We start from the raw sequence: 72,089 nt of genomic DNA, 5'->3' as shown, positions 1-72,089 counted from the left end.
AACCTATAGACTGGTAACTCAGTACACAGTCTAAACTCATTTTAGTGCTTCACCTCTATAAAGGTGTAATGTGTCATTTTAAGCAGGTAAAAATAGAAACCACACTTATCTGGCTTTTGCTCTTTATTTTTAAAACAGAAATAAATTCTCACAGTGAAGTAATGGCTAGAGTCAACAATAAAGCACTTGACATAAAATGATATGCACATTTATGTAACGATGGAGGCTAGGCAGGACGCACGAACGAGCCAACAAAAGTTACGTTTATTAACGCCAGACAACAGACAACATAGCACATTGTATTAGCCTATCATCGACAACATCCACTACTAAACAGGAGACTTATATACACGCACAGTAATGACACAAAATGAGAAGCAGGTGTGAAACACGGGGAGGGCGTGGCCATATGAACAAACATGCACAAACACACACACACACAGAGACGTCTGGGAGGAGGGGCCGTACCGTGAAAATTTACACATCATTTTTTATTTCATTAAAGCAAAAAGCACTACTACTAAATAAATTACATGCAGAAAAGCTAACAATTCACAGAAGTATTCAAATCACCTTTCAGCAGATTAACCCCCAATGAGGCATTTACAGTGATGAAACAAATAAAATACTGGCTATTTACTGGCTACCAGCCATGTTTTTGTATGATTGCTTTTTTTTTTCCATTTGCTTGATTGCATTTGTGTGTGTGTGTGTGTGTGTGTGTGTGTGTGTTTAATTTGAAATTAATTTGATGATGGCATATTCTGTATAATCTGCATTATCCATTGGAGTGGACGCTGGTTTGCTTTTCTGACTGTGTACTACAGTGGAGTAAGTGACATCATCCTGTGGGAATAACACATTACCAACTGTTAACACACACACAAACGCACACACACAGACGTTTACAAAACACACACGTTTCTGCAGGCTGCACATTGGATAGCACAAGGGCGAAACACAACACTAAGAGAAACACATGGGAAATGATCTCCAGTGAGAGTGAACAGTACAGAAACAGAGTTCAGCTGGATACTGCTCACTCGCCAGGAAATCTCTCTCTACTCATATCACAACTGACTGAAGGGGATGGGGGAGTGTAAAGGTGTTATCTTAAATGGAGAGAATATAAAGACACCGTACTCACCATTAAATCTCTATGAAGCACAGTGATAATGTCATCATTAGACTGAACCCACAACTTTTGACTGTTCCAGACCTTCTGTGTTAAGCCATGTTTAGAGCAGTACTTTAACCAGATGTTACTCAAATGCACCACCATGTTGTAATGAATGCCATTAGGGTTGCAAGCAGTCAGCACTGAGGTAGTAGATGGCAATTTTAATTTTAGATTAAAACTGTAGCTATGAACTTACTTGAGCCGTTAACACACAGAATACATAAAATTCTCTCTGAACAAGCTTCTCTCACCTCTCCATTCTGAGAGTGTAGGGATCACTGCAGAAAATCACTCCAGATGAAGCATCTGGGTCAAAGCATTTAGGTGGTGTCATTTAGCTTTTTATCTGAAATCAAAATCAGCAAAGCCTACCCCAAACTAGCAAGGCCTCCTGTTGGGTCTACATGAGCTTATGGAGGGTGTCTGTGGTCGTTCAGTCTGCAGTCTGGCAGGGAACGTGGAGATGGAGAACGTCACTGCTTATACAGGAGACTTGGTCCTGCTGCCCTGCTCCTGCACTGACCCACACGCCAGACCTGAGAGGTTACACTGTGCCAGGCACAATTCAGCCAGAAGCATGTGGAGTGTAATTCTCAGTGAGAGTGCCAGCTTGTCCTCTGGCTTCCCTCCCCAATCCAACAGCCAGACCGAGAGAGTTAACCAGGACCTTGAGCACTCCCTACGCTGTCTGGCCTCTTCCTGCACATCCTCTTGGTCTGAGCACCTATTTTGGGCAGAGTTCGCCCACAACACCCTGTGGCACTCCTCCTTAGGCATTTCACCATTCGAGTGCCAGTTCGGTTATGCTCTGCCCATGTTTGCCGACCGGGAGGCTGATGTGGGTGTCCGGTCTGCTGAGCAGACGGTCAGGCGCTACCGCTTGGCCTGGCAGAGGGCATGCAGGGCTCTCTTATCTGCTACGGCTGCTCAAAAACATTATGCCGACTTATCGGCTGGGACAGCGGGTTTGGCTATCGGCCAAGGACCTGCCTTTGCGTGGTTATACCTGCAAACTCGCCCCTCGCTACATCGGGCCATTCAAGGTTCTTTGCCGCGTAAACCCTGTTTCCTATCACCTTGTCCTTCCCCCGTCGTTGCATGTCCACCCCACTTTCCACGTATCTCACCTTAGGCCTGTATTGTGTTCGGTGGGCCCCTCCGACCCGCCGGGTCCGCATATGGTGGACGGTGCACCGGTGCACATGGTCAAGCGTCTCTTGGACGTCCAGCCAGTTCGTGGTGGAGTTCAGTATTTGGTGGACTGGGAGGGATACGGGCCCGAGGAGCGGCCCTGGGTCCCCTCCTATCACATCCTGGACTGTGAACTCATTCAGGCTTTCGGTGGGATCGTGTGGCTGGCCTTGGGACGTCAGGAGCCGCCCCTTCTGGCAGGAGTACTGTAAGGGTTGGGACCAGGTAGAATTTGAACAATTACGATTTGCTTTTTAGACTGCCATCAGTCATAAATCTTGAAATCAATGTACTATTGTGGTGTAGTTAAATCTCATGCATATCAGCTTCAGCACTCAGGCTAGAGTATTATAGAGCAAAGTAAGCAATTGTTATATTGTGATGAAGTAAATCTTACTCTCAACAATCCCTCTACTAGTTAAAGGAAGTAACAGTATAGTGTAACTTACAAGTATGTAAAAGATAATTAGGCTTTCTGCAAATAATAATGTGCTTACAGCAATTCACTGTGTGCTTGAGATAGTTATGCCATGTCAAAAAGAAAATCAATGTTGAATTTATCATTTGAAATACACGTGCTGAAGAAATTGATAGTGAGGGACTTCAACTGGTGTAGCTGAAGGCTGTACACTGGAACATCACATAATCACAGAGATCACTGTTTATGCAGGAGACTCAGTACTGCTGCCCTGTTCCTGCACTGATATACACACCAGACCTGAGAGCTTCACCTGGTATAAATACAACACAAACAGAAACACATGGGAAGTGATCTCCAGTGAGAGTGAACAGTACAGAAACAGAGTTCATACTTATAACTGACCACACTTTTCTATTCTTGCAGAGGCTCCATATAAACCTGTAAATCTTACTCCAGTGGACACTGACACATCAAGTGCAACAGCTTCAACTAAACCTACTACAACAATGACATCTCCAGATGGTTATAAGTTATTAATTTCATCAACTACTACTGATGGTAAGATTAATTTGTTTAATAGTATTCTCCAATCAACACCATAAAATGATTCCCCACTAAATACTACTACTACTACTACCAATAATAATAGTAAGTGACATCAACAATTAATTTCTTAATGCAGGTCACTTCATATAGGATACTGTAAGGGTTGGCACCAGGCCAAGGCCCCCTCCGGCCACCAAAGGGAGGCCTTAAGTCAACCAGACTACTAATCAGGCTTAACACCCAACAGCTGGGTTAGACCTTATAAAAGCCCAGTGATTCTATGACTCAGTGCTTGGTCTTTGCTAAAGTTTCGAGCCAAGCTCTTAGCCAGTAACTTCAGGTATTGAGGTCTGTGAGCCCTCGTGCTACACCTCACTTCTTGTCTGTGAGGGTGTTTGGGTTTTCACATGTCCCCTTCCCTATTGAGTCTGTTTCTCTCCCAAGGCTTCACTTACCCATTCAAGTTCCTCCCTGTTTTCTGGTTTTGTTTGGGAAGTTTTAGTTTGGTTTTCCTCAGTGCAGTGGGGTTGCCATTTCTTCCCACCACGTCCTTTCTTCTCTCTTTTTCCATGCTCGACGTGGTGTTTAGTTTTTTTCCTTTTTTTAAACGTGATCCAAGATCTAACTGTTCTGCACAGGGACCCACCCTTGTTAGAGCGTGGTTGTTCACCCAGTAGGCTAGTAGTGTCATCACTTACCTGATCTGGGTTCGATCTCGTGTTACAGATACATTCTTGAACTGCTTTACAGATGATCTTTCCTAGAAAGGGCCATACTCATAGATACTTTATAAGTGCTTCCCAGCATTCATACCTGATTCTACACTAGATCCTACTTTTCAAAGCCCTATTAATATGATCAGTTAATTATTCATGTTGTGTTTACTGCCTGATTATATATAATCTTGCATTCAGAATGTAAGATTGTTTGTGTTTATATTTGATGAGGTGTGATGTTTGGTTGTTAGATTGTAGATTGTTTTGTGTTGTTTTTTCATGGTGCTTTTATTACCCAGTTTGATTTTTTAAACTTCCCTTCAGGAATTTCTGCTAAAGCTTACCGTGGCCTGCCAGTGTTGTATTCCCAAAGCTTGAGGAGCTGAAGACAGACCTGGTAGCTGTGAAAGAAACGCACCACGTAAAGGTGGCTGGTTATGGTGAGACTGATGAAGACATTGAAGACCCATATGAGGATGTCGCCACGGATGCCTCAACAGATGATGAATTCTAGACTCCATCCTGTCCACTGCACTTACCACATTTATTTGAAATCTGTATGCCTATATAATACATGTAATGACCTTTTTATCCTTGTCTCTTTGTAGCTAGGTTGTTTGGTTGGGTGTTCTTTATAGGCTATAAGAAAATTTAAAAAATGTATGCTAACCTTAGTTCTTTGCATCAGTAATTAACCTTTGTGAAGATGCGATCGAAACGTTGTGTAATAAAACACATATTGCAATTGCCCCTGTAAAACGACGTGCAGGTTATTTTGGGGCTACAATCCTGCACTTTTAAAAAATATATTTTTTAAAAATAATAAACCATTTGAAGCAGTAATGAATGGAGCATTTAATTATGTTTGTCTAGTTGCTCGGTTTCATAATATAAGCATATATTATGCAAGAAAGTGTTTGCATAACTGCGTATCCTTGGTACTGAAACACCAGAGTAAAGATAAGCCTTGTTTTGTTGAACATTGTATTGTGACCAGTAAGCCTAATTTTCAGTTAAAATTGTATAATTTCTTAAGAATTTATTATTGTTGTTGTTTCGGTTACATTTTGATCATTAATGAGTGTACAAATGACTTTGGATTATAACGAATACAGAGTGAGTGAATTGTACCTATGTGGAATGATTACTAATTCATTAATATATAGTTTACATGTATAGGTTATATTTACTTTATTTAGATTTTTTAATCTGAGCCTGATAACAAAATGATAGCATAAAGAGGGGGAAATGATTTTAAAATGTGATTTATAATATGAGACTATAATGTCATTTCAGCTGCACTTCTGTCATTGTTCTAAACAGCCACTGAACAGAATTTAGCGCTCCATTATGTCATAATGTGTGTCATTCTATTTCTGACCCCAGATCAGTTTATTGAGTGGATTTGCCGATGACGATCATTTTAGACAAAACATCAACAGAGACTACAAACAATTCTTCACGCATAAGAGGTACTGAGAAACGAAAACAAAACGTAAGTAGAATTTAGTTTTATCTACAAAGGCAGTTTTTTTTCCCAAATTAGATACTAAATATTTGATAAGGGAATCGTATTATAAACAAGTAGCCAATATGCGAATTTAAAATGAGAACATACATTTTAATGATGGAGAACTTTTGACTGAACGGAGAACTAATTAGTGGGCTGATAGTGAGCTCCGCTCCCCACTAGTCACGTGGTACCGCCCGCCGCCTGCAATGGGAGTTCATGGTCTTGTGTGAAACCACGACTGTGTAGTCACACACACCTGCACCGGGTTATTCTCCTAATGTCTGTGTGTGTTTAAACCCCGGTTGATGTATGTATCTCTGTCGGTCTGTGTTCGCTAATGGTTACGTACGTGGTGCACTTTATGTTTGTAAGCTGTGTTCAACGTTGCTCATGTTCATCTTGCTTGTTTCGTGTGAGCGCCACTGTGTTCGTTATTCGTGTTCGTCTAATAAACGTCTGTCTATGTCAAGAGAGTTTGTGGGACCTGCGGCACTCGGGCCGTCTCAGCTGTTTAATTTAACGGACCGTACAAATATTTTAAAATGCGGAATAATTGAATAGAGAATGAACTAACAAAAGGAAACCTTGATAAATAAAAGGGGACGTAGCTGAAAATATTCGGGTAACCGACCTTCATTAGATGAAATGCCTTGACTGAGACAAGGGAAAGCCTCTGTAAGACCACTAGTGTGGCCATTGTGCACTGTCGGACAACAGGCAAATTTTGATTCATATTTATTAACATTTGTAGAAGAAATTGAGCTACGGGTGGCCATTTGTTCTGTTACATAATAACTATATAAAACAATAAAGTCTACAGGCGTTGATTGCTCCTTTCCATATAGAGATATGAAACTGGGGTACAAACGTAATCCTGTGCACAAATGCAGCATGTAAAATAAGCCTTGTTTTGTAGAAAATTGTGTTGTAATCAAAGCCTAATTTTCATTTCATATTCAATTACTTGTTAGGAATAAATCTTTAATTCTTAAAAATTAAATGGTGTTTTTTTTAAGTTGACCAAAAACATATGCAAACTGTTATGACTTTTTAAAAGAAATGAAACAGCTTTATTATTGTTCAGTACAATAGAGCTTTCTTCTGCCCTTTCTAGATGCCAAGGTACAAGTTCATTACTAATATCATTACCAGAAGACACAAGAGTCACAGAGACCCTGCTACTATTGCTGGGTTTAAGCAGCATTACTCGGCCAGTCTGGGAGAAAGTGTAAGTGTCTACATCATTTTATACTATAATTTTAATGATTTACATAGACTGTATCCAGAGTTTTATTTATTTAGCCTTCACACTTTCCTGACTTGTACAGATGGCAATCCAAAATATGCTGTCCATTAGTGAAGTTTCAACTGCCCAGGTGTGGTCAATGGATGATTCATTTCCTTTACAATTCATCACTGATTATTTCTCATTTCTCACCCAAGAAACAGGAGGACTGTAAGGAGGTTCGTGCCATCTGGAGCAGAACTGCTGAACACTTTATGATCACAGAGTCAACGGGAGAGATTTGCTCTTTGGACCACAGCACCCATGTAGAAGGTGCAGATGTACTTTCTTGCATAAATCTAGCTTTCCATTAAGAACACACATTAGGACATGATGTTTGTTCACTTTAAATATGTGCCTGTACTTTATTATGTAATTGCATTTTTATTGATTTTTGGGAAAAATAAACATCTGTAGATGTAAGAGAGGATCTGGGTGGAGTAGCGGAATCTATTACAGAGGCAGTCAAAGTGGAGAACACCCCAGCTGGTGAGTAGCATCAAAGCACCACATCAATAATTAGAGTTTACATACATTCATTCCATGGACACCTGTTTAAAAATTCTACTTTTATTTCAAATATAAAGGCTCAGAATGCAAGAAGTTGAAGAGAGTACGCATCTTCTTCAGACGAGCATGGCAGGCTATAAAAAGCACCTTGTCCTGTGCCAAGCACTCCAACAAAATTAGCCCTACTCTTTAACTTTTCCCAGCTCTTTTTACCAATTTATTTTGTATTTTTTTTCCCTTCATTTTCCCCAACCTGTCTTTTCATTTTCTGAATTATTTTTTGACTTTTTTATTTATTTTTGATTAATAAACTTTACTTCATGCAAAGATATAGTCTGTTTGCATTCTGGACCTTTTAATCATATTTTTCATTCTAAGACCAGCCAAGGGTATGATTCTAATTCGGCCAAATAAATCTTGAATGATTCAACTCACTTTAATAACATTTTGAGATTATCACATATATGTACAGTTTCATGTCACTCAGCATTAAGAGAGAATTTCACATTCACCTTTAGTGAGAGGAAGTACAGTAAAGAGAAAACACAAACTGAGCATCCTTGTCTCTATGGAAACACCACTGACTTCCCACCACACACTGACAACTCTACACCCAGATCTCCACTACCACTGTGGACACACACTGACTCCAGAACTCTCACAGCATTTCTTCAGTACTCCAGACCCTAATCTCCACCCAGCAGAGAGGAACTGGGAACAAATTAACTTGGCCAGAGCTCTTATGTTTCTTTTCAAGTTCACATCACCAGCTTTACAGAGACATACAAAACCACACACAGTGCCATCATGTCCTTTGACTGTGAGGACTCTGGTTGTTTCTTCTTTTGTGATGTATCCCACAACCCCACACTGACCATGATGCTGCATCTGTGAAACCATATGGGAGACACACATGCTCATTATAAAGCAAAGGGGGTGGAGTCTGATGTAAAGGAGAGAAACAAACAGATATATTATCCCCTCACTCTTATTCTCAAACTCTTCTAAGTTTATAGTTTTAAAATGCAGTTTATAGAGTTAATCACCTCAAAGCTTGCGTACATAGAAATATTTGCATTACTTTTTCATGGCTTGATATATTTTATGTTTGCACTATCTTATGATGTCCTGTGTACTTAATATTTTATTCATTGTATCAAATTTGTTTTAGTGGTAAATATACTTTGAACCATTATGCACTGTCACTACAGAATGCTGTCTGCTTTATGTCTCCAGAGTCTATAAGCATGCAAACACACCCACATTCAAGAATTTCTAGATAGTGAGAGGACCTGCTTTTTGTTTGCTTTTTCAGTTTCCACATCACAATAATTTGTTGTGGACCATTGCTTATGCAGAAAAGTTCTTTAAGATTTTTTGTGAGTAATATGAAGTTCTGGATTTACAGAATGAGTCAAAAACAAACAACAAAAACCTGCATTACTCACAATAAGAACCTATTTGAATTTTGATCAACTCTATTAATCACCCTTTGAACATGGACATGGTTTGGGTAGTACATGAGCAGTCCCTTTTCTCAGTGAAGTACTGACATCTCTCCTCACAGTACACAATATTACCTAAATTATCAGTAACCATACCAGTCCTCCTCATACTAAACCTGTTTTGTATTAAATTAAATTCAAACTGGACCTGCCCTTGAGCCTAGACCCTGGAGCCTAGTCCTAGTTTTAGTCTGTATTTAAAACATCATCCTTTATCCCAATTTCACATTAGAATAGACCCAGCAGTCAGAGTTGTGCTGTTTTGATTATTACACTACACTTTACAGAATAAATGTAGTATTTTGTACTATTTCTAGCTAGAAACCACTAATAAGCCTGTCATGGCATAAGGCAAGAAATACACTAGAAGAAAGTTGAGCTTGTGAGTGTGTGACCACAGTTCAGGTGCAGAAGCAGCACGGTTGTCACTTCTGGTCTAAAATGGGCTTTAGACTCTGATCTGGTACCCACTGCCCACTGGTTGGAACTGTGAGAAATGAAACCACAGCAGACGTCAGACATCCTGAGCTCTCAGACCAGAACAGTCTCCTCCTTCTTCTGGAGCGTTCATAAGGTGTTTTGAGAGCAAAATGTTTATTGACTTTAAAAACTGCACATATTCACATTAAGATGCCATACACTTATCAAATACTTTTCTACCACAATTTAGTCCACAAACCATATTTTCTCACACCACTAATAGATTAAGAACACTGCTGTAAAAGTGGAGCTTGTATGTTATATTTGATGTATTCACTGAGCTGAGTTATTTCATGACAAGTATTTACATGAAAGTAGGGTCATACACTGACCATGACTGCAGACATTAGCATTAGGGTATTTATACAGCAGGAGACAAACAGGGAATATCTGCGAACAATTACTGGGAGGGGTAAGAGACAAAACTCACATGAGACACATGTCAAGGAGCAGAGCAGGGGAGGAGCTACAAACTAAAACATACAAAAGCACATGCAGACAAAGACATACTAAAGCAATAACATGTAATTGTCTTCTACTCTTTACAGTGTAGCCTATAGAAACGTATACCAGGAAATATAGGACAATTGTATTTTAACTATATTAAAAAGTACACAGACTTCATAAGATGGAATCATAAGATATGCAGAAATATTTAATAATTATTTGTTAAGCAAAACATTTTTCCAGTTCTACCTGAGAAAGTCAGCTTGCTTAAATAACATTTTTATATTAACAAATAAATGTACAATTTAATGCAATTCAGCATTAAAAGAGAATTTCACACTCACTTTCAGTGAAGAGAAGACACAAACTCAGCAGCAGTCACTATGGAAACACTAGCACACACTGACAACTCTACACCCAGCACTCCACTACCACTGTGGACACACACTGACTCCAGAGATCAGTCCAGAACTCTCTCAGCAGTACTTCATTGAAGTCCACAAGGATGTCACTACAGTAATGTAGTGTCTTGTGATTCCTGAGTACACCTGAGGTCTGTTTTTTCATTGTGTAGCTTCACAGAGCCCACAGGGCCCCTGGTGCCTCTGTGAACTAGACATGCATGTTGTGGTTTCAGTGTGGGGGTGTCTGTGGGGGAAGAAAGACGAGGCTTGCGAAACCACCAGAAGGTCCTTGTTGACAACTTACCGTTAAAGCAGCCATGTAACACAGCCAGTCTATTGGTGGACAAAAACTGCATACGCTACTTATAGTGTAGCCATGACACTTTATAAACATAAAATACATAAATACAGCAAACATCACACAGCATAAATACATAAAATCAGCAATAGAGTGTAAATATAAAGTGTAAATATAGAGTGTAATAAAGTGTAAATATTTGTATTATTCTATTTATTGTGTATTTGAAAGATATTTGACAAGCCAGTTAAACAGAGCCTGGGTGATCAGTTATAATTAGACTGTGCCTTTGATATGAGCCATTACACTTAATACTAAAAATTGCTGGTTAAAACCACAAGGACCAAAACCATGACTCGCTCAGATCACATGTTTCTTTTTAAAAACAGCTCAGCTGGCACAGAGGTTCTAAATCCGGTCATTGTGGGCGTGAGGGAACTACCACCTGGCGTGACGTATCCACCCCTGACATGCTCCATCATCAATGTCACCACAAGCTTCCTCCATCACCTGGAGAAGGTGTATGTGTAGGTGGGGTTGGTGATCATGGACCTTCTGCCTCCATGCTGAAAAGAACTCAACAGGATTTAGGAATGGAGAGTGGTGGAAGGTGAAGCACAACACATCATGAGTGTTCAGTGTGTACCAGAGCAGCCTGACAAAAACATGTTATTGCAGACACAAGCTAGTAGTGTTTTCCATTTATCATATCAGTGTGTAGTGGCCATGCAGAATAAGCCATACATTTTATATTTGTATAGATGCTTGATGCAAAAATATCATTTTGGAAATAGTTTTGGATGAAGTGTTTGCTTTTCATAAAGCGTGTGACATTTTGTATGTCAACACTCATGAGATCAGAATCCTCTCTGTAGTCTCTCCCCCAAACCCCCACCCACTCCCCACTTGGGAAAACACACAGAAGCACCAAACACACACATCATACACATGTAAAATACTGTAGCACATATACAATCAACCACATACATACATACATACATACATATCTATCTATATCTATATATCTATATCTATATATCTATATCTATATATATCTATATCTATATCTATATCTATATATATATATATATATATATATATATATATATATAAAGTTTTATAAAAATACAAACTTATAGACCAAAATTTTCCTAGTTAGAGTCATAATACTCTGTGTCTTAATTGTGTCAGTCTTAGTAATGTTCCTACAATTCCTACCTTATGCTTGTCTGAAGTAAGTAATTATCAATTAGCAATTAATTAGCACCTGTTCCTCTCTAGTGGACTGAACCACAGCGCAGATTTCAGTCCCACTTAACAAATAAAGTCAACAAATTTACTTTATTCTCCCTTAACCTGGGTGGACAAGACATATTTGGAGTCCATATTTTGCTCCTTTAGTTTAGAACAAAAGCTGCTAACATTGCTAACAAACACTGGAAGCCAACAGCAACGATAGCTAATAGGATTTGTAAATAAGTCAGATATCGAGCTACATGTCCTCAAACCTCATCCAGGTCGCGTCCCGGTGATGTTTCTTCACTTGTCTAGTTCACAGTGAGTTATACGACACACCGACTAGTCTGGGAGACATTTATTAACACTTGGATGCGGTTTGACCGGCTTGAGAGAAGTTTGTGGGCATGGATTTACGAAGGCTATATTTGAGTTGCTGTTCACTTCGAGTGTTTGCTAGCAAGGTTAGCATTTAACAGCTTTTGTTCTAAACTAAAGAGTTCTGTCGTTAGACAGAATCTGGGGTAAGTGGTGAGCTGCTGCTCTCTGCTGATCCCAGATATAAATACCTTTATGTAAATGAATGTATGAGGATGACAACACCTGTAGAGAGAAGGTAACACTCAACATCAGCAGCGTGGAGCACAAGGAGCAGATAAACACACACCTGCATTCTTACTGAGTTACACACACGCTACACACAGCTACAGCAGGACTGCTGATACACACCGTACACACTCTTCAATACAGTCTACTAAATGACTTCACAGCTACACTTATAGTGGAGAGGAAGTGTATTCAGATGAAACTCTGACAAACTAAAGTCAACACAACACACACCAAATATAGAGATGCGGTAGGTTTTGTACGTCCTCTTTCTTCCTTATCAGTCAGTGATCTATCAGATATTCTCACATTGTCAGTGAGGACGGTCTCATTCTTAGTTAAGTGGCTCCGTCCTTTGTCACAGAGACACGATGTAGAAGCTCAGGGGGTGAGACCCAACATAACCTCCCTCACTGCTGTTTGGTCAGTTCATTTCACTACGACACCCAAAGTACTTCTAAAGGCTTATTAATGAAAATAGTGTAACGCTTCTTACCTGGAGTGAGGAACAGGTGCTACGGGGTAACCGCGATGCGTGGAGTTAACATGGAGTGACACACACTGGTGTGGGCAATCTGAAAGACTTTTATTCTCTCCTGGACCACTTCAAGCCAGGTCACACGGCTACCATCACTGTATTTATACGTAAAGGAAACAGTAAAAAGCACCGTACAGCGTTACCAAAGAAAAAGGAGTGTTGAGAAGGCGAGCAGAAAGGTGACGGTGCTCTCTCTCTCTCTCTCTCTCTCTCTCTCTCTCTCTCTCTCTCTCTCGACATTACACACAACTGTGTCTCTCTCTCTCTCGACATTACACACAACTGTGTCTCTCTCTCTCTCTCTCTCTCTCGACATTACACACAACTGTGTCTCTCTCTCTCTCTCTCGACATTACACACAACTGTGTCTGTTACAACAGCAGGTGGAATTAGGGCAGCCACAGAACTGGCTACCTGAGACTTTAAAAAAGTTTGAACAGATGTTTAAAGGAGTATTTAATTTCAAAACATTATTTTTATACATAATGCAGTGCATGAAACATAAGTCAGGGTGTATTTTAATTGCACATGTTCAGTTTGAGTAGTGTGGTTCAGTTTCAAATTTGATATGGAATTTGTTTGCAGGAGTAACTTGTTTGTTGGCCAAAAAACTGGTCCTCACTCTGTAAGAATGTCACTCCACCACTAGAGATGTGAACTGTACTCACACCACAAATGTACTGTTGCTTTCAGCTTCTACATATCAAAAGCCTTTTCTTGGTCTGTACAATAATGCACCGGTTAAAGGTATGAATTATGCAAGTCAATAAAAAAATACATCAATCTTATAGAAGGAAAATTGGACTTTTTAAAAATAAATGATATCAGTCTTAATAAGAAATTTGTCATTTTATAATCCCGGTGTTGCCATATGATTTACGTAAAATTGTAGCATGGGTCCACCTAGTGGTAAAACGTTAGATTGCAGTTTTTACTGGATTGCCAAGGGCAACAGTTGCTAGAAAAATGTCCCAAGAGGAAGAAGTAAGAGGAAGAAACTTTGAGAGGAACCAAGACTCAAAAGGGGGCCCATCCTCCTCTGGCCAACAATGGTCACCACTATAATAATTTAAAAAGAAAAATGAATTTAATAAGTGAAAAAATAAGCAATTAATGTCTAGTCCAACTTTCTAGAGGTCCTGTTATCCTCCCGAGGTGTGCATTCCCGGTGTGTTGTCTTGTATGTTGATTCACTATGATGATCTGATCACAGCAGTTGGTGCAACATCCAGGCCCCTTTGAGTCTGCCAGGGTTCAAAATCAGATTTATCACCTCTGGTTTGGTGTCAGATAAAGTAATACAAATCACAGTAACACTGCTTCTAAGCCAGTAAGTGGAGGGGCCATAATTATAAAAATATGTATACAGTTCTGGTTTGACCATTTGAGCAGTGACTGAGTCAGAAATCAGACTTCAAAATGCTCTTCTCCATTTAAAGAATGTACAATGTATGGTAGCTAGGTCTGACATTGAGGATTTTAGAGGGGATCTAATTTTTTTAATGTTTGTGCATTAGAGTGTAAGAATTTTAGTTCTTTTTCCAAATGTGTTTGATTTTATATGACTTAATGTCTGTATTGGATCTGAAAATCCCCTTGTCCTGTAACAGATAACTTTATTATATATCTCTAGGATTAGGTAAAACCATGCATATTAAAAGTAATATGTTTTAAACCATTTTATTCTTAGATTTAGTGTAGATTTTTACCAAGGGGTGAAATGTGATTGGGCCGAAGTGAAGGTGTATGAGGCACAGGAACATGAGAAATAATGATGTTGCTGGGGGCCACAATGACTGGATTTAGAACCTCTGTGCTACCTGAGCTGTTTTTAACAAGAAAAACACGTGGTCTGAGCGAGCTGTTAGTCGTGCTTTTAGTCCTTGTGGTTTTAACCAGCAGTTTTTAGTATTAAGTGTAATGGCTCATAGCAAAGGCAGAGTCTAATTATAACTGATCACCCAGGCTCTGTATAACTGGCTTGTCAAATACATAATAAATAGAATAATACAAATATTTACATTTTATTACAAGAAAAAAGGATTTGTGGTGGAGGAGACAAACATCCATAGTTTGAAACACCATTCATTACCAAAAAACAACCCGCTCTATTGCTGATTTTATGTATTTATGCTGTATGATGTTTGCTGTATTTATGCATTTTATGTTTATAAAGTATCATGACTACACTATAAGTAGCATATGCAGTATTTGTCCACCAGTAAACATGGCTGCTTTAACGGCAAGTTGTCAACAAGGAGGCTTTTTCAGCCTTCTGGTGGTTTCTCAAGCCTCTTCTTTCTTCCCCCATAGACACCCCCACACTGAAACCACAACATGCATGTCTGGTTCACAGAGGCAACAGGGGCCCTGTGGGCTCTGTGAAACTACACAATGAAAAAACAAACCTCAGGTGTTCTCAGGACTCACAAGACACTACATTACTGTAGTGACATCCTTGCAGACTTTAGTGAAGTATAGCTGAGAGAGTTCTGGACTGAGTTCTGGAGTCAGTGTGTGTCCACAGTGGTGGTGGAGTTCTGGGTGTAGAGTTGTCAGTGTGTGCTGGTGTCTCCATAGTGACAAAGCTGCTGAGTTTGTGTCTTCTCTTCACTGAAGGTGAGTGTGAAATTCTCTTTTAATGCTGAATTGCATTAAATTGTACATTTATTTGTTAATATAAAAATGTTATTTAAGCAAGCTGACTTTCTCAGGTAGAACTGGAAAAATGTTTTGCTTAACAAATAATTATTAAATATTTCTGCATATCTTATGATTCCATCTTATGAAGTCTGTGTACTTTTTAATATAGTTAAAATATAATTGTCCTATATTTCCTGGTATACGTTTCTATAGGCTACACTGTAGTAAAGAGTAGAAGACAATTACATGTTATTGCTTTAGTATGTCTTTGTCTCCATGTGCTTTTCTATGTTTTAGTTTGTAGCTCCTCCCCTGCTCTGCCCCTTGACATATGTCTCATGTGGGTTTTGTCTCTTACCCCTCCCAGTAATTGTTCCCAGATATTCCCTGTTTGTCTCCTGCTGTATAAACACCCTAATGCTAATGTCTGCAGTCATGGTCAGTGTATGACCCTACTTTCATGTAAATACTTGTCATGAAATATCTCAGCTCAGTGAATACATCAGATATAACATACAGGCTCCACTTTTACAGCAGTGTTCTTAATCTATTAGTAGTGTGAGAAAATATGGTTTGTGGATTAAATTGTGGTAGAAAAGTATTTGATAGGTGTATGGCATCTTAAAGTAAGTATGTGCAGTTTTTAAAGTCAATAAACATTTTGCTCTCAAAACACCTTATGAACGTCCCAGAAGAAGGAGGAGACTGTTCTGGTCTGAGAGCTCAGGATATCTGACATCTGCTGTGGTTTCAGTTCTCACAGTTCCAACCAGTGGGCAGTGGGTACCAGAGCAGAATCTAAAGCCCATTTTAGACCAGAAGTGACAACCATGCTGCTTCTGCACCTCTGCAGCTGAGCTGTGGTCACATACTCACAAGCTCAGTTTCCTTCCAGTCTATTTCTTGCCTTATGCCATGACAGGCTTATCAGTGGTTTCTAGCTAGAAATAGTACAAAATACATTTATTCTGTAAAGTGTAGTTTAATAATCAAAACAGCACAACTCTGACTGCTGGGTCTATTCTAATGTGAAATTGGGATAAAGGATGATGTTTTAAACACAGACTAAAACTAGGACTTAAATTCAAACTGGACCTGCCATTGAGAACACACTGTAGCCTACAGTGTGTTCTCAATGGCAGGTCCAGTTTGAATTTAATTTAGTACAAAACAGGTTTAGTATGAGGAGGACTGGTATGGTTACTGATAATTTAGGTAATATTGTGTACTGTGAGGAGAGATGTCAGTACTTCACTGAGAAAAGGGACTGCTCATGTACTACCCAAACCATGTCCATGTTCAAAGGGTGATTAATAGAGTTGATCAAAATTCAAATAGGTTCTTATTGTGAGTAATGCAGGTTTTTGTTGTTTGTTTTTGACTCATTCTGTAAATCCAGAACTTCATATTACTCACAAAAAATCTTAAAGAACTTTTCTGCATAAGCAATGGTCCACAACAAATTATTGTGATGTGGAAACTGAAAAAGCAAACAAAAAGCAGGTCCTCTCACTATCTAGAAATTCTTGAATGTGGGTGTGTTTGCATGCTTATAGACTCTGGAGACATAAAGCAGACAGCATTCTGTAGTGACAGTGCATAATGGTTCAAAGTATATTTACCACTAAAACAAATTTGATACAATGAATAAAATATTAAGTACACAGGACATCATAAGATAGTGCAAACATAAAATATATCAAGCCATGAAAAAGTAATGCAAATATTTCTATGTACGCAAGCTTTGAGGTGATTAACTCTATAAACTGCATTTTAAAACTATAAACTTAGAAGAGTTTGAGAATAAGAGTGAGGGGATAATATGTCTGTTTTTTTCTCTCCTTTACATCAGACTTCACCCCCTTTGCTTTGTAATGAGCATGTGTGTCTCCTATATGGTTTCACAGATGCAGCATCATGGTCAGTGTGGGTTGTGGGATACATCACAAAGGAAGAAACAACCAGAGTCCTCACAGGTCAAAGGACATGATGGCACTGTGTGTGGTTTTGTATGTCTCTGTAAAGCTGGTGATGTGAACTTGAAAAGAAACATAAGAGCTCTGGCCAAGTTCATTTGTTCCCAGTTCCTCTCTGCTGGGTGGACATTAGGGTCTGGAGTACTGAAGAAATGCTGTGAGTGTTCTGGAGTCAGTGTGTGTCCACAGTGGTAGTGGAGATCTGGGTGTAGAGTTGTCAGTGTGTGCTGGGAAGTCAATGGTGTTTCCATAGAGACAAGGATGCTCAGTTTGTGTTTTCTCTTTACTGTACTTCCTCTCACTAAAGGTGAGTGTGAAATTCTCTCTTAATGCTGAGTGACATGAAACTGTACATATATGTGATAATCTAAAAATGTTATTAAAGTGAGTTGAATCATTCAAGATTTATTTGGCCAAATTAGAATCATAACCTGGCTGGTCTTAGAATGAAAAATATGATTAAAAGGTCTAGAATGCAAACAGATTATATCTTTGCATGAAGTAAAGTTTATTAATCAAAAAGTCAAAAGATGTTATTTCAGAAAATGAAAAGGCAGGTTGGGGAAAATGAAGGGAAAAAAGAAATACAAAATAAATTGGTAAAAAGAGCTGGGAAAAGTTAAAGAGTAGGGCTAATTTTGTTGGAGCGCTTGGCACAGGACAAGGTGCTTTTTATAGCCTGCCATGCTCGTCTGAAGAAGATGCGTACTCTCTTCAACTTCTTGCATTCTGAGCCTTTATATTTGAAATAAAAGTAGAATTTTTAAACTGGTGTCCATGGAGTGGATGTATGTAAACTCAGATTATTGATGTGGTGCTTTGATGCTACTCACCAGCTGGGGTGTTCTCCACTTTGATGTTCTCTTACATCTACAGATGTTTATTTTTCCCAAAAATCAATACAAATGCAATTACGTAATAAAGTACAGGCACATATACCCCATAATGCACCACGCCCCCTAGCGGGCACGCGGGCGTCCCCAGACGGGCATACTTAAATAAATTACTTGATAAAATCGAATATTCTTAAAGTACAGTACATTTATCAACATAACATTTCTTAGGACTAATAGAAGTACCTGCTTACCGATTTTCAGCCGTCTACATGCATCCGTTCGCCAGAAATCCCATGCTGAATACACCGTGTTTTTCGGCTAAATTTACACAAACACATGCCTGCCCTTTTAAGTTGCCTTTTACAACATTCTTCCGATATAAGAGAACTTCAATTACCATCAAATAAACACCGTGACATGTTTAAAAAAGTATATAGAATGCTAATACAGCTCTTTATTAGCTTGCTCACTTCTTAGAGCAAAAACACACGTTCGGTTCCTTCATAACCTAACACAAAATACGCAAACCTTTAGTTACATCAAACTGCACGTTACTATCCTAAAACTGTTCCTGAATAGAGCATTGTACCCTCCTTTCTTAGAATCCGTGTTTGTTATTCGTCCATCGAATAAATATTCTTTTTGATTGCTTTGCTTTTCTACCTATGGCAAGATTCCGTATTGCGTTGCTGTTCATGGTTGGCCTATCAAAAGAGCTTATAGTAATGGACCGTTGAAACCAAAGTGATTGAAACCACTTTCAGCAAATAGTATTCCGTCAGAAGAAAACATCGACACCTCATTTGCCTTGAATACTACACTACAGAGGTGGGGCGGGCCATGCGTAATCACAATATAAGGTCCTGTTGCGCACTAACGTCTTCCATTTTGGAAACGTATCGCATACGCAAGTCATTCCATTTTGGCTAGTTCGCTTTGTTTTTGTAACACGTTCCGCTTTTGGTAAAAATGTGTCATTTTTATCACAGTAATGGAGAGGAAAAGGCGATTTACAGTTTCTGATGTCCATGAGGAGCTATTTAGATTTAGCGAGGTGAGAGCGATGACGGTTCCACGGCTGCTAGCATGGATTCTGTTCAGCAAGACGCTTTTGAGCTTGGAATCGACGCCGTGCTCGATGTACCGTAAGTATAAAATTCATATAGCATGCGTGATTCTTTATTGTAAAAGTTCAGTGTTGATTACGTAATATTTAAATGTCCACTCAATTTGCTCCCATGTTGACTGAAACTCTAGTACTTGTTGTTGTATTGTTTATCGCACTGATTGTGTAAGTCGTAACTCTATCTGGATAAGCGCGTCTGCTACATGCCCTAAATGTAAAGGTAAATTATTGTTTGAGATGGCGCCTATGTATTTTGCACTAGGCATTAGCATTAGCATTGATCATCATTCTAGTTCATTGGTATCTTGGTTATGATTGTAAAGCGTCCTTGATCATGCAAAGGCACTATAGTGATGTAAATGTATGTAGTCAATGTAATAATTTTCTTATTTAGTATGGCAATTTGTATTTATTTTCATCTTCATGTCTTGCAGTGAAGAAAATTCACCCTGCCCTCCCCCATCTGAGAGATTTCACACCTCTTCTGGCCCACCCCCAGAGCCATCAGCTTCTACCCCCTGCCAATCTGTGGACACCCCTCACACCTCAGGACTGCATAGTCACAGAGGCTCCAGGAGGACACATTGGAGACGCCAGATGAGACCAAGTAGAAAATACAGTGTAGCTCTTGAATTCTTTATTGTATCTGCCTCAAACTTTGCATGTTTTTGGACAAGACCCTGGTGAATCAGGAAATGTAGAGGTTGAATGAAAATAAATCTCCAGCATCAATAGAAACACTTATAAGCCTCCAAAATCAAAGGCGTTTCTTGTTTTTTGACATTTTCTTCTCTATTAGATGAGGTCAAATGGACCCTAAATGATGGAGAAATAAGTCTGGATGTGAATGGATGTCTAACTTGGATGCCCAAGTTTCTACTTCAATTTGAATCCTCAATGATCATGGTGCTGTGTGTACAATTTCAGATATCTTGTGTTAAAGTGAACAAGTACAAATAGCTCAAAATGGCTGGTCTACAAAGTGAACAAACATCATGTCCTACTGTGTGTTCTTAATGGAAAGCTAGATTTATGCAAGAAAGTACATCTGCACCTTCTACATGGGTGCTGTGGTCCAAAGAGCAAATCTCTCCCGTTGATTCTGTGATCATAAAGTGTTCAGCAGTTCTGCTCCGGATGGTATGAACCTCCTTACAGTCCTCCTGTTTCTTGGGTGAGAAATAGTGATGAATTGTAAAGGAAATGAATCATCCATTGACCCCACCTGGGCAGTGGAAACTCCACTAATGGACAGCATATTTTGGACTACCATCTGTACAAGTCAGGAAAGTGTGAAGGCTAAATAAATAAAACTGTGGATACAGTCTATATAAATCATTATAATTATAGTATAAAATGATCTAAACACTTACACTTTCTCCCAGATTGGCCGAGTAATGCTGCTTAAACCCAGCAATGGGAGCAGGGTCTCTATGACTCTTGTGTCTTCTGGTAATGATATTAATTAATAATGAAGTTGTCCCTTGGCATCTAGAAAGGGCAGAAGAAAGCTCTATTGTATTGAACGATAATAAAGCTGTTTCATTTCTTTTAAAAAGTCATAACAGTTTGCATGTGTTTTTGGACAACAAAAAAAAAAACTTTAATTTTTAAGAATTAAAGCTTTATTCCTAAGAAGTAATTGAATTTGAAATGAAAATTAGGCTTTGATTACAACGCAATTTTCTACAAAACAAGACATTTTATATTCTGCATTTGTGCGCAAGATTACTTTTGTACCCCAGTTTGATATCTCTATATGGAAATGAGCAATCAACGCCTGTAAACTTTGTTTTATATACAGTTATGTAACAGAACAAATGGCCACCCGTAGCTCAATTTCTTCTACAAATGTTAATAAATGTGAATCAAAGTTTGCCTGTTGTCTGACAGTGCATAATGGCCACACTCGTGGTCTTGCAGAGGCTTTTCTAAAACAAGCGCAGAAGTCACTTTCCTTTGTCTCAGTCAACGTATTTCATCTAATGGAGTTCAGTTACGCGAATATTTTCAGCTACGCCCCATTTAGTTAGTTCATTCTCTATTCACTTATTCCGCACTTTAAAATAGTTGTGCGGTCCGTGAAATTAAACAGCTGTGACGGCCCGAGTGCCGCAGGTCCCACAAACTCCCTAGACGTAGACAGACGTTTATTAGACAAACACGAATAACGAACACAGTGGCGCTCACACCAAAAAGGCAAGATGAACATGAGCAACGTTGAACACACAATCATAAAGTGTACCACGTACGTGAACATTAGCGAGAACACAGACCGACAGGGATATACACACCAACCGGGGTTTAAACACACACAGACATTAGGAGAATAACCCGGTGCAGGTGTGTGTGACTACATAGTCGTGGTTTCACACAAGACCATGAACTCCCACTGCAGGCGGCGGGCCGTACCACGTGACTAGTGGGGAGCGGAGCTCACTATTAGCCCACTAATTAGTTCTCCGTTCAGTCAAAAGTTCTCCATCATTAAAATGTATGTTCTCATTTTAAATTCGCATATTGGCTACTTGTTTATAATACGATTCCCTTATCAAATATTTAGTATCTAATTTGGGAAAAAAAAAAACTGCCTTTGTAGATAAAACTAAATTCTACTTACGTTTTGTTTTCGTTTCTCAGTACCTCTTATGCGTGAAGAATTGTTTGTAGTCTTTGTTGATGTTTTGTCTAAAATGATCGTCATCGGCAAATCCACTCAATAAACTGATCTGGGGTCAGAAATAGAATGACACACATTATGACATAATGGAGCGCTAAATTCTGTTCAGTGGCTGTTTAGAACAATGACAGAAGTGCAGCTGAAATGACATTATAGTCTCATATTATAAATCACATTTTAAAATCATTTCCCCCTCTTTATGCTATCATTTTGTTATCAGGCTCAGATTAAAAAATCTAAATAAAGTAAATATAACCTATACATGTAAACTATATATTAATTAATTAGTAATCATTCTACATAGGTACAATTCACTCACTCTGTATTCGTTATAATCCAAAGTCATTCGAACACTCATTAAGGATCAAAATGCAACGTAAACAACAACAATAATAAATTCTTAAGAAATTATACAATTTTAACTGAAAATTAGGTTAATTGATCATAATACAATGTTCAACAAAACAAGCCTTATCTTTACTCGGGTTTTTCAGTACCAAGGCTACGCAGTTAGGCAAACACTTTCTTGCATAATATATGCTTATATTATGAAATTGAGCAACTAGACAAACAGAATTAAATGCTCCGTTCATTACTGCTTCAAATGGTTTATTATTTTTTAAAAGTGCAGGATTGTAGCCCCAAAATATATCCTATATGAAGTGACCTGCATTAAGAAATTAATTGTTGATGTCACTTACTATTATTATTGGTAGTAGTATTAGTAGTATTTTGTGGGGAATCATCTTATGTTGTTGATTGGAGAATACCATTAAATAAATTAATCTTACCATCAGTAGTAGTTGGTGAAATTAATAACTTATAACTATTTGGAGATGTCATTGTTGTAGTAGGTTTAGTTGAAGCTGTTGGACTTGATGTGTCAGTGTCCACTGAAGTAAGAGTTACAGGTTTATATGGAGCCTCTGCAAGAATAGAAAAGTGTGGTCAGTTATAAGTATGAACTCTGTTTCTGTACTCTCACTGGAGATCACTTCCCATGTGTTTCTGTTTGTGTTGTATTTATACCAGGTGAAGCTCTCAGGTCTGGTGTGTATATCAGTGCAGGAACAGGGCAGCAGCCTGAGTGCTGCAGCTGATATGCATGAGATTTAACTGCACCACAATAATACATTGATTTCAAGATTTGGTTTTATGACTGATGGCAGTCTAAACAGCAAATCGTAATTGTTCAAATTCTACCTTATATGTTCAGATAACATGGAGTGCCTCTTATACGTTATCAGAAATATATGACATGTCGTCTCTAACTGGACTCCTACTAGATGTTTTCAGTGTTTCTTATAAAGTAGCTACTGAGTAGATATTTGATGATCTACAGATGTAGAGAGAAAGTCACACTCACCATCAGCAGCAAGGAGCAGATAAACACACACCTGCATTCTTACTGAGTTACACACACACTACACACAGCTAAAGGAGGACTGCTGATACACACCGTACACAGTCTTCAATACAGTCTACTGAATGTTCTGACAACTACAGTTACAGTGGAGATGAAGTGTATTCAAATGAAGCTTTGACAAACTTCTATCCCCAACACACACAACAAATATAGGGAGGCAGTAGGGTTTTATAAGTTTTTAAAAGTCATTTGGTGTGTCCTCTTTCTTCCTTAACAGTCTCACATTATAAGTGAGAATGTCATCATTCTTACTTAAGTTGGTTCGGTCCGTTGTCACAGAGATGTGGTGGCCTAGTGGGACGGACCCAAAATGACTCCCTAAGTGCTGTTAGTTCAGTCCAGCACATCTGCCCCTTTGTACATGCATCATTTATGAACGTATTTAAACCCATCTGTCACTGGAGTGGTTGTCGGTCTTTGTTCGTGCTCAGGTTGGTGTTAATGGTCGTTTAATAAATGCATGTCTTCGTCAAGAGACGTCTGCGCTTCCTGCGCCTTGCCTTGCGGCACTTGGGCCGTCACAACAAACAAAATATTTGTATTTTCTTATACCTGCATGCGGGGGGTGGCATAACGTGAATAAGTGAATAAATCATATAAAAGCAGACATTGTGTTCACTTTGTTTTCAGTAGGCTACACCAAAAGTGAGGAGGAGGCCTTCAGTATTTTGAGGAGTTCCCTTCAGTATTCTGGGAAGAGTCTCATATATAGTCAGGGCCATTGGACCTGGACTTCACCGTCTCTCACACCAATCTTATTCCCACTTCCTAAAAAAGAGAGAAGCCTGCAGCCAAGGGATCAGTTAAGATGAGGCAAAAAGCAAAAGTAAAAATAATGTATATGTAACATGCTGCAACCGTCCCTGATCTGGGCGCAGACCGTCCCCAAGGACTTCTTCTATTCAATAAATAAGTGGATGTCATGTGTAATCATTTAGCATTTTTTCTTCACAAACGCAAATATTTATTGTATAAACTGAAAAATCTTTAGGATTTAGCATTGTTGTGAATCACTAAACTAATATTTCGTTGTATAACTACTGTTTCTGAGAACTGCTTCACATCTGTGTTGCATGGAGTCGACCAACTTCTGGCCGCTGTAAACAGGTATTCCAGCCCAGGATGCTTTGACAACCTTCCACAGTTCCTCTCCATTTCTTGGTTTCGCCTCAGAAACAGAATTTTTGATGTCCCCCTCAAGTTTTCTATCGGATTAAGGTCCAGGGATTGGGCTTGCCACTCTGTAACTTTAATTTTGTTGGTCTGGAACCAAGATGCTGCTCGCTTACTGGTGTGTTTGGGGTCATTGTCTTGTTGAAACATCCATTTCAAGGGCATTTCCTCTAGCATAAGGCAACATGACCTCTTCAAGTATTTTGATATATGCAAACTGATCCATGATCCTTGGTATGCGATAAATAGGCCCGACACCATAATAAGAGAAACATCCCCATATCATGATGCCTGCACCACAATGCTTCACTGTCTTCAGAGTGTACTGGGGCTTGAATTCAGTGTTTGGGGGTCATCTGACAAACTGTCTGCGGCTCTTGGATCCAAAAAGAACAATCTTACTTTCATCAGTCCACAAAACATTTCTTCATTTCTCTTTAGGCCAGTCCATGTGTTATTTGGCAAATTGTAACCTCTTCAGCACATGTCTTTTTTTTAACAGTGGGACTTTGCGGGGGCTTCTTGCTGATAGATTAGCTTCACACAGGCGTCTTCTAATTGTCACAGTACTCACAGGTAACTTCAGATCGTCTTTGATCACCCTGGAGTCATTCTGGCTATTCTTCAATCCATTCAAATGGTAGTCTTCCATTTTCTTCCACATGTCTCTGGTTTTGTTTTCTATTTTAAAGCATTGGGGATCATTTTAGCTGAGCAGCCTAACATTTTCTGCACTTCTTTATATGTTTTCCCCTCTCCAATCAAAGTTTTAATCAAAGTATACTGTTCTTCTGAACAATGTCTGGAACGACCCATTTTCCTCAGATTTTCAGAGAGAAATGCATGTACAACATGTGTTGGCTTCATCTGTAAATAAAGGCCACCTGAGTGACATCTGTTTTTTCACAGAAGGAATGACCTCACTAATTGAACTCCACACTGTTATTATTTTGAACACACCTGTTTCAATTAATTATTCAATTACACAAACTCAGGAGCATGCATATAATGAATGTTGGGTCTGATGGTTTTCTATGACTCTGCTACACCTAGTGGTAAATTATTTACCATGTAGTAATATAATTTCTACCAAAAACAGTGATTGATCTGATTAGTCATGTTGGACTGCTATTATTTTGAACACAATGATATATATATATATATATATATATATATATATATATATATATATATAGATAGATAGATAGATAGATAGATAGATAGATAGATAGATAGATAGATAGATAGATAGATATATATATAGATATATATATATATATATATAGATAGATAGATAGATAGATAGATATATAGATATAGATATAGATATTATTCCAAGTGTTGCTTGTTGACATTTATTTTGAATTTGTCTTATTTTCTCTTAAGTTGCAGTGTACTCATTTATAGTTTTATTAAAACTCCTCAGGAACTGCAGTGTCTCATTTATAGCTTTACAATGTAATATAACTGATTTGAATTGAACCTAAATAAAAATTAATTGAAAAGTTGTTCATCTATACAGTGCAGGCTATACAACTCTAGGTAGGAGGCTAGGCAGGATGCATGAACGAGCCGACAAAAGTTACGTTTATTAACACCAGACAAAAGACAATGTAGCACATAGGCTAATACATGGTCAATCACCGACAACATCCACTACTAAACAGGAAAGTTATATACACGCACAGTAACGACACAAAACAAGAAGCAGGTGTGAAACACGGGGAGGGCATGGCTATATGAATGAACACACACGCACACACACACACACATCTGGGAGGAGGGGCCGTACTGTGAAAATTTACACATCATTTATTATTTCATAAAAGCCAAATGCACTACTACTAAATAAATTACATGCAAAAAAGATAACAATTCACAGAAGTATTCAAATTACCTTTCAGCAGATTAACCCCTAATGAGGCATTTACAGTGATGAAACAAATAAAATACTTGCCATTTACTGGCTACCATACATGTTTTTGTATGTTTGTTTTTTGTCCATTTGCTTGATTGCATTTGTGTGTGTGTGTGTGTGTGTGTGTGTGTGTGTGTGTGTGTGTGTGTGTGTGTGTGTGTGTGTGTGCATGTGTGCTTAAATTGAATTTAATTTGATGCTGGCATATTCTGTATAATCTGCATTATCCATTGGAGTGGATGCTAGTTTGGTTTTCTGACTGTGTACTACAGTGGAGTAAGTGACATCATCCTGTAGGAATAACACATTAACAATTGTTACATAACACACATGTTTACAAAACACACATTCAGTATGATACACACCTGTTCTTGTGCTGTTTTGCATTTTGCTTTTGGATTTACAGTTGCATATAGGACACACAAATCTTCCTGCAGAAACACAGAAATGGAAAATTAGCAAACTTGTGTAAACACTAAAACACACTTCACAAAAAGACTGTATATAGGAGTCTATACATGCACACAATTGCACAATTGAAGTGCACCAATTACCTTTATGCACCTATGACCATCATGCAAAAGGCAACAACAATATCCTATATGTGGTGTGAAATCACTGGTACATGTCCAGAACATGTCTCCGTTTTCATATGAATGCAGTGATAAGAGCTGTGCTCCATAAGGGCACAGGTGAAGTGAAACACAGGTAGAATTTAGTGGTCAATCATCCTTGTTCAAAGAAGGACAATATAACCAGCCTTAATACCTACAGGTCAGAAGCTTTAACATCAGTAGTCATGAAATGCTTGGAGAAGCTGGTTCTGTCTTACGTCAAGTCTATCACTCCCACTTCTTTGGACTGATATAGTTTTACAGAGCAATCTGCACTATGCACAGTCACAATCAACACTATGTCTGTACTCATCTGGACCTTCTAGGATCCTATGACAGAGTCATGTATCTAGACTTCAGCTCTGCTTTCAACACAACTAAAAGTGGAACCCTGTGTCTGTCAGGGCATTTTCAACTACCTGTCAGATAGAAAGTAGCTTGTGTGCCTGGAACCTTATCTGTCAGAGCCCCTATCCATCAGCACTGGGGTTCCTCAAGGCTGGACACTCTCAGCCCTCCTCTTCTCTTGCTACACCAACAAGTGCATCTCCAGCTATCATCAAGCAAATGACCCTAACAGGACTCGTTAGCAACACTGACGAAACTGCTAGTGGAGTCAAGTGGCTCGTCTGGCTTTGTGGTGCACTGAAAACAACTTGGAGGTCAACATGCAAAAAGCAGTAGAGATGGATGATACATTTCTGAAATAAGACAACTGTCCATCTCCCTTTGTAACTCAGTACAGTAAGTGATGTGGAGTCTGAGCTTCCTACACACCACCATCTCCACTGATTTCAAACTGGAGATCACAACAGCCATCATCAAAAACATTCATCAAGAGCTGCTTTGTATCAGAAACTCACCATGGACCCCACACAACTAGGGAACTCCACACACTATCTGTATAAAACCCTCTGCCCAAGTATTTGGTACTGCTTCAACAAAACCTAAACTTAACCTGTTAATACAAAGTAGCACTCACTTGAACAGGTGAACAAAGCACAGCAGAACAATCCTGTAAAAACACACACACACACACACCATGGAAGATTTGACCTTGAAGGACATGTGCCAGTAATGATGTGGAGGTTGTTTTTCTTATGTTAGAGTGGATGGTATGTGAGCATTCACCTGTGTCTCCTGCTCTCTCTTCTCTTCTGTTTGCCCCTTTCTTAGCCTCGTTTGTCCAGTGTGACAGTGTGATCCACAACTTGTATGCGTGCATGCGTGCGTGCATGTGTGTGTGAGTGTGTGTGTATGTGTATGTGTACATTTGTATCTCCAGCACAAGACCCCCACGAGACCCAGCAGCAGGAGGAGGACAGCTCCCACAGCAGTAGTCATGAGAATATATAATAAATCACCAGCAGGGTTTTGGACATCTGAAGGCAAACGTTATACAAATGTTATGTGTATTTGTGTGTGCGTTAGTGTTTGTGTTTTTACACAGCATGCATTTTAATTGCTTTTTAAGATATTAGGAGACCATGTTGATATGCAGTAAATGCATGTTACCGTCAGTCAGAGTCTTTGCACTGTCAGTAGTGGAAGCATCAGCTGGAGCCTTTGCACTTGTTTTGCCATCAAATCTTGATGTAAATTCTGTTGTTGAGATTCCTGGAGAGGAACATGTGTTTGTTAGCATAAGATGGTGTACTGCTTTAGTACTACTTGTGTTTGCAAGTTTGGCTACAGTACTGACCCATTATAAATGTGTATAGGAACATTCAGGGTGGTTTACATTCGTGACACTAGTAGACATGTGACTGCACCTGAGTGGGGGGGCAGGTGAACAAGCTCATCAGCGCATGTTTAAAAGTTTATTTAAAAACTAATTTTTATAATGAAGTGTTGACTTTCCAAGTAATGGTGTTATATTATAGAGTTAGCGCTAATGCAATGGAATTATCCCTCTTGAGCATTGTGATACGGCCACAAAACAAATCAAATTATGTCAAAATAAAATTCCTAATGAAGTATTAGAAGTATTTAAAATATATATTTTAAATCTGTTTTGTATGTTGACCAAAAAGCTGTCAATGTGGGTGTATAGCCTGTAATTAGACTTTTGTGGTTGGGAAATACAGTTTCGCACTGTCACTTTATTGACTGTCATAGTCAGGACACATGAAGAAAAATGCCATTTTCAGGTAAAACATGTCTTTGGACAATTGGGAATACATCTAATATTGGGTGAGATGAGTCAAAAACAGATCACTTCTGTCATTTTGGATAAAGCCTTTAGTCAAACTAGTGTGACTGAAAAATAGTTTGATGCTGGTACTTCCTTAGGACACATGATTTTGGACTTATGAAAGTTAATAAAAAATACAATTTTGAGGTAAAACATATGTATTTGGACAACTGGGAGCACATCTAGTACAAGATGCTAAGTCAAAAACAGTGGATTTCTGTCATTTTGTGAAGTATTGTGAAGTAATACATTTTACATCAAATTTGTATTTTTCATAAATGTTGACATGTGCTCACTATGATATCAAAATGCCAGTGCAAAACAGTATTTCCCCAACCACAGTAGTTTGAGGTTTCAGTTCACACAGTTCCTACTTACTGTTTGTGGATGGTCATAGTTAGGACGCATAACTCTTTAAGAAAAATGTCATTATGAGGTAAAATAGATAAAATAGTTATTTGGACAACGGAACACATCTAGTACTAAGCAATGAATCAAAAACAGGACATTTCTGTCACTTTGGGTGTATAAGATGTAGTGTGGCTGGGAAACAATTTTACACTGGCAGTTTATTGATACTGTCATGGTCCAACTATACACTTTAGAAATAACATGAAAGACAAAATGAGGGTCAGTGACATTATGGATTGTTTCCAGAAGATTAAGTCATGATTTAAATCCCAGTCAAGTATTTTTAAAGTACAAGACAACTTTAACCACAAATACACCCCTATAAAAATGGATGAAATGTATATTTACCCTGGACTTGTTTTAGCTGTCCTTTTGCAAACAAACATCTACCAAGTGTCACGTCGACCGAACTCCAAGCACACTACAACACCCAACATGCCATTCGTCGCAAGGTCAAGGACTCATCCAATCATACACATTCATTCAGATCCTCATCACCAGAATATTGACAGCAGCTGTTTTCTACTTCCCACCTGTATATAAACCTCTTTAGACCTCACCAGCATTCCGAGGTATTGCCACTAGTTTCGACTGTGCATACCGAGCGTTATTTCCTTGATTGCTTTCCCATGTTTCGTTTGTGCTTTTTGCTCTCCAGACTACTGATTTTTTCCTACCCCGTTTGTATAGTTTGCTTGGTTTGTTATTGCTCTTTGGTTGTTGGACTCGGACTGTTTACCTATATGATTTGGATTACCCCAGCCTTGGCTTTCCTTGTTTTGACCCTGGCCTGTTCACCCATCACAAAGTTGGAACAAAATAAATCTCTCTCTACATCTGCGAGCATCTGGCTTTACCTGTCCCACACACCAAGCCACATCAGTGAGAAAACACTACCCAAGTGACCTGTAGCATTCATACTATGTCCAGTATATCAGCCTTTGATGGTCTAAGAGTGCTCTTTAGGTGTAACAGGTGCTACAGGTACAATGTAACACTAGTTTGCTAAAGTTCAGTTTATTTATGAGATTATCAATGCACTAAGCATATGGATCTAAGTTACTTACCTTTAAAAGTGAGTTTGATGTATAGTTGTTCATATTCCTTATGCATACAATCGCAATCTCCCTCATCTTCATCCGTCAGGTGTGATATGAGTAGAGAGAGATTTCCTGGAGCGTGAGCAGTACCTAGCTGATCTCTGTTTCTGTGCTGTTTACTCTCACTGGAGATCACATCCCATGTTTTTCTTTTTGGGTGGTATTTCTTCCAGGTGAAACTCTCAGGTTTGGCAAGCAAGTCTATGCAGCTGCAGGGTAGCAGTACTGAGTCTCCTGTATGTGCAGTGATGTGTTTTGTCTCCCTGTTGTGTTCCAATACGCAACCTGTAAAAACACACCCCACTGTCAGACTCCACCACATTTGCTTGTTAGATTAATAAATATTTATTTTAATATTATATGATTTTTAGCATTGTTCTAATGACATTCACTATCCTTATAACAATGATAGTTATAACTGAGCAATTTGGTTGCTCCATTTAGGTAACAATTTGAGCTTTGTTTGTTAATGCAGTTCACTTCATATAGGATACTGTAAGGGTTGGTACCAGGCCAAGGCGTCAAGTCAACCACACCACTAATCAGGTTTAACACCCAACAGCTGGGTTAGACCTAATAAAAGCCCCGTGACCCAGTCATTCAGAGCTGGGTGTTTGCTAAATATTTGAGCCAAGCTCCTAGCTGGTAACTTCCTGCTACACCTCACTTCTTATCTGTGAGGGTGTTTGTGTTTTTACACCTTCCCTCTCGAATCTGTCTCTCTCCCAAGGCTTCCCTTAGCCATTCAAGTTGTTCCCTGTTTTCTGGTCTTGTTTGGGAAATTTTAGTTTGGTTTTCCTCAGTGCATCGGGGTTGCCATTTCTTCCTGTTACGTCCTTTGTTCTCCCCTTTTCCATGCTCGGCATGGTGTTTAGTTTTTTTTTCCTTTTGTTTTACCTAATCCAAGATCTAACTGTTTTGGACAAGGGTGCACCCTTGTTAGAGTGTGGTTGCTCACCCAGTAGGCTATTAGTATCATCACTTAGATGACCTGGGTTCAAGCCTGCATTACATATATGTTCTTGAACTGTTTTACAGATAATCTTTCCTACAAAGGGCCATACTGATAGATACTTTGTTTCCCAGCATTCATACGTGACTCTACACTGGATCCTACTTTTCAAAGCCCTATTAATATGATCAGTTAATTATTCATGTTGTGTTTATGACCTGATTATATATAATCTTGCATTCAGAATGTGATTGTGTTTATTTTTGATGGGGTGTGATGTTTGGTTGTTAGATTGTAGATTGTGTTGTGGTGGTTTTTCATGGTGCTTTTATTACCTAGTTTGATTTTTTTTTTTTTCAAACTACCTTTCAGGAATTTCTGCTAAGCTTACTGTGGCCTGCACAGTGTTGTATTACCAAAGCTTGAGGAGCTGAAGACAGACCTGGTAGCTGTTAAAGAAACACACCACCTAATGGTGGCAGGTTATGGTGGGGCTCATGAAGACATTGAAGACCCATATGAGGATGTCACCACAGATGCTTCAACAGATGATGAATTCTAGACTCCATCCTGTCCACTGCATTTACCACATTAATTTCAAATCTGTATGCCTATATAATACATGTAATGACGTTTTTATCCTTGTCTCTTTGTAGCTAGGTTGTTTGGTTGGGTGTTCTTTATAGGCTATAAGAAAATTAAAAAATGTATGCTAACCTTATTTCTTTTCAGCAGTAATTAACCTTTGTGAAGATGTGATCAAAACGTTGTGTTATAAAGCACATATTGGAATAACCCCTGTAAAAACCATGTGCAGGTTATTTTGGGGCTACAATCCTGCACTTTTAAAAAATATATTTTTAAAAAATAATAAACCATTTGAATCAGTAATGAACGGAGCATTTAATTCTGTTTGTCTAGTTGTTCAATTTCATAATATAAGCATATATTATGCAAGAAAGTGTTTGCATAACTGCGTAGCCTTGGTACTGAAACACCAGAGTAAAGATAAGCCGTTTTGTTGAACATTGTACTGTGATCAATAAGCCTAATTTTCAGTTAAAATTGTATAATTTCTTAAGAATTTATTATTATAGTTGTTGTTTAGGTTGCATTTTGATCCTTAATGAGTGTTCAAATGACTTTGGATTATAGCGAATACAGAGTGAGTGAATTGTACCTATGTGGAATGATTACTAATTAATTTATATATAGTTTACATGTATAGGTTATATTTACTTTATTTATTTAGATTTTTTAATCTGAGCCTGATAACAAAATTATAGCATAAAGAGGGGGAAATTATTTTAAAATGTGATAGTGTGATTTCTGATATGAGACTATAATGTCATTTCAGCTGCACTTTTTTCATTGTTCTAAACAACCACTGAACAGAATTTAGCGCTCGATTATGTCATAATTTGTGTCATTCTATTTCCGACCCCAGATCAGTGTACTGAGCGGATTTGCCGATGACGATCATTTTAGACAAAACATCAACAGAGACTACACACAATTCTTCACGCATAAGAGGTACTGAGAAACGAAAACAAAACGTAAGTAGCATTTAGTTTTATCTACAAAGGCAGATACTAAATATTTGATAACGGCCCGCCGCCTGCAGTGGGAGTTCATGATCTTGTGTGAAACCACGACTATGTAGTCACACACACCTGCACCGGGTTATTCTCTTAATGTCTGTGTGTGTTTAAACCCCGGTTGGTGTGTGCATCCTTGTCGGTCTGTGTTCTCGCTAATGTTCACGTACGTGGTGCACTTTATGTTTGTAAGCTGTGTTCAACGTTGCTCATGTTCATCTTGCCTGTTTCGTGTGAGCGCCACTGTGTTCGTTATTCGTGTTCGTCTAATGAACATCTGTCTATGTCAAGGGAGTTTGTGGGACCTGCGGCACTCGGGCCGTCTCAGCTGTTTAATTTAACGGACCGCACAAATATTTTAAAATGCGGCATAAGTGAGCAGAGAATGAACTAACTAAAAGGAAATGTTGTTAAATAAAAGGGGAAGTAGCTAAAAGTATTCGCGTAACTGAACTCCATTAGATGAAATGCGTTGACTGAGACAAGGGAAAGTGACTTCTGCGCTTGTTTTAGAAAAGCCTCTGTAAGACCACGAGTGTGGCCATTATGCACTGTCGGACAACAGGCAAACTTTGATTCACATTTTTAACATTTGTAGAAGAAATTGAGCTAAGGTTGGCCATTTGTTCTGTTATATAACTATATTAAACAATAAAATCTATAGGCTTTGATTTCTCATTTCCATAGAGTTATGAAACTAGGCTACAAAATTAATCCTGTGCACAAATGCATGTAAAATAAGCCTTGTTTTATAGAAAATTGTGTTGTAATCAAAGCCTAATTTTCAGTTCAAATTCAATTACCTCTTAGAAATAAGTCTTTAATTTTCAAAAATGTATTTTTTTTAGTTGTCCAAAAACATACAAATGTTGACTTTTTAAAAGAAATAAAACGGCTTTATTATCGTTCAATACAATAGAACTTTCTTCTGTCCTTTCTAGATGCCAAGGGACAACTTCATTATTAATTAATATCATTACCAGAAGACACAAGAGTCATAGAGACCCTGCTACCATTGCTGGGTTTAAGCAGCATTACTCGGCCAATCTGGGAGAAAGTGTAAGCGTCTACATCATTTTTTACTATAATTTTAATAAAAATTTATATACACTGTATCCACAGTTTTATTTATTTAGCCTTCACACTTTCCTGACTTGTACAGATGGTAGCCCAAAATATGCTGTCCATTAGTGGAGTTTCCACTGCCCAGGTGGGGTCAATGGATGATTCATTTCCTTTACAATTCATCACTATTTCTCATTTCTCACCCAAGAAACAGGAGGACTGTAAGAAGGTTCGTACCATCCCGAGCAGATCTGCTGAATACTTTATGATCACAGAGTCAATGGGAGAGATTTGCTCTTTGGACCACAGCGCCCATGTAGAAGGTGCAGATGTACTTTCTTGAAAAAATCTAGCTTTCCATTAAGAACACACAGTAGGACATGATGTTTGTTCTCTTTAAATATGTGCCTGTACTTTATTATGTAATTACATTTTTATTGATTCTTTTGGGGAAAAAAAACATCTGTAGATGTAAGAGAGGATCTGGGTGGAGTAGCGGAATCTTTTACAGAGGCAGTCAAAGTGGAGAACACCCCAGCTGGTGAGTAGCATCAAAGCACCACATCAATTATCAGAGTGTACATACATCCACTCCATGGACACCAGTTTAAAAATTCTACTTTTATTTCAAATATAAAGGCTCAGAATGCCAGAACTTGAAGAGAGTACGCATTTTCTTCAGACGAGCGTGGCAGGCTATAAAAAGCACCTTGTCCTGTGCCAGGCGCTCCAACAAAATTAGCCCTACTCTTTAACTTTTCCCAGCTCTTTTTAGCAATTTATTTTGTATTTCTTTTTTCCCTTCATTTTCCCCAACCTGTCTTTTCATTTTCTGAAATATTTTTTTACTTTTTTATTTATTTTTGATTAATAAACTTTACTTCATGCAAAGATATAGTCTGTTTGCATTCTGGACCTTTTAATCATATTTTTCATTCTAAGACTAGCCAAGGGTATGATTCTAATTCGGCCAAATAAATCTTGAATGATTCAACTCACTTTAATAACATTTTTAGATTAGCACATATATATACAGTTTCATGTCACTCACCTTTAGTGAGAGGATGTACAGTAAAGGGAAAACACAAACTGAGCATCCTTGTCTCAATGGAAACACCACTGACCTCCCAGCACACACTGACAACTCAACACCCAGATCTCCACTACCACTGTGGACACACACTGACTCCAGAACTCTCACAGCATTACTTCAGTACTCCAGACCCTAATGTCCACCCAGCAGAGAGGAACTGGGAACAAATTAACTTGGCCACAGCTCTTATGTTTCTTTTCAAGTTCACATCACCAGCTTTACGGAGACATACAAAACCACACACAGTGCCATCATGTCCTTTGACCTGTGAGGACTCTGGTTGTTTCTTCCTTTGTGATGTATCCCACAACCCCACACTGACCATGATGCTGCATCTGTGAAACCATATAGGAGACACACATGCTCATTATAAAGCAAAGGGGGTGGAGTCTGATGTAGAGGAGAGAAACAAACAGACATATTATCCCCTCACTCTTATTCTCAAACTCCTCTTTCTAAGTTTATAGTTTTAAAATTCAGTTTATAGAGTTAATCACCTCAAAGCTTGCGCTCATACAAATTTTTGCATTACTTTTTCATGACTTTATATATTTTATGTTTGCATCTTATGATGTCCTGTGTACTTAATATTTTATTCATTGTATCAAATTTGTTTTATTGGTAAATATACTTTGAACTATTATGCACTGTCACTACAGAATGCTGTCTGCTTTATGTCTCCAGAGACTATAAGCATGCAAACACACACACACACACACACACACACACACACACACACACACACACACACACATTCAAGAATTTTTAGATAGTGAGAGGACCTGCTTTTTGTTTGGTTTTTCAGTTTCCACATCACAATAATTTGTTGTGGACAATTGCTTATGCAGAAAAGTTCTTTAAGATTTTTTGTGAGTAATGTGAAGTTCTGAATTTACTGAATGAGTCAAAAACAAACAACAAAAACCTGCATTACTCACAATAAGAACCTATTTGAACTTTGATAAACTCTATTAATCAGCCTTTGAACATAGACATGGTTTGGGTAGTATATGAGCAGTCCCTTTTCTCAGTGAAGTACTGACATCTCTCCTCACAGTACACAATATTATGCAAAGTATCAGTAACCATACCAGTCCTACTCATACTAAACCTGTTTTGTACTAAATTAAATTCAAACTAGACCTGCCACTGAGAACACACTGGAGCCTAGTCCTAGTTTTAGTCTGTGTTTAAAACATCATCCTTTATTCCAATTTCACATTAGAATAGACCCAGCAGTCAGAGTTGTGCTGTTTTGATTATTAAACTACACTTTACAGAATAAATGTAGTATTTTGTACTATTTCTAGCTAGAAACCACTGATAAGCCTGTCATGGCATAAGGCAAGAAATAGACTAGAAGGAAAGTGAGCTTGTGAGTGTGTGACCACAGCTCAGCTGCAGAGGTGTCGAAGCAGCACGGTTGTCACTTCTGGTCTAAAATGGGCTTTAGACTCTGATCTGGTATCCACTGCCCACTGGTTGGAACTGTGAGAAATGAAACCACAGCAGACATCCTGAGCTCTCAGACCAGAACAGTCTCCTTCTTCTTCTGGGGCGTCATAAGGTGTTTTGAGAGCAAAATGTTTATTGACTTTAAAAACTGCACATATTCACATTAAGATGCCATACACATATCAAATACTTTTCTACCACAATTTAGTCCACAAACCATATTTTTCTCACACCACTAATAGATTAAGAACACTGCTGTAAAAGTGGAGCCTGTATGTTTTATTTGATGTATTCACTGAGCTGAGTTATTTCATGACAAGTATTTACATGAAAGTAGGGTCATACACTGACCATGACTGCAGACATTAGCATTAGGGTATTTATTCAGCAGTAGACAAACAGGGAATATCTGCGAACAATTACTGGGAGGGGTAAGAGACAAAACTCACATGAGACACATGTCAAGGGGCAGGGCAGGGGAGGAGCTAGAAACTAAAACATACAAAAGCACATGGAGACAAAAACATACTAAAGCAATAACATGTAATTGTCTTCTACTCTTTACAGTGTAGCCTATAGAAACATATAACAGGAAATATAGGACAATTATATTTTAAATATATAAAAAAGTACACAGACTTCATAAGATGGAATCATAAGATATGCAGAAATATTTAATAATTATTTGTTAAGCAAAACATTTTTCCAGTTCAACCTGAAAAAAAGTCAGCTTGCTTAAATAACATTTTTATTAACATTAACAAATAAATGTACAATTTCATGCAATTCAGCATTAAAAGAGAATTTCACACTCACTTTCAGTGAAGAGAAGACACAAACTCAGCAGCATTGTCACTAAGGAAACACCAGCACACACTGACAACTCTACACCCAGAACTCCACTACCACTGTGGACACACACTGACTCCAGAGATCAGTCCAGAAATCTCTCAGCAGTACTTCACTGAAGTCCAAAAGGACTTCACTACAGTAATGTGGGGTCTTGTGAGTCCTGAGTACACCTGAGGTCTGTTTTTTCATTGTGTAGTTTCACAGAGCCCACAGGGCCCCTGGTGCCTCTGTGAACTAGACATGCATGTTGTGGTTTCAGTGTGGGGGTGTCTGTGGGGGAAGAAAGATGAGGCTTGAGAAACCACCAGAAGGCTGAAAAAGCCTCCTTGTTGACAACTTACCGTTAAAGCAGCCATGTAACACAGCCAGTCTATTGGTGGACAAAAACTGCATACGCTACTTATAGTGTAGCCATGACACGTTATAAACATAAAATACATAAATACAGCAAACATCACACAGCATAAATACATAAAATCAGCAATAGAGTGTAAATATAAAGTGTAAATATAAAATGTAATAAAGTGTAAATATTTGTATTATTCTATTTATTATGTATTTGAAAGATATTTGACAAGCCAGTTAAACAGAGCCTGGGTGATCAGTTATAATTAGACTGTGCCTTTGATATGAGCCATTACACTTAATACTAAAAATTGCTGGTTAAAACCACAAGGACCAAAACCACGACTCGCTCAGATCACGTGTTTCTTTTTAAAAACAGCTCAGCTGGCACAGAGGTTCTAAATCCGGTCATTGTGACCGTGAGGGAAGTACCACCTGGAGTGACGTATCCACCCCTGACATGCTCCATCATCAATGTCACCACAAGCTTCCTCCATCACCTGGAGAAGGTGTATGTGTAGGTGGGGTTGGTGATCATGGACCTTCCACCTCCATGCTGAAAAGAACTCAACAGGATTTAGGAATGGAGAGTAGTGGAAGGTGAAGCACAACACATCATGAGTGTTCAGTGTGTACCAGAGCAGCCTGGCAGAAACTTGTTATTGCAGACAACAACAAACCTGGACTGCTCTGGTCCAGTCCCCTGGTGATGGGGAATGAGTGTGTTGTGTAGTGTATGGAGGAAGGTGATGACGTGGGCAGTTGTAGGGACCAAGAGTGACATGATGATAAATGACATCATTCTGGCTAATGGCTGCACACATTGTGACATCACTCATGTGCTGCTCAGGGATACTGACCATAGTGTAGTGACTTAGATTAGACTGGACTCCTGCTCAGCTTTTCTGAAACACAACCCTTTTCAGCATGGAGGTGGAAGGTCCATGATCGCCAACCCCATATACACATACCTCTTCTCCAGGTGACGGAGGAAGCTTGTGGTGACATTGATGATGGAGTATGTCAGGGGTGGATACGTCACTCCAGGTGGTACTTCCCTCACTGCCTGACCAGAGATATCACCTGTGATGTTGATAAGATCTTGTAGCCAAACCCTTGCAGGAGACAAGATGCACCCTAATTTCTGTTTCATTATTACAAGCCTATTTTGTTATCTTCTATGTATTACAGTATATACAGCATGTGTGTTGCAGTAATGTTCATGCAAAAAATTTTACTTTCCCCTTGTAATTGTGTTTTACTTTATGGTGTGTATGTACTGAATATACATACATAGTCTGTATATCTGTGAAAATAGATGTATGTGTGAGTACTATGACAGACCTTTACAGCAGACTGCTGTGCTCTGCACAGTGGAAACTTAAAAAACACAAGCTAGTAGTGTTTTCCATTTATCATATCAGTGTGTAGTTGCCATGCAGAATAAGCCATACATTTTATATTTGTATAGATGCTTGATGTAAAAATATCATTTTGGAAATAGTTTTGGATGAAGTGTTTGCTTTTCATAAAGCGTGTGACATTTTGTATGCCAACACTCATGAGATCAGAATCCTCTGTAGTCTCTCCCCCAAACACCCACCTACTCCCCACTTGGAAAAACACACAGAAGCACCAAACACACACATCATACACCACATGTAAAATACTGTAGCACATATACAATCAACCACAATGAGGTGTGACCTCTGTCATAGGCAGCTGGATACAGAAGTGGGTAGTAGACAAGAACTGCATCATACACAGAATGAACAAGTGAGGAATAAATAACACAAACAGAAATAAACAACTGAGCACATTTTACATACATATATATATATATTAAAGTTTTATAAAAGTACAAACTTATAGACCGAAATTTTCCTAGTTAGAGTCATAATACTCTGTCTTAATTTTGTCAGTCTTAGTAATGTTCCTACAATTCCTACCTTATGCTGGTCTGAAGTAAGTAATTAGCAATTCGCAAGTAATTAGCACCGGTTCCTCTCTAGTGGACCGAACCACAGCGCAGATTTCAGTCCCACTTAACAAATAAAGTCAACAAATTTACTTTATTCTCCCTTAACCTGGGTGGACAAGACATATTTGGAGTCCATATTTTACTCCTTTAGTTTAGAACAAAAGCTGCTAACATTGCTAACAAACACTGGAAGCCAACAGCAACGATACCTAATAGGATTTGTAAATAAGTCAGATATCAAGCTACATGTCCTCAAACCTCATCCAGGTCGCGTCCCGGTGATGTTTCTTCACTTGTCTAGTTCACAGTGAGTTATACAACACACCGACTAGTCTGGGAGACATTTATTAACACTTGGATGCGGTTTGACCGGCTTGAGAGAAGTTTGTGGGCATGGATTTACGAAGGCTATATTTGAGTTGCTGTTGACCTCCAGTGTTTGTTAGCAACGTTAGCATTTAACAGCTTTTGTTCTAAACTAAAGAGGCAAAATTTCTTGGTCGATAGACCGGATCTGGGGTAAGTGGTGAGCTGCTACTCTCTGTTGATCCCAGATATAAATACCTTTGTGCAAATGAATGTATGAGGATGACAACACCTGTAGAGAGAAGGTAACACTCACCATCAGCAGCGTGGAGCACAAGGAGCAGATAAACACACACCTGCATTCTTACTGAGTTACACACACACTACACACAGCTACAGCAGGACTGCTGATACACACCGTACACACTCTTCAATACAGTCTACTGAATGACTTCACAGCTACACTTATAGTGGAGAGAAAGTGTATTCAGAGGAAACTCTGACGTACTTCTGTCCGCAAGATACACACAGCGATAAATTTGTAAGTCTTCATTTGGTACATCCTCTTTATTCCTCATCAGTCAAACTTGCATATGACCAAATGGATCTTTTATTATTATACAATAAAAACCCAGGTGGAATTACAGCAGCCAAAGTACTGAATATTTGAGATTTGTACGACATGTTGAACAAACTTATAAAGTAGCGTTGTAATATCAGGGCATGTTTTACCCATAATGCACTGCAAGACAGGTAATTCTCAGCTGATTTGAACTGCGCATGTTCAGTTGTTTAGTGAGGTTCAGTTTCACATTTGATGGAACATATTTGGGAAATGTTTGTTGGCCAAAAACTGGTCCACGCTGTGCAACACTGTCACTCCACCACTAGAGATGTGAACTCTACTCACACCACAAATGTACTGTTGCTTTCAGCTTCTGCATATCAAAAGTCTTTTCTTACCTACAATGATGTGCTGGTTGAATTATTTAACTCGTGAATTATTTAACTCGTGTCTTTATCACAATAATAATTTAAAAAAATACATCAATCTTATAGAAGGAAAACGAGTTAATTTAAATTGTTTTTAAAGAAATTACATCAGTCTTAATAAGAAATATATTGCTTTTTTTTCCCCCAGTGTTTCCATATAATTTAAGGTCCACCTAGTGGTAAAACGTTAGATTCTGGTTTTGACAGGATTTTATAACTAAAGTGCACCTGGAAAAGATAACTTCCAGAATGTTAAATTGAATAAGTTTTGTGTTGACATTTTAATTACACATTAATTACACACACACACACACACACACACACACACACACACAGGTCTGCAGTGCATGTGTATATTTGCCTTGAGTACCCCCACACACACTCATCTGTTGTACGTGTGTGTATGTCGTGTGCTGTCCTCCTCTATCCTCTTTAGTGCTGATCTGTGACTGTCTTACTGTACGTGTGATGTCCCTGCAGCAGGAGTGAGACATCACTGACTACATGAAGAACTATCTGAGTGCTCCTCAACAAAGCCTGTCATACCTACACACACTGTTTTTAGGACTGTGGCGTGAGTGAGTGAGTGAACACATGAGAACTGAAACCGAGACAAACACTTCAGCTCACACACACTTCCCTCTTCCTACTTTCACTTGTTCAAATTTGTCCTCCCTCCCTCCTTTGGTCTGTGGTATTCTGACTTGTTCAAGCATGCAGTTTGTCACCAGGCTGAATATTCAAGTTCACAGGAGCAAATAAGCACTATGAATTCATGCAAAATCTAAACAGTGAGTTTTACATTTATGTGACACTTTTATCTAAAGCAACTTATACTTATGACTGAGTACAACTTGAGCAAATGAGGGCTAAGGGTCTTGCTGAAGTGCCCAACAATGGCAACTTGGCAGTAGTGGAGACTGAACGCAGGATCTTCTGACACACACACACACACACACACACAGAGTGAAGAGTCAGAGCTAGAGCGGTATGTAACACAAATATGAAAACAGTGTCAGCAGAACAGAATCTGAGGCCACATGTGTCAGGCCTCTGCTACCAGGCCAGGGTTGAGAGGTCATCACTGGCACCCCCAATGGAATGAAATAAATAAATATATTTAATACGGCCATGTGTTACTTATAAAGTAGCTACTGAGTAGATATTTGATCATCTACAGAATTAGAGAGAAAGTCACACTCACCATCAGCAGCATGGAGCACAAGAAGCAGATAAATACACACCTGCATTCTTACTGAGTTCCAAACACACTAAATACAGCTACAGCAGGACTTCTGATATACACCATACACACACTCTTCAATACAGTCTACTGAATGATCTGACAACTAGACTTACAGTGGAGAGGAAGTGTATTCAAATGAAGTTCTGACGAACTAACCTCAACACAACACACACACCAAATATAGAGATGCGGGAGGTTTTGTAAGTTGTCGTGTGGTATGTCCTCTTTCTTCTTTATCATTCCGTGATCTAGCAGATATTCTCAAATTGTCAGTGAGGACGGTCTCATTCTTAGTTAAGTGGCTCCGTCCTTTGTCATAGAGACACGATGTAGAAGCTCAGGGGGTGAGATCCAACATAACCTCCCTCACTACTGTTTGGTCAGTTCATTTCACTATGGCGCCCAAAGTACTTCAAATGATTATTAATGAAAATAGCAGGTGGAATTACAGCAGCCACAGAACTGGCTACCTGAGACGTTAAAAAACGTCTGTTTAAAGGAGCATTTAATTTCAGAGCATTATTTTTTACCCACAATGCAGTGCATGAAACATAAGTCAGGGTGAATTTTAATTGCACATTTTCAGCTTGAGTAGTGTGTTTCCATTTCAAATTTGATGGGTAATTAGTTTGCAGGAGAGATGTGTTTGCTGGTCAAAAGATGGTCTTCACTCTATAAGAATGTCGCTCCACCACTAGAGATGTGAACTCTGCTCACACCACAAATGTACTGTTGCGTTCAACTTCTGCATATCAAAAGCCTTTTCTTGGTCCATGTAATAATGCTGAGGTTAAAGGTGTGAATTATGTAAATAAAAAAAATACATTCGTCTTGTAGAAGGAAAATTTGACATTTTTCTTTCTATAAATCAGTCTTAATAAGAACTTTGTCATTTTTATAGTCCTAGTGTTGCCATATGATTTATGTAAAATTTGTAGCATGGGTCCACCTAGTGGTAAAATATTAAATTGCAGTTTTTACTGGATTGTAACTTAATTGTTGGTTTGAATTTTTTCTACATGTAAACTCATAAGAAGTCTGTTGATTCTCCTACATTCTGACTCTATTGTCTTAATTATGAGTAGGGGTGAATAAATGCAGTGACTAATCCCCCTACAAAGGCATAATGATCCATTACACTAATGAAAATTGCACTGTACTGTTACCACCAAGATTTATTTGGTTAAAGTAACATTTACTCTGTCACCACGTAATGATTACTTACTCTGATTATTTGATTATTTGCCTTAGTGCATAGATATCTGTGATATATATATATATATATATATATATATATATATATATATATATATATATATATATATATATATATATATATAATTAGATATAACTGTAAAATCCACCTGATAAAAATAACTACCAGAATTATGGAATTTATCAACTTTTACAATACGTTTTCAGATCATATCTAATACTACAGCATGGATTATAAATAACACACATACTTTTATATACTCACAACCCACTTTACTAGAAACAGAAAGACGACCTGGGGCACAGGGTCTGTGAGTTTGTAGACAAAAACAAATGCATTTATTTAATGTTTTATATATGGATCCAAAGGGAATTGTAAAATAAAATTAATATCATAACTCATAATTGGTAAACAGTACAACACCTGATCATGTCTTACATGTTACCTGACTCTTAAATATGTACAGGTATCAATTGGACTAGTGAAATTTTATTAGCACTTGAAACAAACTGATGTTATATAGACTGTCATCTAAACATCTACAGCAAAAGACTGGACTGTCCAATTAAAGTGAAAGCTAAAATGACCTAAAATGTCTATAGACTATTAACTAAATGTCTATAATCATGGAATAAATTTTCCAAATAAAGTGAAAGCTGCACTATGTAGAATATATGTTGTCCACTATACTATCTGACAGAAAACTTGGCCTCACCAGGAGAAACAGTGTCATCTTGAGGACTCACTGTGCCCTGGGCCTACATGGCACTGTATTTCTCTTTGTTTGCTTTGTCTGACTCTTCAGACAGAAACTGACGCTTCCTCCCTTTTTCGTACATTCTTCACCTGTGAAAGAACGCATGCATCTGTATTCATTGATGTGGTGCAACTATGGAAATCAATCACAGCTCAGGCAGAAGATAATATTTCAATGCGTTATTTAACTCCACTGTGTCCACTGTTGACACAGCACAAACCTGTTCTCAATTTCCTGAACCCTTTATCCATCTGTCTGAGTTTTATAATTGCTAAACTTTGGTGTGTCTCTTGCTCTGAGAGGACAGAACACAAGAGCTGAATAACAGGAACCATATGCGTGATTACAGCTGTCAAATGTGATGGAAAGAGTGAGTTGGCTGTCGTCCAGGAAAGGAGCACTTGAGGAACAGCGGGGGGGTCAGGGAAACCACAAGGGTGTAGAAGAACTAAAGAAAGTGTGTGTGACCATGCGCTCACTCAGAGGGCTCACTCTCCTTACAGTTACTCTGTAAGAGAGACTGAGTCCTTTATGCACAAAGGTATTATTAAGTAAAGCAAAGCACTTCTGAGAGAGTTCTGAAGTCCTCGACAGCCTGCCTGCTGCCCATAGTGCTGAAATTACAGACACAAACAGGGCCATTTAGTAAATCTTAGTTCTTTTTTTGTTGTTGAGTTTGCTGTTCAGTTTCCAGTTTTGTATGAAGGATTTACTAAAGATTGTGTGCTAAACATATATTCAGTGCTAACATTCCTCTCAAGGTATCTTTCTCAACATCTCAAAAAGTTTAAGTCAATGCTACACAATCAACACAACTCAGAGTTCTTATTCTATATGTTACATTCTACATAAAATTCACCAGGTTGCCTTTACATTATGTGATGATGTCATTAGTCTGATGTTACATTATCAGTTATGATGTGTATGATGTCATATCCTGAGTTATCATTATTTTGATTCATATGGTTCCTCTTGCTAAAAAGGACACTCTGGGAGTAACATTAGCTAATGTTACCTTAACCAAAAATCAAGAGAATGCCAGATTGATCCTTCCCCAAAAAACTGTTGAAGCTAAAATTGTCCTGGGGAAATATTCCTGTGGATTGTGGCTGTGAATTAGAAAAAAAGACAAACAGTTCACAGTGTGATTAATCTCCTTAGTACCTTCAGGAAGGAAAATAAAATTATTCCTACTTATTGCTTAGTGTCATCAAGGAATGTTTTACAATGTAAGTAGATTTTCCGACAGTTAACTAAAAGGTTAAGTGTGTGACAGGAAGTTAATGTTTATAATTTCTCTTATATTATCTTAGGGGGAAATATAAACATGCTGTGACACTGTGTGTGTGCTTCAATAAAGTAGTATTAAGGCACACCTCAAATCCACCATGTGCAGCTCAGGTGGACCTCTACCAGGCAGACCTCATCTTCACCAGGTACACCATAACTCCACCAGGCAGAATTTAACTCCACCAGGTACACATCAGCTCCATCAGGCACTCCTCAGCTCCACTGGGAGGTCTGTAATAGGTAAATTAGAGTCACATCTAACATTAGCATTCCTGCTCGAATTCTTATCATTTCATAAACATGTATCACTGAATCCTGTGGAACTGGAAAATGTACAAAACAGAAATGTCAAGAAGACAAATGTAATGACACAAGCTTCCAGTTTGTTTGCTCTTCATGTATGCTGGCTGATCATGAAGGACTTTCCACAGAAGTTGGTACCAACTCTCAGACCTCTTATTCTATCAGAGTTCACAAAACAGTTTATTCAGCTCATGTCCTGAACTTGTGCCAAACCAAATGTACTAAGTCATTAAAAAATCTCACAAGCTTAAGTCTGCTTGCCTTATCTTGTTAGAATAGCAAAAAAAGTACAAATACTCTTCAGCTAACTTTGGGATCAAATGAACACTGGACACAACATTTGAACATTTGGCTCTTTGTATGTAGGTTAGCTAAGAACATGATCATAAGAAATCTCAGTAATACTGTCATGCCAGGCACTGCAGAGACAAGCTTCATACCCTTACCAATAGAATCATGTGCTAAATAAAACATATAAGGGGTTTAATTCCATGTGAGCTGGAACTGAACTTAAAATCAAAATTCACTGCGTGCACAATGCTGTTCTCCCTTTTAGAATAAAATTAACAATATACTTCAACAGCTCCACATCTAGATTGCTTTCTTTGAGGGGCAGTAAAACATAATGGGTTGGCATATCATGCTCATGGACCAGAGTGCCGCCCGTTTCCATGGCTACCTAACCACTTCCTTGTTTTCCCACCATCCCCTCCCTCTCTCTCTCTCTCTCTCTCTCTCTCTCTCTCTCTCTCTCTCTCTCTGTTTTATTCTGTTCCCTCGTCCATTGTACTTTCTCACTGTTCTCTCGTCTACGTTGCTTTCTCTTTTCGCGTCAGGTGTTCTCACGTTGCTTCGTTTCTGTTTAGGTTTCTTTACCATTTTCATATACGATAGTGTTGTGTGCTTTTCCTTTTAGTTCCGTTACCTGTGTTTGTCTCTTATCTTTAGTCTCGCTAAAGTAGCCGGTTCTGTGTGCTCCCCTTCCTTGTTTCTTCTTCCCTCGCTTGTCTTAGTTTTATGTTTCATTGTTTTCCCGTTTGTCTTTCCTTAAATATTTATTTCCCTAATTTACGTAGTGTTCATCCTCACCCTGATTAGCCTGTTCTTCTTTTGTTTGTTCCTTGGTTTTGTCCTGTATTGTGTTCACCTGGTGTTTATTAAACTTGTTCCTTTTCACTGTTCTGTCTATAGTTTGTTTTCTCCTGTTTTTGATTCCGCTCACTCGCATGTCAGAGACGATGGTACTACGGACGTGTGTTCGCCCTCCACCTTCCACGAGTTACACACGTTTAGTCATATTTTAAAATCCAGAACTGTATTAAGGGCTTGATTAGAGGAGGGATGTGAGGAGATGCAGTAAAAAAAAATACATGTGGACAACCAACCCTTTGTAAAACATATCTCTCTTTCCACGCCTTTTGGATTAATATTAATGTGATGTCATTTAAGATGTCTGACTATTGTCACTCTAACCTTATGTGTGATTGACACGCTAAGTTACGTTGGGCATAGCAGGAATTCCTCAAGTCAAACGAGGTGGATCCGTAGAGTCTCGATCTTTCTCTTTACATTGGTGACTCAGTGGAGGGTTTGGTGAGTCATGCATCTGCCTTGCATGATTCTAGAAATGCAACAAGATCTATGCACTTTATTCAAGAAGGAAAAACTATAACCAGCATTAACCAGTGAAAGATGTTTGGAGTTAATAAAACAGAAAATCTTGTCTTAATTATCTTAATATATAATTATATGTGTTTTTTCTTTGTAAAGGCAAATAAATGTTACACCATCAGGTCATGCTACAGTACTGCTGTGCATTTAAACCACATAAAGGCTCAGAGAGAGTTTGCAGCTGATCCCGATGACAAATGATGACAGCAGAGCTAATGATACAGGCTTAAATTGAAATATGAGGTAAATAACTAAAATATAAATGCATACACCTGAGACTGAAATGTGCTTTGTGGCCAAATGTGTGCTTTCAAAAAGCTTTCAAAACTTGCTGCGATGGCGAGGAATCGTTCAAGCCATGTGAAGGTTCTCAGAGAGGTCAGTGGCACTGACATACAAAGAGCTCGGAAAGTAGATCTCTGTTGGAGATAGGAGGAGCTGCAGCTGTACAAAAAGGCTTCAATCCTGAAGACAAGTTTCTGAAAGACATCCAGCATTTCTACAAAGGTGAAGCCATCAGTGTGGACTTTTCCATACCTGAAGTCGCTGTGCAAGAAATCAACAAGTTAATTGCCAAAAAGACCAAGGACATGATCACTGATATGGTCAAGAGTCTGGATGCTGCCACTGTGATGATGCTCATCAACTATATGTATTTCAAAGGTAAGAGTAGACAAGTAGAACCCACTAGAGATTAAAATAATTTTTCATGTATTTCACCTGAACTGCAGTAACCAGTCTTGGATTTCATTCTCTCAGGTAAATGGGAAGAGGCTTTTAAAGTGGAGGACACCAGCAAAGGTGACTTTAATGTGGATGAGAACACCACAGTGTCTGTGGATATGATGAACAGAAATGGTGAATATGACTTCTACTATGACCAGGGCAACTTTACGTCTGTTATCATGCTGTCATATAATGGAAATGTCTCCATGATGATCGTCCTGCCTGACCAGGGAAAAATGGAGGAGGTGGAGAAACACATCAGCAAGGATCACCTCAAGTACTGGAAGGACAAAGCCCACAAAACGTAATGTATCATGAAATTCATTATTTTCTTTTTATATAATTTCACTTATGAATGTGAAATATTACCCACAATAGAACCTTTAATCCATGACAAGGTTACCAACTTCAAAAATATTTTAAATAAATGATTTTGCTTATGCTATTCCATGTAAGAGTGCATTTGCCTATCTGATCATCTCTGTTTTCCAGCACTTTGGACTTGTTTATGCCCAAGTTCTCTGTCTCTGCCTCCTCCGGCCTTGGGGACACTCTGAAGGAAATGGGAATAGTTGATGCATTCTCAGACAGCACAGACTTCTCTGGAATCAGTAAGGGGGCCAAAGTGGCTGTTTCTAAGGTATGTGGAGAAACTTTAAGTGATACGCTGTGATTTCTAGAGTCTCACATTACGAGTGTGGAAAATAATGTTTAAAGCCATCTCATTAGATGTCTGAGGGATCTTTGGGGCAAAAACCTAATGGTTTTCTGATGTCTTTTTGTTTTGGTAAGAACACTAAAGCAATCATTCTGTTATGGGATCAATCTGTTTTGGGAAACTTGGTGGGATCTCGGCAGAGACTGCCCATCTTAAATATCTTGTTCATGGGAAAGATAACTGACCCCACTGCATAGTGTCAGACGTCTCCCCCATTGTCTAGTCAGCAGTACGATGGGAGTGCTACTGAATTATCTCTCATATCAATTAGCAACAGATATATAGTCACATCTCTGTATTATCTCAGAGCAATCAAAGGCTAAAGGTCGTGCTAGTTTAGTCAGTAACAGGCATACAGAAGGGACTTTGTTTAGCTATAAACAAACTAAAAATAAAATGCTGCTTTCAGACTTAGTCCAGTCCCCTTACACCAGATATGAGAAAAAGAAAACAGACTGTTGGATTATTTCTGACATCACAGTGATCACAGATGTACACAAACTCAGGCATCTGAATGGTAATAAAGGCTTTGAGTGAGACTTGAATGGGTTTTCATTTGATTTGACAAATCAGTCATAGCAGTTTCGAACACACAAATCAGGGAAAGTTATAATATTAGGGATGTTGGTGATATTTGTCAGTGTTTTATACACATATTACTTAAGTGGAACAATGTAATTCTTAAACAGATGTGGCAATGTGACAATACACATATTACTTAAGTGGAACAATGTAATTCTTAAACAGATGTGGCAATGTGACAAACGTACATTAAGCTCTCTGACTGACCTGTGACTAATTTATACATAAGTTCTTTCCCAATGTGGAGTTCTTTCCCAGTGTGTTGTCTTGTATGTTGATTCACTATGATGATCTGATCACAGCAGTTAGTGAAACATCCTGGCCCCTCTGAGTCTGTCAGGGTTCAAAATCATACTTATCGCCTCACTAACACTAACACTGCTTCTAAACCAGTACCTGGAGGTTCCATATTTGTAAAAATATGTATACGGTTGTGGTTTGACCATTTGAGCGGTAACTGAGTCAGAAATCAGACTTCAAAATGCTGTTCTCCAAATAAAGAATGTACAGTATATGGTAGCTAGGTCTGACAATGAGGATTTTAGAGGGGATCTAAATTTTTTTAAGCTGTTTCTTTCTAGAGACAGAATTTTAGGTGATTTTTCAAGTATATTTGATCTTGTATGATTTATTGTCTGCACTGGACCTGAAAACACACTTGACCTGTAACAGATTTCTAAACCTTATTACATATCTCTAGGATTAGGTAAAAGATAGGCATATTTAAAACCATGCATATTAAAAGTAGTATGTTTTTAAACCATTATATGATTAGATTTAAATCTTAGTAGTGGGTGTAGTGGGTGAAATCTTCCCCCTCGCTTCTGCATCCATTCTGTTAATGATTCACAAGGGATTCTGAGAAATTTCTCCTAACGCTCAATTTGGAGTGTGACTCTAAAAACCCTCTGTTTAGAGGGACCTGAAACCCTAACAGTGCACCCTAGCCCTCTATCAGATACACTACCCCTGCTCACGAGCACTGCATATGGAGGGGCAGGGCTAAGTGGTAGGGTCAAGGGGTGAAATGTGATTGGGACATAGTGAAGGTGTATGAGGCACAGGAACATGAGAAATAATGATGTTGCTGGGGGCCACAATGACTGGATTTAAACCTCTGTGCTAGCTGACCTGTTCTTAAAAAGAAACACCTGGTCTGTGTGAGCTGTTAGTCATGGTTTCAGTCCTTGTGGTTTTAACCAGCAGTTTTAAGTATTATGTGTATATGTTATGGCTACACTATAAGTAGCATATGCAGATCGTGTCCATCAGTAGATTGGCTGTGTTACATGGCTGCTTTAACATAGTTAGTTATGGCTTGTAGTCAACAAGGAGGTCTTCTCAGCCTTCAGGTGAAAGCCTCCTCTTTCTTCCCCCATAGACACCCCCACACTGAAACCACAACATGTAAGTCTGGTTAACAGAGGCACCAGGGGCCCTGTGGGCTCTGTGAAACTACACAATGAAAAAACAGACCTCAGGTGTTCTCAGGACTCACAAGACACTCAATTACTGTGGGGGACGTAGTGAAGTCTTTGTGGACTTCAGTGAAGTGCTGCTAAGAGAGTTCTGGACTGAATTCTGGAGTCAGTGTGTGTCCACAGTGGTAGTAGAGTTCTGGGTGTAGAGTTGTCAGTGTACTGGGAGGTCAGTGATGTTTCCATAGTGACAATGCTGCTGAGTTTGTGTCTTCTCTTCACTTCATCCCACTGAAGGTGAGTGTGAAATTCTTTCTTAATGCTCAGTGACATGAAACTGTACATTTATATGAAACTTTACATTTATGTGTGAGTCACTGAGTCTTCTCTTTTATCTTGTCAGAATTTGATTCATTGTTTGCTTCACAAATAATCATTGGTCACTCCTGCATTTTGTGACTTCGTTTTAAATACACAATAAAGCTTCAAAAGGATTATCCTGATTATCTTAATTTACTGTTATGTGTTTCTGCAGGCTGCACTCTGGTAAAGAGTAGAAGAACATTAAATATCCAAGCACATGTAGGAGACTCAGCACTGCTGCCCTGTTCCTGCACTGACCGACACAGCAGACTTGAGAGTTTCACCTGCTATCAATTTGAAAAGTCCAGATACACAGGGATCTCCAGTGAGAGTGAACAGTACAGAAACAGAGTTCAGCTGGGTACTGCTCACTCTCCAGGAAATCTCTCTCTACTCATGTCACACCTGACTGAAGAGGATGAGGGACACTACAGGTGTTATATTAATCGGACTGAATACACAGACATGCAACTCACTGTTAGAGGTAAAACAATTTAGATCTGTATTTTTACTGACTTAACAAAACTCATTTTACCCTAACCTGTATGTTGCTTTTTTTAAATATACATGACAAATGTCTTTGCCATCTCCTTGTAGGTCAACACTATTAACATTCTAAAGATCACCATAGAGTTGTACTTCTTAATCACATGATTGTTATGATTACATGACAGTTTATTTGAGCTATGTGTCTATAATGATCTACTTTGGTTCCTGTGTGATCCACTGACTGCACGTCCACAGCTGGACAGATGAATCTACAGGGTCATGTGAGAGAGTCTGTTCTATTGCCCTGCTCCAGGACTGGACTACACACCAAACCACACACTCTTAAATGGACCTTCAGAGACAAAGAAATCTACCCCACTGACCAGACTCAGCATTACACAGGCAGAGTTCAGTGGCTCAGTTATTCTCAGGAAATATCTCTCTACGCAAATCACAGCTGACTGAGGAGGATCAAGAAGTGTATGTATGTGTTATCAGCAGTAAGCCCTTCAGGAGCGTACTACTTGACATCACAGGTATAAGACTTTGGCAGTTTTTACTTAGTTTGCATGCTGTTTTAAGATATACAGAAATTTCTCTCTCTCTCTCTCTCTCTCTCTCTCTCTCTCTCTCTCTCTCTCTCTCTCTCTACTTTTCCTACAAACTCTACTCCAGTGACCAAAGTCCAGACTAGATCAGTACCTTTAACCACAGCATCATATCAAAGATCTATAGGGACACACAGCACAGAGACCCCAAATAAAGGTAAGAGGTCATAGTTCTGATGTGTTTAGTTAAGATGTAAAGACATTACAGGTAATTTAACTATCTTCAGTTTTAATTTAGTTCACAAGCAGTTTTGAGCTGTCCTGAGATTGTAATCAGATCTCTCTCTCTTCACCTACAGGTATAACAACTGTCACGAACTGCTCCTCTTTCCACTTGTCTTCTGTGTTTCACAATAAACATCTATTACCTTTGAGGGAGTCTGAACGTCCTGCTCCTTGCCCTGTGGCACTCGGGCCGTTACAGAACGACTGACTGCCACAGGATGCCTACTCTCTCGACGGCAAACTGACTTCCTAGAGGGAAGTGCTTAGGCACGTACCAAGCTGCTGTCGGGATCCCTGGATCTTGGGGAGAGTACTGCAACCGGCGTTTGCGGCCACTCTGAAGAAGGAGTGGAACGCCCCTTGGAATTTCTTGGGGGGGCCTGGGCTACCGAGCCAGGATCAAGGAGAGCAGAGGGGCTCCACAGGGACCGCGGTGACGGCGGTATGGTGGAGTCGGCTAGGTCCCTGGCAAGTGAAGAAAAAGCCCAAGTTCTTCCTCTTCCCGTGGACATGCCAGGAATACTGGATGGGTCTGCCCAAATCCCAGGGGATGGACTGCCTCTGGGGCGCTCCTAGGGTGGCTGGCAAAAGAAGGACCATTAAAGGGAGTAGCACATTTGGAGCCTGGACGGACGTGCACCTCTGCGTGTCCAGTGGGGCCAAGGACACGCCACCAGAGCCTGCACTGCCAGCGCGTGCTGCATTACAGCGCCTTATGTGTGTGTCTATAGGTGCATCTGTTTGTGAATATCTGTGCCTTTTGTGTGTTTATAGGTGCATCCTCATTATATGGAGCTTAGTGGACTGCCCTGAGAGAGGCATGGACTCTGCCTTTCTCCCTCCTTCTGAGAGCTCTCCCTTGTTGGCAGTTCCTAGCCTGCCTTGTGTTGGGTGGCCACCAGGCTTTGCCGTTTCACGTAGTTCGGCCCCTCTCGTGCAGTAGGAATTTACTGTAATTGTTTTGTTTGTAGCCACACCCCTGGTGTCAGCACACACCTGCAGATGGTTTAGTGTATATTATCTGTGTGTATTTAAAGCGATGTTGGTGTGCGCTGTGTTGTCGTTAAACCTAAACATACGTGTATCGTTGCTTGTTAGTGTTAATGTTCGTGTTTCATGATGTTTTATGTACTACATTTACACCGTTTGTGTGACTGCCCTTGTGTTCTGTGTTTCACAATAAACGTCTATTACTGTCGAGGGAGTCTGAACGACCTGCTCCTTGCTCTGCGCCACTCAGACCGTTACAACAACCTTTGTTTTAAAAGCTTTGTTTTAAAAGCTTTGTTTTAAACAATATGTCAATATTATATTTCCTTTTTCTTACTCATCATATCTTGTATGTAGGATGTTCTAACTGAACTGAGGGACATTTCCTGAAGGAATACTTCACACAGTGAGAATGCTGTGCAGGTTTGTTGCAAAATCCTGTAGGAAATGTATTTTGAGTTTATGTGTACAGTATCCAATCTGTAAAGACTTAGTGAGCATTACAGCATGAACCAAACTAAACCAAACCAAAGACTGTCCTGTAGTAAGAAATGCAGAATTCTCATCACAGGTCTGAAATCTTCTCTCTTTCCAGAGGTTCCAATTAAAACTACAAAATCTACTCCAGTGATCACTGGCCAGACGAGACCAGCGACTACATCCACTCAAAAGCCTACCGGCAGACACAGTGAGCACAGCACAGGGGCCCCTGCTGAAGGTAAGAATACTGTTATGTTTTCTTATTAACAAAATAAACCACATGGGCTAAAACACCAAACAAAGACACACACACACACACACACACACACACACACACACACACACACACACACACACAGTGCATGGTACCATCAGACACAGGATGCAGTCCTCTCTCTCTCTCACTCTTTCTCTTCTCTCGCTCATGCAAACACACAAAGACACAACTGAGTTGTACATCTATCTTGTATTACTATCCTCTCCATTGATGTGTGTATTATTATTGTAATTAAATAATGTCTTTACCTACACAGATTCAAAACAGACATAAATATATAAACATGTAAAAAAAACAATTATTGGTTTGTTTACACACAGAAGTGTCCACTCATTCATTCCTGACTTACATCACCATTCCTGTTCTGCTGCTACTGTAAGAACCAGAGGAATCATTTACTATTTTTAACATTACTGACATTTTGTCGAATTGGTTAAAGAGAAAAGGGTTGTATGGCATCTATCCCACCTCAGTGTAAATCTCATTTTTTACATATTTTACAAATTTTACAAATTGTTCTCTTGTATTGTCTTTATTGCTTTGATAAGCTTAATTGCAATTTTTCAGGTAACTAAATAAGTAATTATAAATAAAGACTCATGAAAATGCATTGAGTACTCTTGTGTTTTATTACCAATACTTTTTAAGAACATAGTGATTTTACATCATCAACCTTTAAAAAGAAGTTTAATAATACGTTAAGGACAGACGGTAGCTTGTAAGGCCAATAGAAGAGAGAGGTGCCATTTGTGGTCTGGGTGTTTGTCGTGGCTTTAGTTGTCATGGTTTCACACAGTGAGCAACAAAGGTCTAAGGCCTGCTGTTGGAAACATGCACTAAAGTTAGGTGAAGGCTACATGGTGTTTTCAATGGCAAATCCACACTCACTCTATAATGTGTATAAGAACAGGCATGATGTATGTCTGAGTTGATACTGATGGATGAGAGAATGGCTTATGTTAACAGTAGTGGTTCACTGAGAGAGATGTTATCACTGGTGGGATGAGTTTGGTCAGTTCTGATATAAGGGGTCTTGGCAGGATCTAAAGGACACATTTACAATGTTAGGAAAAGTTCTTCTGTTTCTCATGTCACCTCTGTCATGTCACTCCCGTCACATTATGCATGTGGCTCTTGTAAAAGGTTTCACAGATGCAGCACCTGAGAAGCGATGCTGTACAGGAGAAGAAACAGAAAGAGTTCTCAGGGCTCAGAGAACAACAAGGCACTGGCTGTGGGTTTGCACATGTCAAAACAGCTGCTGATAAATGTTAAATATAGAGGAGCTCTGACCAAGCTGATGTGAACTCGTCTCCTCTGTAATGGGGCGACACTGTGGGTGTTTCCAGTGAAGCTGTGCACAGAGTGTTCTGTAGTCAGTGGTAGTGGGTCTCAGTGAAGAGCTGTCAGTGTTTCTTACTGAGAATGCTTGTGAGATTTAATTTTCTCTCCACTTTGTTTCATTCACAAAAGGTGACTTTGCAAAAAATGTTTTTGGTCACACACACACACACACACACACACACACACACACACACACACACACACACACACACACATGTTAATATATAATTAATGAGGTTCTGACTGGGTCATCACCTCTTGTTTAATCTAATTTAATGAGCAATGAGAGACTGGTGGAGAGCAAACCAACACACATGAAAGCTGTGGTTGAAAATCAGGGTCATCCCACTAAATATTGATTTTGGAATTATTATTATTATTATTATTATTATTATTATTATTATTATTATTATTAGTGTTGTTTAAAAATTAATGTAAACTTGTTTTCTTTGCATTTTTGAGGTCTGTAAACATTGCATCGATTTTGTTATTTTGACCAGATGTTATGTTCTGCAAATGACAATATTTGTATTTAGAAATTTGGGAAAAATGTGTGAACCCCTAGCAAATCATGTTTATGGATTACCAGCGAAAGCCTGTGTGTGCTTTCTAGTCTCTGTCAGTCTAAGCAGAGAAAACACAGTGAGAGTAGGAAACAGGTTTGTGCAGGAAACAGCTCCATCCTGTGGCCACACCATGCATGTGCATTTCACAGGGACAGCAGCTGGGTTAGGGTGGGTGTATGCGCTGTGAAGTGAAGTTATAATAGAGTAACAGCAAGTCTTCTAGGACCCATGTGGCACTGGGTTTAGTTTTGTGAGACTAAAAAAAAACTGCTCATGAGAGCATTAAAGAACGTAAGAGCTCTGGCCAACCTTATTTGTTCTCAGTTCCTCTCTGCTGGGTGGACATTAGGGTCTGATGTTTTATTAAGTTTCAAGTTTCAAGTTTGGTTTATTTGTCACATACATAGTCATACACAATATAACTCGCAGTGAAATGGTTGAGAGTGCTCTGTCCAAACAGGAAAGAAAACAGGGGTGCATAGAGAAATATAGATATTCTATATATGTGAAATATATATATATGCAAAGAGAAATATATATATTCTATGTATGTACAAAATATATTAACAATGTATGTACAATATATGTATATTATGATTATATACACAATGTACAAGGTATATGGTTGTGTATATATGTACACAATGTACAGAATGTACAGACCCGTTTTGTGGAATAACATAACATATGTACAGTTGTGTTACAAGGTAATTGAATATATATATATATATATATATATATATATATATATATATATATATATATATATATATATATATATACATATATGTGTACAGTTATACAGTTATGTTACATGGTGGTGGTGGTCCCCACAGTTTATCAGTTTCCCTGATTCAGGGCCCGAATGGCCTGTGGGAAGAAGCTCCTCTTCAGTCTCTCTATCTTGGTCTTCAGGGAAAGAAAGCGCCTCTCTGACCTCAACAGAGAGAAGAGTCTATTGTTGGGATGGGTGGGGTCCTTCACAATCCTCCTGGCCTTGGTCTGGCACCGCTTGTAGTAGATGGTCTGCAGGACAGGAAGTTCCGTGTGAGTGATGCGCTCTGCTGAACGCACTACCCTTTGGAGTGCTTGTCTGTTCTGCTTGGTGCTATTCCCAAACCAGACTGTGATGTTCCCCGTGAGGATGCTCTCAATAGTGCAGGTGTAGAAGTTCCGCAGTACCTTGGAGGGCAGTCTGAAGTCTCTTAGGTGTCTGAGGTGGTAAAGACACCGACGAGCCTTCTTTGCCAGGGAGTTGGTATGGCGGGACCAGGACAGGTCCTGCGAGATGTGAACACCAAGGTACCTGAAACTATCTACTCTCTCCACCGTGGTTCCACTTATCCTCACAGGTTGGTAGTGCCATTCCTGCTTCTTGCTGCAATCCACGATCAGCTCCTTTGTCTTACTGATGTTTAGGAGGAGATTATTTTCCTGGCACCAGTTTTCCAGGTGTTTAATCTCCTCCAGGTAGGCCCTCTCGTCGTTGTCCGAGATCAGACCCATGACAACGGTGTCGTCAGCAAACTTGCCAATGATGGTGGAGCTGGAAGTGGCTGTGCAGTCGTGGGTGTACAGTGAGTAGAGCAGGGGGCTTAGGAATGTTGAAATCTCTTGAACTCTTCCTAGAGAGTAACATTCTGTCTCTCAAAGGAAATGAAACAAGTAAACAATGGTTGGTGGGCTTGAACTTTGCATCCTAATGGGGAGAAGACAATTCAAGCCAGTTTTTCCAAATATTACAAAAGGAAGCATAAACTGTGGTGAGTGTGTTCTAATTTTGTTTCCTAACAGAGGTTATGCTAATTAGCTGAATTTCAAAAGTTAATTTCATCAATTCTATGGCAAAGAAAAAATCCTTGCAAGGCAATGTCAAGCATACAGAATTTGCGCAATAGGTTATGCTCTATATGCCAATGAGAGAACTACAGAGATAAAGTAAAACTTTTCATATTATGCCTAGTTAGCAACAGTCTGTTCCTCAAATGGTAAGAAACAAGAGAACTTTGGTGAGGTTGTGAGAATTTTCATCCTAATGATTGAGAAGTCAGACTCCTTAGCCAGATTTAAAGCTATGATTTTCAAGTGCCAAAAATGAGCAAAAGCTGGAGAGTGAGCCCAAAAAATCTGTTAACAGTGGTTTCTGTAGTGTCGTGGTCATCACATTCGCCTGACATGCGAAAGGTCCTCAGTTTGAAACTGGGCAGAAACATCCCTCTTGAAAGCACACTAGTGGGGCAATTGTTGTTTGTAAACAGTGTATGAAGTGGGTGTCTCTTTTTGCAGTTTGCCCTTTAGGTCCTGAGACTGAGACACCAAGCTCCTTGTCTAATCGCAGCATCATTTTGTCATAAATCCTGTTAACTACCAGACCTTTGGGGGGATAATTATTGAATGATATAGATGTTGAACTCTCTTGATTTTTCTCGAGTAGTGGTAAATGCATTTGCTTTCCAGGTCACAGGTCCCAGCTTATATACTGTGCAGAAGCATTTCTCATCCATTTTTGCTGTTTGAAATAGTTGGAACAAAGGGAAGCATGGGCAGGCGAGGCTAAAGAACTGCACAGGGAAAGCAACTTAAACTCACCATCATGGAACTGCAGCTGAGCTGCTTTTTAACTGTATTCAAAACGTTAAAAGAAGGCAATACTGTTCATGACTTCAAAGTACAAATGAGAGGAGTGAGGTTCTGAGGACAACTATTGGGACTGCAAAGAAAGAGATCTTTGGGTTTTATAGCCTTAAGCAGTGAAGATCTCACATGGCCCTGCTGCATAAGTTTAGAAAGCCAGAACAGAACCTACCATTTTCCAGGACCACCAGTTTGGACTGAAGTGTCGCTCGGACTAGAGGGTTCCCTGTCAGCTAAACAATATTTTTTCTGCAAGTTTGAATCAGATATTTCTGAAAAATTAGAATTGTGATCCATTTGAATTTTAGGTACATCTGCTCATTATTAGCATTTTAGGCCATCCAACATACCCACTAAATTTGCCTAAAATGGCAGCTATTTGTGAACTTGAAAATATGAAAGGTTTTGGCATAAATGATATTCATTCTTTTACTCAATAACTTGCACTCATTATCAGTTTTGGGGATGAGTTGGTGAAAAGATTGTTCTGAAAGTGCAGTGATACCATACTGCATCAAGGAGTCTTTGCATGATTTCTGTAGTGAAGTAGTCATCACGTTTGCATTATATGTAAAAGGTCCTTGAATTGAAGCTGAGCAGAAACAGTAGTTGGTTCTTTGGTTTCTGTCTCTCGTATTTGAAGTAGACATCAGGGAATCGAATGGCCTTCTTGCAGCAGAGTGAAAAGATTTTTTGAACTCCCTAGTTACTCCGATTGAGTTCTCCAATTCCTATACGCCAAACTCTTGCACTATAACTCATGTGAAATCCCCAACGTCTTCTTCTGCAACTTGGTTCCACATTGTGCAAAATTAAAATTTCAAGATCAGAAGATTACTATCATCTTAGTATGGACATAAAGAGTAGTTTCTCTGTTGGGTCTCTATTTGCAAACTGAGAAAGTCAATATATGCAGCACACTTGTGCTCCGGTGATGCAAGGACTGTGCTTTAGGAGCTGTGCTTAAGGCTGATTTCAATTGTCACAGGGATGATGTAAAACTCATTGTAGCATGATGGGTGTGCTAATCCATGTATTTCAAACAAAATTAAACAAAACAGAAACTCCACGAGTGCATCTGTATTTGATCTCCTAACAGAGATAAGTTATGCTACTTAGCTAATTCTTAAAAGTAACATCCTTATAGTCTCCTGACAATTAAAATCTATGCAAAGCAATGTTAATGATGCAGAATTTGTGCACTAGGGACTGCTTTCCATGCCGATGAATAAGCCTACAGTGATCTGGTAAAACTCTTCATATTATTCCTAGGGAGTAACATTCTGTCTCTCAAAGGCAATGAAACAAGAAAACATTGCTTGGTGGGATTGAATTTTGCGTCCTAACGGGGAGAAGACAATTCAAGCCAGTTTTTAAACTATGCCTTGCAGGCACCAAAAAGGATGAAATGCTGGGCTGATCCTGAACGGCCAGTGCTGTAGGGTTTCTGTAGTCTAGTGGTTATCACGTTTGCCTCACACGTGAAAGGTCCCTGGCTCGATACCAGGCAGAAACACGACTCTTGGTAGATGTGTAACTGCTGTCCTTTTAATTGAATGGAGAGCCGTTCTTCACAGAGAAAAGTCAGGCTCCTTAATTAATAGCCAAGCTGATTAATTAAAACTCTTAGCATAATGGCTATTCTAATTCAAGTCTTTCAAGCATAAACTTTAGTGAGTGTGTTCTCATTTTGTTTCCTAACAGAGGTTATGCTAATTAGCTGAAATTTAAAAGTTACTTTCATCAAGTCTATGGCAAAGAACAAATCCTTGCAAGGCAATATCAAGCATACACAATTTGTGCAATAGGTTATGCTCTAAATGCCAATGAGAGAACTACAGAGATAAAGTAAAACTCTTCATATTATGCCTAGTTAGCAACAGTCTGTTTCTCGAAGGGTAGGAAACAAGAGAACTTTGGTGGGGTTGTCTGAATTTTCATCCTAATGCTTGAGAAGTCATACTGCTTAGCTAGATTTAAAGCTATGATTTTCAAGCCCCAAAAATGAGCAAAAGCTGGAGAGGCAAAGAAGCATTTTAAAGTGGTTTCTGTAGTGTAGTGCTCAGCATGTTCGCCTGACACGAGAAAGGTCCTCTGTTCCATACCTGGCAGAAACAGCCCTCTTGATAGCACAGTAGTTGGGCACGTGCTTTTTGTAAGCAGTGTATCAAGTGGGAGACTCTTTGTGCAGTTTGCCCTTTAGGTCCTCAGACTGAGGCACCAAGCTCCTTGTCTAATCGCAACATCATTTTGTCATAAATCCTGTTGACTAAAAGACCTTTTTGGGGGATCATTATTGATTGATATAGATCTTGAACTCTCTTGATTTGTCTAGAGTAGTGGTCATTGCATTTGCTTTCCAGGTCACATGTCCCAGCTTCCATACTGTGCAGAAGCATTTCTCTTTCATCCATTTTTGGTGTTTACTGTATAAAATGGTTGGAACAAAGGGAAGCATGGGCAGGCGAGGCTAAAGAACTGCACAGGGAAATCAACTTAAACTCAGCATCATGGAACTGCAGCTGAGCTGCTTTTTAACTGCACTCAAAATGGTAAAAGAAGGCAATACTGTTCATGACTTCAAGGTAGAATTGAGAGGAGTGAGGTTCTGAGGACAACTATTGGGACTGCAATGAAAGAGATCTTCGGTTTTTATGGCTTTAAGCAGTGAAGAGCTCACACGGCCCTGCTACATAGGTTTAGAAAGCAAGAACAGAACCTACAATTTTCCAGGACCACCAGTTTGGACTGATGTGTAGGTCGGACTAGAGGGTTCCCTTTCAGCTAAACAGCATTTTTTTCTGACAGTTTGAATCAGATATTTCTGAAAATTACAATTGTGAACCATTTGAATTTTAGGTACGTCTGCTCATGAAACGCATTTTAGGCCATCCAACATACCCACGAAATTTGCATAAAATGGCAGCTATTTGTGAACTTCCAAATATGAAAGGTTTTGGCATAAATGATGTTCATTCTTTCTCCTAAATAATTTGCACACATTTTCAGTTTTGGGGATGAGCTGGTGAAAAAATTGTTCTGAAATTGCAGTGATACCATACTGCATCAAGGCATTTTTGCATGGTGTCTGTAGTGAATTGGTCATCACGTTTGCATTATGTGTGAAAGGACCTTGAATTGAAGCTGAGCAGAAACATTAGCTGGTTCTTTGGTTTCTGTGTCTTCTATTTGAAGTAGACACCAGGGAATCGAATGGCCTTCTTGCAGCAGAGGGAAATGATTTTCTGAACTCCCTAGTTACTTCAATTGAGTTCTCCAAGTCCTGTACTCCAAACTCCGGCACTATAACGCATGTGAAATCCCTAACCTCTTCGTCTGCAACTTGGTTCTACATTGTGCAAAATGGAAATTTCAAGATCAGAAGATTACTAGCATCTTAGTATGGACATAAAGAGTAGCTTCTCTGTTGGAAAAAAATATCCCATCACTGTCTCCATTTGCAAACCGAGAAAGTCAATATATGCAGCAGGCTTGTCCTCCGGTGATGCAAGGACTGTGCTTTAGGAGCTGTGTTTAAGGCTGATTTCAATTGTCACAGGGATGATGTAAAACTCATTGTAGCATGATGGGTGTGCTAATCCATGTATTTCAAACAAAATTAAACAAAACAGAAACTCCACGAGTGCATCTGTATTTGATCTACTAACAGAGATAAGTTATGCTACTTAGCGAATTCTTAAAAGTAAATTCTTTCTAGTCTCCTGACAATTAAAATCTATGCAAAGCAATGTTAATGATGCAGAATTTGTGCACTAGGGACTGCTTTCCATGCCGATGAATAAGCCTACAGTGATCCGGTAAAGCTCTTCATATTATTCCTAGGGAGTAACATTCTGTCTCTCAAAAGCAATGAAACAAGAAAACATTGCTTGGTGGGATTGAATTTTGCGTCCTAACGGGGAGAAGACAATTCAAGCCAGTTTTTAAACTATGCCTTGCAGGCACCAAAAAGGAGGAAATGCTGGGCTGATCCTGAACGTCTAGTGCTGTAGGGTTTCTGTAGTGTAGTGGTTATCACGTTCGCCTCACACGCGAAAGGTCCCTGGCTCGATACCAGGCAGAAACACAGCTCTTGGTAGATGTGTAACTGCTGTCCTTTTAATTGAATGGAATGTCGTTCTTCACAGAGAAAAGTCAGGCTCCTTAATTAATAGCCAAGCTGATTAATTAAAACTCTTAGCATAATGGGTATTCTAATTCAAGTCTTTCAAGCATAAACTTTAGTGAGTGTGTTCTCATTTTGTTTCCTAACAGAGGTTATGCTAATTAGCTGAAATTTAAAAGTTACTTTCATCAAGTCTATGACAAAGAACAAATCCTTGCAAGGCAATATCAAGCCTACACAATTTGTGCAATAGGTTATGCTCTAAATGCCAATGAGAGAACTAGAGAGATAAAGTAAAACTCTTCATATTATGCCTAGTTAGCAACAGTCTGTTTCTTGAAGTTTAGGAAACAAGAGAACTTTGGTGGGGTTGTCTGAATTTTCATCCTAATGCTTGAGAAGTCATACTGCTTAGCCAGATTTAAAGCTATGATTTTCAAGCCCCAAAAATGAGCAAAAGCTGGAGAGGCAAAGAAGCATTTTAAAGTGGTTTCTGTAGTGTAGTGCTCAGCATGTTCGCCTGACACGAGAAAGGTCCTCTGTTCCATACCTGGCAGAAACATCCCTCTTGATAGCACAGTAGTTGGGCACGTGCTTTTTGTAAGCAGTGTATCAAGTGGGAGACTCTTTGTGCAGTTTGCCCTTTAGGTCCTCAGACTGAGGCACCAAGCTCCTTGTCTAATCGCAACATCATTTTGTCATAAATCCTGTTGACTAAAAGACCTTTTTGGGGGATCATTATTGATTGATATAGATCTTGAACTCTCTTGATTTGTCTAGAGTAGTGGTCATTGCATTTGCTTTCCAGGTCACATGTCCCAGCTTCCGTACTGTGCAGAAGCATTTCTCTTTCATCCATTTTTGGTGTTTACTGTATAAAATGGTTGGAACAAAGGGAAGCATGGGCAGGCGAGGCTAAAGAACTGCACAGGGAAATCAACTTAAACTCAGCATCATGGAACTGCAGCTGAGCTGCTTTTTAACTGCACTCAAAATGGTAAAAGAAGGCAATACTGTTCATGACTTCAAGGTAGAATTGAGAGGAGTGAGGTTCTGAGGACAACTATTGGGACTGCAATGAAAGAGATCTTCGGTTTTTATGGCTTTAAGCAGTGAAGAGCTCACACGGCCCTGCTACATAGGTTTAGAAAGCAAGAACAGAACCTAAAATTTTCCAGGACCACCAGTTTGGACTGATGTGTAGGTCGGACTAGAGGGTTCCCTTTCAGCTAAACAGCATTTTTTTTCTGACAGTTTGAATCAGATATTTCTGAAAATTACAATTGTGAACCATTTGAATTTTAGGTACGTCTGCTCATGAAACGCATTTTAGGCCATCCAACATACCCACGAAATTTGCATAAAATGGCAGCTATTTGTGAACTTCCAAATATGAAAGGTTTTGGCATAAATGATGTTCATTCTTTCTCCTAAATAATTTGCACACATTTTCAGTTTTGGTGATGAGCTGGTGAAAAAATTGATCTGAAATTGCAGTGATACCATACTGCATCAAGGCATTTTTACATGGTGTCTGTAGTGAATTGGTCATCACGTTTGCATTATGTGTGAAAGGACCTTGAATTGAAGCTGAGCAGAAACATTAGCTGGTTCTTTGGTTTCTGTGTCTTCTATTTGAAGTAGACACCAGGGAATCGAATGGCCTTCTTGCAGCAGAGGGAAATGATTTTCTGAACTCCCTAGTTACTTCAATTGAGTTCTCCAAGTCCTGTACTCCAAACTCCGGCACTATAACGCATGTGAAATCCCTAACCTCTTCGTCTGCAACTTGGTTCTACATTGTGCAAAATGGAAATTTCAAGATCAGAAGATTACTAGCATCTTAGTATGGACATAAAGAGTAGCTTCTCTGTTGGAAAAAAATATCCCATCACTGTCTCCATTTGCAAACCGAGAAAGTCAATATATGCAGCAGGCTTGTCCTCCGGTGATGCAAGGACTGTGCTTTAGGAGCTGTGTTTAAGGCTGATTTCAATTGTCACAGGGATGATGTAAAACTCATTGTAGCATGATGGGTGTGCTAATCCATGTATTTCAAACAAAATTAAACAAAACAGAAACTCCACGAGTGCATCTGTATTTGATCTCCTAACAGAGATAAGTTATGCTACTTAGCTAATTCTTAAAAGTAACATCCTTATAGTCTCCTGACAATTAAAATCTATGCAAAGCAATGTTAATGATGCAGAATTTGTGCACTAGGGACTGCTTTCCATGCCGATGAATAAGCCTACAGTGATCCGGTAAAGCTCTTCATATTATTCCTAGGGAGTAACATTCTGTCTCTCAAAGGCAATGAAACAAGAAAACATTGCTTGGTGGGATTGAATTTTGCGTCCTAACGGTGAGAAGACAATTCAAGCCAGTTTTTAAACTATGCCTTGCAGGCACCAAAAAGGAGGAAATGATAGGCTGATCCTGAACGGCCAGTGCTGTAGGGTTTCTGTAATGTAGTGGTTATCACGTTCGCCTCACACGCGAAAGGTCCCTGGCTCGATACCAGGCAGAAACACAACTCTTGGTAGATGTGTAACTGCTGTCCTTTCAATTGAATGGAGAGCCGTTCTTCACAGAGAAAAGTCAGGCTCCTTAATTAATAGCCAAGCTGATTAATTAAAACTCTTAGCATAATGGCTATTCTAATTCAAGTCTTTCAAGCATAAACTTTAGTGAGTGTGTTCTCATTTTGTTTCCTAACAGAGGTTATGCTAATTAGCTGAAATTTAAAAGTTACTTTCATCAAGTCTATGGCAAAGAACAAATCCTTGCAAGGCAATATCAAGCATACACAATTTGTGCAATAGGTTATGCTCTAAATGCCAATGAGAGAACTACAGAGATAAAGTAAAACTTCATATTATGCCTAGTTAGCAACAGTCTGTTTCTTGAAGGGTAGGAAACAAGAGAACTTTGGTGGGGTTGTCTGAATTTTCATCCTAATGCTTGAGAAGTCATACTGCTTAGCTAGATTTAAAGCTATGATTTTCAAGCCCCAAAAATGAGCAAAAGCTGGAGATGCAAAGAAGCATTTTAAAGTGGTTTCTGTAGTGTAGTGCTCAGCATGTTCGCCTGACACGAGAAAGGTCCTCTGTTCCATACCTGGCAGAAACATCCCTCTTGATAGCACAGTAGTTGGGCACGTGCTTTTTGTAAGCAGTGTATCAAGTGGGAGACTCTTTGTGCGGTTTGCCCTTTAGGTCCTCAGACTGAGGCACCAAGCTCCTTGTCTAATCGCAACATCATTTTGTCATAAATCCTGTTGACTAAAAGACCTTTTTGGGGAATCATTATTGATTGATATAGATCTTGAACTCTCTTGATTTGTCTAGAGTAGTGGTCATTGCATTTGCTTTCCAGGTCACATGTCCCAGCTTCCATACTGTGCAGAAGCATTTCTCTTTCATCCATTTTTGGTGTTTACTGTATAAAATGGTTGGAACAAAGGGAAGCATGGGCAGGCGAGGCTAAAGAACTGCACAGGGAAATCAACTTAAACTCAGCATCATGGAACTGCAGCTGAGCTGCTTTTTAACTGCACTCAAAATGGTAAAAGAAGGCAATACTGTTCATGACTTCAAGGTAGAATTGAGAGGAGTGAGGTTCTGAGGACAACTATTGGGACTGCAATGAAAGAGATCTTCGGTTTTTATGGCCTTAAGCAGTGAAGAGCTCACACGGCCCTGCTACATAGGTTTAGAAAGCAAGAACAGAACCTACAATTTTCCAGGACCACCAGTTTGGACTGATGTGTAGGTCGGACTAGAGGGTTCCCTTTCAGCTAAACAGCATTTTTTTTCTGACAGTTTGAATCAGATATTTCTGAAAATTACAATTGTGAACCATTTGAATTTTAGGTACGTCTGCTCATGAAACGCATTTTAGGCCATCCGACATACCCACGAAATTTGCATAAAATGGCAGCTATTTGTGAACTTCCAAATATGAAAGGTTTTGGCATAAATGATGTTCATTCTTTCTCCTAAATAATTTGCACACATTTTCAGTTTTGGGGATGAGCTGGTGAAAAAATTGATCTGAAATTGCAGTGATACCATACTGCATCAAGGCATTTTTGCATGGTGTCTGTAGTGAATTGGTCATCACGTTTGCATTATGTGTGAAAGGACCTTGAATTGAAGCTGAGCAGAAACATTAGCTGGTTCTTTGGTTTCTGTGTCTTCTATTTGAAGTAGACACCAGGGAATCGAATGGCCTTCTTGCAGCAGAGGGAAATGATTTTCTGAACTCCCTAGTTACTTCAATTGAGTTCTCCAAGTCCTGTACTCCAAACTCCGGCACTATAACGCATGTGAAATCCCTAACCTCTTCGTCTGCAACTTGGTTCTACATTGTGCAAAATGGAAATTTCAAGATCAGAAGATTACTAGCATCTTAGTATGGACATAAAGAGTAGCTTCTCTGTTGGAAAAAAATATCCCATCACTGTCTCCATTTGCAAACCGAGAAAGTCAATATATGCAGCAGGCTTGTCCTCCGGTGATGCAAGGACTGTGCTTTAGGAGCTGTGTTTAAGGCTGATTTCAATTGTCACAGGGATGATGTAAAACTCATTGTAGCATGATGGGTGTGCTAATCCATGTATTTCAAACAAAATGAAACAAAACAGAAACTCCACGAGTGCATCTGTATTTGATCTCCTAACAGAGATAAGTTATGCTACTTAGCTAATTCTTAAAAGTAACATCCTTATAGTCTCCTGACAATTAAAATCTATGCAAAGCAATGTTAATGATGCAGAATTTGTGCACTAGGGATTGCTTTCCATGCCGATGAATAAGCCTACAGTGATCCGGTAAAGCTCTTCATATTATTCCTAGGGAGTAACATTCTGTCTCTCAAAGGCAATGAAACAAGAAAACATTGCTTGGTGGGATTGAATTTTGCCTCCTAACGGGGAGAAGACAATTCAAGCCAGTTTTTAAACTATGCCTTGCAGGCACCAAAAAGGAGGAAATGCTGGGCTGATCCTGAACGGCCAGTGCTGCAGGGTTTCTGTAGTGGTTATCACGTTTGCCTCACACGCGAAAGGTGCCTGGCTCGATACCAGGCAGAAACACAACTCTTGGTAGATTTGTAACTGCTGTCCTTTTAATTGAATGGAGATTCGTTCTTCACAGAGAAAAGTCAGGCTCCTTAATTAATAGCCAAGCTGATTAATTAAAACTCTTAGCATAATGGGTATTCTAATTCAAGTCTTTCAAGCATAAACTTTAGTGAGTGTGTTCTCATTTTGTTTCCTAACAGAGGTTATGCTAATTAGCTGAAATTTAAAAGTTACTTTCATCAAGTCTATGGCAAAGAACAAATCCTTGCAAGGCAATATCAAGCATACACAATTTGTGCAATAGGTTATGCTCTAAATGCCAATGAGAGAACTACAGAGATAAAGTAAAACTCTTCATATTATGCCTAGTTAGCAACAGTCTGTTTCTCGAAGGGTAGGAAACAAGAGAACTTTGGTGGGGTTGTCTGAATTTTCATCCTAATGCTTGAGAAGTCATACTGCTTAGCTAGATTTAAAGCTATGATTTTCAAGCCCCAAAAATGAGCAAAAGCTGGAGAGGCAAAGAAGCATTTTAAAGTGGTTTCTGTAGTGTAGTGCTCAGCATGTTCGCCTGACACGAGAAAGGTCCTCTGTTCCATACCTGGCAGAAACATCCCTCTTGATAGCACAGTAGTTGGGCACGTGCTTTTTGTAAGCAGTGTATCAAGTGGGAGACTCTTTGTGCGGTTTGCCCTTTAGGTCCTCAGACTGAGGCACCAAGCTCCTTGTCTAATCGCAACATCATTTTGTCATAAATCCTGTTGACTAAAAGACCTTTTTGGGGGATCATTATTGATTGATATAGATCTTGAACTCTCTTGATTTGTCTAGAGTAGTGGTCATTGCATTTGCTTTCCAGGTCACATGTCCCAGCTTCCATACTGTGCAGAAGCATTTCTCTTTCATCCATTTTTGGTGTTTACTGTATAAAATGGTTGGAACAAAGGGAAGCATGGGCAGGCGAGGCTAAAGAACTGCACAGGGAAATCAACTTAAACTCAGCATCATGGAACTGCAGCTGAGCTGCTTTTTAACTGCACTCAAAATGGTAAAAGAAGGCAATACTGTTCATGACTTCAAGGTAGAATTGAGAGGAGTGAGGTTCTGAGGACAACTATTGGGACTGCAATGAAAGAGATCTTCGGTTTTTATGGCCTTAAGCAGTGAAGAGCTCACACGGCCCTGCTACATAGGTTTAGAAAGCAAGAACAGAACCTACAATTTTCCAGGACCACCAGTTTGGACTGATGTGTAGGTCGGACTAGAGGGTTCCCTTTCAGCTAAACAGCATTTTTTTTCTGACAGTTTGAATCAGATATTTCTGAAAATTACAATTGTGAACCATTTGAATTTTAGGTACGTCTGCTCATGAAACGCATTTTAGGCCATCCAACATACCCACGAAATTTGCATAAAATGGCAGCTATTTGTGAACTTCCAAATATGAAAGGTTTTGGCATAAATGATGTTCATTCTTTCTCCTAAATAATTTGCACACATTTTCAGTTTTGGGGATGAGCTGGTGAAAAAATTGATCTGAAATTGCAGCGATACCATACTGCATCAAGGCATTTTTGCATGGTGTCTGTAGTGAATTGGTCATCACGTTTGCATTATGTGTGAAAGGACCTTGAATTGAAGCTGAGCAGAAACATTAGCTGGTTCTTTGGTTTCTGTGTCTTCTATTTGAAGTAGACACCAGGGAATCGAATGGCCTTCTTGCAGCAGAGGGAAATGATTTTCTGAACTCCCTAGTTACTTCAATTGAGTTCTCCAAGTCCTGTACTCCAAACTCCGGCACTATAACGCATGTGAAATCCCTAACCTCTTCGTCTGCAACTTGGTTCTACATTGTGCAAAATGGAAATTTCAAGATCAGAAGATTACTAGCATCTTAGTATGGACATAAAGAGTAGCTTCTCTGTTGGAAAAAAATATCCCATCACTGTCTCCATTTGCAAACCGAGAAAGTCAATATTTGCAGCAGGCTTGTCCTCCGGTGATGCAAGGAGTGTGCTTTAGGAGCTGTGTTTAAGGCTGATTTCAATTGTCACAGGGATGATGTAAAACTCATTGTAGCATGATGGGTGTGCTAATCCATGTATTTCAAACAAAATTAAACAAAACAGAAACTCCACGAGTGCATCTGTATTTGATCTCCTAACAGAGATAAGTTATGCTACTTAGCTAATTCTTAAAAGTAACATCCTTATAGTCTCCTGACAATTAAAATCTATGCAAAGCAATGTTAATGATGCAGAATTTGTGCACTAGGGACTGCTTTCCATGCCGATGAATAAGCCTACAGTGATCCGGTAAAGCTCTTCATATTATTCCTAGGGAGTAACATTCTGTCTCTCAAAGGCAATGAAACAAGAAAACATTGCTTGGTGGGATTGAATTTTGCGTCCTAACGGGGAGAAGACAATTCAAGCCAGTTTTTAAACTATGCCTTGCAGGCACCAAAAAGGAGGAAATGCTGGGCTGATCCTGAACGGCCACTGCTGTAGGGTTTCTGTAGTGTAGTGGTTATCACGTTTGCCTCACACGCGAAAGGTCCCTGGCTCGATACCAGCCAGAAACACAACTCTTGGTAGATTTGTAACTGCTGTCCTTTTAATTGAATGGAGAGTCGTTCTTCACAGAGAAAAGTCAGGCTCCTTAATTAATAGCCAAGCTGATTAATTAAAACTCTTAGCATAATGGCTATTCTAATTCAAGTCTTTCAAGCATAAACTTTAGTGAGTGTGTTCTCATTTTGTTTCCTAACAGAGGTTATGCTAATTAGCTGAAATTTAAAAGTTACTTTCATCAAGTCTATGGCAAAGAACAAATCCTTGCAAGGCAATATCAAGCATACACAATTTGTGCAATAGGTTATGCTCTAAATGCCAATGAGAGAACTACAGAGATAAAGTAAAACTCTTCATATTATGCCTAGTTAGCAACAGTCTGTTTCTCGAAGGGTAGGAAACAAGAGAACTTTGGTGGGGTTGTCTGAATTTTCATCCTAATGCTTGAGAAGTCATACTGCTTAGCTAGATTTAAAGCTATGATTTTCAAGCCCCAAAAATGAGCAAAAGCTGGAGAGGCAAAGAAGCATTTTAAAGTGGTTTCTGTAGTGTAGTGCTCAGCATGTTCGCCTGACACGAGAAAGGTCCTCTGTTCCATACCTGGCAGAAACATCCCTCTTGATAGCACAGTAGTTGGGCACGTGCTTTTTGTAAGCAGTGTATCAAGTGGGAGACTCTTTGTGCGGTTTGCCCTTTAGGTCCTCAGACTGAGGCACCAAGCTCCTTGTCTAATCGCAACATCATTTTGGCATAAATCCTGTTGACTAAAAGACCTTTTTGGGGGATCA

General features: G+C 39.1%; 3 protein-coding genes, 1 long non-coding RNA gene and 2 other non-coding genes across 9 annotated transcripts in view; 5 read left to right on the top strand and 1 right to left on the bottom strand.

Moving 5' to 3' along the window:
- The window catches only part of LOC145647095 (exostosin-1c-like), an 11,497-nt gene extending 3,841 nt beyond the window's left edge, over positions 1-7,656 (top strand). Inside the window, exons 3-7 of the mRNA XM_081695456.1 lie at positions 5,441-5,549; positions 6,682-6,795; positions 7,011-7,125; positions 7,270-7,341; positions 7,440-7,656. Of these exons, the coding sequence (XP_081551582.1) occupies positions 5,441-5,453 (13 nt within the window). The 3' untranslated portion in view covers positions 5,454-5,549; positions 6,682-6,795; positions 7,011-7,125; positions 7,270-7,341; positions 7,440-7,656. The remainder of the gene's footprint in view (positions 1-5,440; positions 5,550-6,681; positions 6,796-7,010; positions 7,126-7,269; positions 7,342-7,439) is intronic.
- Positions 7,657-12,028: 4,372 nt separating this feature from the next.
- On the top strand, positions 12,029-43,337 carry LOC145647246 (uncharacterized). 4 transcript variants are annotated; one of them, XM_081695460.1, is made up of 7 exons: positions 12,029-12,053; positions 32,298-33,090; positions 33,373-33,458; positions 34,465-34,582; positions 34,797-34,911; positions 35,058-35,129; positions 42,050-43,337. In XM_081695460.1, exons 2-7 carry the CDS (start codon positions 33,052-33,054, stop codon positions 42,100-42,102), a joined length of 483 nt encoding a protein of 160 aa, XP_081551586.1. In that variant the 5' UTR covers positions 12,029-12,053; positions 32,298-33,051; the 3' UTR covers positions 42,103-43,337. The 4 variants fall into 4 exon arrangements, 1 of the variants encoding a protein (XP_081551586.1); XR_014116308.1 differs by lacking the exons at positions 32,298-33,090; positions 33,373-33,458; positions 34,465-34,582; ... (1 more) ...; positions 35,058-35,129; positions 42,050-43,337 and adding exons at positions 15,190-15,495; positions 17,427-17,832; XR_014116305.1 differs by lacking the exons at positions 32,298-33,090; positions 33,373-33,458; positions 34,465-34,582; ... (1 more) ...; positions 35,058-35,129; positions 42,050-43,337 and adding an exon at positions 15,190-17,832.
- Positions 17,980-18,948, bottom strand: LOC145647278 (uncharacterized). Its single transcript, XR_014116310.1, has 3 exons — positions 18,583-18,948; positions 18,329-18,365; positions 17,980-18,230 (listed from the first exon to the last, which is right to left on the bottom strand). It is a non-coding gene; the product is annotated as an uncharacterized LOC145647278 (long non-coding RNA).
- Positions 43,338-48,626: 5,289 nt separating the features above from the next.
- Positions 48,627-72,089, top strand: part of LOC145659971 (alpha-1-antitrypsin homolog) — a 268,558-nt gene continuing 245,095 nt past the window's right edge. Inside the window, exons 1-7 of the mRNA XM_081723861.1 lie at positions 48,627-49,126; positions 49,315-49,462; positions 52,076-52,387; positions 52,648-52,928; positions 53,068-53,157; positions 53,300-54,638; positions 54,811-54,933. Coding sequence (XP_081579987.1) covers positions 48,939-49,126; positions 49,315-49,462; positions 52,076-52,090 — 351 coding nt within the window. The 5' untranslated portion in view covers positions 48,627-48,938 and the 3' untranslated portion in view covers positions 52,091-52,387; positions 52,648-52,928; positions 53,068-53,157; positions 53,300-54,638; positions 54,811-54,933. The remainder of the gene's footprint in view (positions 49,127-49,314; positions 49,463-52,075; positions 52,388-52,647; positions 52,929-53,067; positions 53,158-53,299; positions 54,639-54,810; positions 54,934-72,089) is intronic.
- On the top strand, positions 59,022-59,094 carry trnav-gac (transfer RNA valine (anticodon GAC)). Its single transcript has one exon. It is a non-coding gene; the product is annotated as a tRNA-Val (tRNA).
- Positions 63,531-63,603, top strand: trnav-cac (transfer RNA valine (anticodon CAC)). The gene has a single exon. It is a non-coding gene; the product is annotated as a tRNA-Val (tRNA).

This window comes from Electrophorus electricus, chromosome 2 (genome assembly GCF_041902795.1).
Source record: "Electrophorus electricus isolate QZ-2024a chromosome 2, ASM4190279v1, whole genome shotgun sequence".
NCBI classification, from domain to species: domain Eukaryota; kingdom Metazoa; phylum Chordata; class Actinopteri; order Gymnotiformes; family Gymnotidae; genus Electrophorus; species Electrophorus electricus.
This window is presented reverse-complemented; position numbering and strand designations above follow the sequence as displayed.

Bases quoted from the DNA above. Each gene is read 5' to 3' on its own strand.
- LOC145647246 (XM_081695460.1), top strand. From the start codon at position 33,052: ATGAGTGTTCAAATGACTTTGGATTATAGCGAATACAGA. The intron at 33,459-34,464 runs GTACTGAGAAAC...TGTCCTTTCTAG, and splicing joins CAATTCTTCACGCATAAGAG to ATGCCAAGGGACAACTTCAT. The intron at 35,130-42,049 runs GTGAGTAGCATC...TATCCTCTTTAG, and splicing joins AGTGGAGAACACCCCAGCTG to TGCTGATCTGTGACTGTCTT.